This window comes from Phragmites australis, chromosome 1 (assembly GCF_958298935.1).
Source record: "Phragmites australis chromosome 1, lpPhrAust1.1, whole genome shotgun sequence".
Classification (NCBI taxonomy): Eukaryota; Viridiplantae; Streptophyta; class Magnoliopsida; order Poales; family Poaceae; genus Phragmites; species Phragmites australis.
Genome location: NC_084921.1, coordinates 33334794 through 33406325, shown reverse-complemented (window position 1 = coordinate 33406325; position 71532 = coordinate 33334794). Strand labels below are relative to the sequence as shown.

The following is a 71532-nucleotide window of genomic DNA, read 5'->3' as shown; positions in this document are numbered from 1 at the left end:
ACGGTAAGTGTTAAAGCTGACTACACCGATGATTGGTACTTAAACAACTCAAGCGGTCTACGGTGTCTGATTTCCTCTTCCGACCAACCCAGGGGAACTCCACATCCGGGTAGGATAAACACCTCCTAGCACCGCTCACGTCTCGTCTCATACTCACCACCCATACAACCATATCAACCCATATCCAACATTGTTATCATTACGAAAGTAAATAACGCCTATGCTCGCGAACAATGAAACAATTCACCGCCCGACTTCTATCGAATGACCTATGCATTGGTAATCATTTCAATTTAACTTGTAATCTAGACACCAACACATACTCAAGGCGACAAGGAAAGGATGAACAACAATTGAAGGTAGAAGTAATGCATTCAACATAGGATCTACCCACTTGTACCTGATCTCGACTCGACACATGCAAACATACATAAGCATAGTTTATCAATTTTATACTTCATTCAATTGAACAAAGGTGCAATATGCTTAGTTGCTTGCCTTGCTGCTCCGGTGAATACTTATAAATACCCAAACAACACTCGCAGAAAACCGGTAGGTTGGCGTCATCTTCAACTGCAACCGCGTCACGCTCCGGCTCCTTGTTCACTATACAAGAACGCGTGCAATGCTGAGAATGAATAAATGCAACAAGGTATACCACAATGCTTAACAACATGCTATAAGTACAAGACATGCGAATCAATGCAATACTAAACGATCTAACGAAATCTGAAAAATAACAACCACCCAGAGTATCCAGGTTGGTCCGGAGTATCCGGGTCCAGACCCTCCGGGTGAACCTCCGGAAGAGGCTCTCGGTTACTGCCTTTTTATTTGATTGGACCGAAGTATCTGGGTGAATCCAGAATATCCAGGTTTTGGAGCCCCCGGGCCATCCTCCGGTCAAGGTGCTCGGTTAGCCACTATTCTAACTTAACCTGGAACCTCTGGGCTGCTAAACCCGAAGTATCCGGGTGAGGCCGGAGTATCCGAGTCAACCTAGAAAAGCTGTTCTCGAGTGGATTTTTGGTTGATTTGAGTTGTGATCTTCTCCAAGCCTAAAGGTAACATGTTAGGGATAGTCCAAGGGTCCTATAACTCACTCATCAACTAGCAACACGACTCTGTAGCTCAAATTTGTCCAAAACTCTATTTTTGCTCCAAAATGCTCAAGAACTTCAAGAACTACTCGATTCTTCCATGAAAACGAAAATGAATTGGATAGATGAGTAGCTCCTGAGCTAGAGAATGCATAGATACCACATGCATACCTTGATCTTGCTCCTAGAGAGAGAAATCCAAGGGAGAGTGAGAGAGCTTGAGAGGGGAGTGAGAGGGAGTGAGCTGCAGCAGTTGTGCTGCTCAAGTGAGGGTGTGGGGAGTGAGGGAGGAGAGAGAGAGAGAGAGAGAGAGAGAGAGAGAGAGAGAGAGAGAGAGAGAGAGCAGGTGTTGCTGCCCATTTGAGTGGTTGGGGTGGTTGGCCCACTTGTGGGGCCCATGTATAAGAGAAAAGAGGGTATTTCCAATGCGATTTCTATTCTTTTCTCTCTCAAATTTCTTTCTCTTATCCAAATGATTTTAAACGAATTGCTTTATAGTTACAAAGCAAAATCATGCAAAATTAAACATAATGCTTCAGAAGCATATTTATGCTTAATTATGCAATTACGGATTTTGGGACGTGACAAGTTCTTCATTCCATTTCAGAGTTCGAACCCACAACCTCCGACATATTTATTTTAAGCATTCCTTTTTAGACAATAGAAATACTGGAAAAGGTTTAAGATGGCTCGATACCGAGGAAGGCTTCACAAAGATGAATAAAAACACTAAGCATGGTGATTGAATTGGGGTTTAAGTGGTGAAGTTCAATTTGGTATGAGTCGAGTATATTAAGAGGAGACCTAGAAGGGGGAACATTGAAACCGCAGTGGAAAAAAGATTCAAAAACCACAATCTCATTATCGAATTGGTAGGATGAAAATTTCTCACCCGATGCTGGTTTCCAGTTGACCAAATCGCTAGTAGGAATGATGCATTTGCCTTCAAGTTCCTTAAGCCTTGATTCTGGCATCGACGAGATTGCTCAGGCCTCCGTCAGAAGTTTCACCTCATCCAATTGCTTGGGGAATGCTTCAGTGACCTTCAGTTTGGAATCTTTCTCTGGCGAAGAAGGAGAGGTGGCGTCCTCAGAGGGGCTGGAAGCCATGGAGCGGAGATTTTTGTATGATGGCATGTGTCTAGACGAAAGAAGGAAAGGGCTTAGGGACTAGTGGTGAGAGGATGAAGAATGGCTACAGTACAAGTTTGTACGAATAAATATGTTGGAGTTTAATATTTCTTTGGTAACTGGTCTTGTCTCTATGGCATCTCGATCGGCGTAAGAAGCGAGATGATGGTGTTGTGCGAATCTCTACACACCCACCTTAGTTTATCTTAAGATCTGATCCCTGTAATAGATCTAGACACATTGCTTGTACTCGAGAGAATACATATACATCACCATCCATACAAGATGTAGGGTATTACTCCAACCAGGGAGGCGGACCTTTCTACATCGCATGTCTCACTTTGTGTTCAATCACTGATCTCGACGGTACCCTAGTCAATCACGGACTTATTGTTAGGAACTAATCTTCGACAAACACAAATCATAAGATTAAGATATGAATTGAAGTACACGCTATAAAACTAGGCAATTTACAGCAAAAGCAATTAAGCAAGAGAAAACCTAGCACTAGAACAACCTATCATACTAGTAGAATGAGAAATAAACTAAGCACGAAAGGAAACACAATATGATGACAGGCAAAACCCATCAATAGAGAGAGCCAAATAGCCTGTCATTACATCGAAATCCAGGAAGATCCAACAAGCCGAACCTAACTATCCAAGCTCCAAAGCTAAGCCCCCCTGCAACTAAGAAACTTTCTGTACACTCGAGCTAGATCTCTCTCCCGACTCCCCTCTAACACTAGACTCTCTTCGCCTTTGGCATCTAAGCACCAAAAAGAGAACACATCTAAACATCCGGGGCCGGAGGAGACGAGGGAGTCAATGCTTCCAAAGAAGGGCGCACCATGAACTGAGAACCGGAATTGGAGTCTGAGTTGAACGCAGAAGAAGCGATCTTAGCGGCAGCGGCATTGACGACAAGTGAGAGCGATCCCACTGAGGGCTAACCAAAAGCTGGAGGAGCAGGAACCCTAATGACACTACGTCGGGACGGGGGTCGGAGCTGGAAGTACCATGACCCTGAGCGACCAACTCCTGAAGCTTGACATCAAGCTCATCAAACGCTAACTACACGACTAGAGGAGGCTCAACTGGCGACGGCTAAATAGGGATGGTCAGCTATGATGATACCTCAAAACTCAGTGGTCCAGTAGTCAAAGGTGTCTTTAACAGAGTAAACGCTAGCCTCTGCAAAGTCCCGGCAGGCTAAGAGAAGACTCTAATGAAGAAAAGTGGTGAGAGAAAAAACCCTGGCACCAAAGTACCCAAAAGACCATTGACACTGCCTAGGAGAGGACTCGGGGATGAAGCATGTGCTCGAGGTGCGGTTGGCAACTGAAGGCCTAAAGCCTGAAATAGAGAGCCCAAAAAACCTAAGATGAAGTTGAACATCCTGTCGTTGTTCTCTTTGTTGGACTGAAGTGCTGTGGACATGGATTTCTACTGCTACTAGCATGACTACATAAGCACTAGCTCCTACTCCTGTTGATGAATCATTTTTGCCTAAAGTTTCATCTGCATCTGTTCCTGATCTGTCTGAAGCTTCGCCTGCATCTTCATATGTGCTGCCTACTGCTGCTACATTTGCTAGAGAATAAGAGTGAGCTCTGAAGGTTGTGCAGCAAAAGTCACGGGAGGTACTGTCTCAGGTGTTGAAGAAGAAGGCACTGAAGCATGTGGTGTAGCCTGAGGATAACCTTCTGCCTCGGTGTCATGTGACCTAGCGACCGCAGGAAAGTACTCAACATCGTCGGAGTCCGAGTCACTGTCACTGTCAATGTCAAAGATAGCATGTGGAAGCTCTACCTTGGCCTTAGCTAGAGCCTGGTCCTCAACAGCTACCCTCCGTTGCTCCTCAACTAGAATATGCTCCTAAGCATAGTAAAATAGCACGCTGACCATGGTGCCTGTCTGAAGGTGCAGTAGGTGAGTACTGCCTGAAGTATGTCATCGATAGCTTGTAGGTCTAAAGATACTTAGGGAACATGATCGAGTGAGCTAGCATATATGAAATCAGATGTGCATAAGGCTGTTGTCTAGCCATTATCATCCCATCAACTACCACATCCTCTATCTCACACAGAATCAAATCCAATATCGAATTATTGGTGAGTGAGGATGGAGAGAATCAACCACTGCTGTAAATTAGTGATGGACTCTGCATATCCAACTCTTGGCAACAAGTGGATAGCCTTTGCCTTAGGTGTCAACATGTTTGGAAGTCTCATGGCTATGTGGATAGCCTTCGCCTCAGGTGTCAACATAGCGAAAGGTTGTCTGAACAGAGGTTGGATTTCATCATCTGTAGGGAAAACACCACCAACTAGAGGACAGCGAGGGGGATTGGCGTTCAGATGAATGATATCATGCAGATACCTAGAACTCGCCTGAGCCCCCAAAGCCTCAAGAACGTTGTTCCCGTAAAGTCTGATCTGCTCGCCTTGGAACATAAACTGAATGAAATCCCTCTCTGTTGCAATCCACACTGTGGCATAGAACACTATGACTCACTCCTCAATATATTTTCTCACGTTTGTGAGCAGAGCTGAAAGACCTAGGAAGGCATCAAAGTGTTGTCTCATATCCACTCCCCCTGACACTAACTGCAAGTAGTGCCAGTTGAGCATCTTATGCTCGCTCAAACTGACATTCCTCCTGAGATAAGACGTGTGGAAGCTCTCCTGCAGCACTATCCAAAATTCAGGATTTACCCCCTCATCTCTGTCTGGGGTAAACCACTCGCCGATAGGCACAAAATGCAGCTTCTTGATCCTTAGAGACTTGTATGATGTCAAGTCAAGTAGGTGAATCTCTACCTGAGCTGGCGGCTGCTCTGACTGCTATTGAGTCTGCTGCTCCTCTTCCTCTTCCTGAGGCCCTAACTCCTAACGGGCCCTCTTCCAGCTGCCTGACTGGCCAGAAGGCATCGAGCCCAACCCCGAGGCAGAACAGGTGGGATGGACCGATGCGACGTGAAGCATCATCTCTGATATGAAGCCTTGCTAAACATCTAACGCATCTGCTACTGCAAAGGCACGATCCCACTCTTTCTGAGCCTTTGTCTTCTTCTTCTTCAGCTGCTCAATGGACTTACCCTTGTCACAGCGTTCAAGACCCATCTAACAGAACAAACAAGAATAGCAAGATGAGCGAACGCATCGGGTTTAAGAGATTTGAATGAAATTGACCCGAATTTGAACCCTAAGCATGATTTTATGGAGAATTTAAGCGAACATGCTATGAATTCAAGATTGTGACACACATAGATTGTAACATCCTGAGTTCTAGCATGTAAATTTATTACAAATTTCACTCCAAATTAAAAAATTTCTAATTATTTAAACCAATATAAAACCAAGAAATATATATTTGAAGTATATATATTCGTATATATATATATATATATATATATATATATATATATATTAGAATATATTATTTGGGCTAAGTATTCCAAATAGTGCCAAGATAATTTCTGAATTAATCCCTACTTTAAACTAGTTCATATGCTTTGGTTTGAGATCTTTATGGCTCTTTGTGTGGAGATTTGAATTTGAATGTCTTTCAAATTCAAATATACTCTTAGATTCTATTCGGCTCAAATCCAATTCGAATTCAAATTTCTTGACTCAAATCATCTTAGGAAGCTCAAGATTCAAGTTCAAATCATAATTCAAATATATTTATTTGAATTAATCCAAATACAAAGTCAAATTCAAATTCAAATATCTTATTTGAATTTAATTCAAAAAACCAAATTCTTTTTCCTTTTCTTTCTTCCTCGGGCCGAATACCCCTCTCCTCTCTGTTTTGGCCCAAACACCAGCCCAGCCTCTCCTCTCTCCCTCCCGTGCGTGCTCGGCCCAGCTCCTGCGCCGGTCCGTGCTCCGCGTGTTCGCCCATACGCTCCCGACCACGCTGCTCGGCCCACTCGCTCGCGCGCCAGCCTGCATGCTCGCCCATGCCTCTCCCCCTTTCTCCTTCCTCCAGCGCGACGCGCCCATCGCCGGTTGCTGATTTCCCCTCTCCTAGAAATATCCCTTGCACCCGACCGACCTTCGCTTCTCATGCTCTCTCCTTCCTCTCTCACCCTCTCTTCGTCCATGCTTGCGCGCCCGTATCCTACCACGCCATGCGACTTCCGAGCCAGTGCACGCGCGTTGCCAGCACAGACACCCATGTCGAGGGAAACACGGTGAGCTTATCCTGCCACCTTGCCGCCGATGACCCTCTGATGCCCACGAATGCACCGTCTCTCTCCAGCTCCCTCTTTCGTCTGTAAATAGCACGCCTGACTCCTTCTCCTCACCCTTTTCCCCATTCGCCGCCACCACAGTGCTGCTTCCACCGCCATTCCTACCGGTGTGACCTCAACATCGCCAATCCGCTATTGACATGCTGCCGAGGAGCACTAGGAAGCCCTCGTCGTCCCTGTGCCACCATCCATTCGTCGGAAGCCCAGCGGAGCCCGCCGCCTCGCCCGTCGTCATTCTTGCACTTGGTGAGCCTCCCAAACCCCTCGTGCATCCGCGTAGGTAGCATGTAGTCACCCTGAGCAGCTTGTTAGTGTATAGCCATGTGCCGCTGCGTGTGCTTGTCTCCACCACCGTGCAAGCGTCGCCGTTGGCGTGCGCTTTGCTCTCTTATGTGCCTGGCCGTTGTGTCGTAATGCCTTGAGGCGCTAGGCCTCATTTCTTTGCAGGATTAGCCCCCCCACCCATGCAGGGGAGGTGCTGCCGTCATCTGGTGCTGCCTCTACCGCTAACCACCGTCGAGGAGGCCCCAGCCGAGTCTGCAGTATCATGCTAATGGCCAGGTCCCACAGAGTCATTTTTCATGTGGGTCTCATAGAGTCACTATTCATGTGGGCACATGTTACTGTTTAGTGGTCCCCACATGTGAATCCCACATATGAACAGTACCATTTCATAATTTTCTGATTTAATTTCTGATTAAATCTTTCAGAAACGATAACTTCTCCGTTCTGGCTCTGATTTCAGCAATTCTTTCCCTGAAATTCATCTAAAATAAAGTTCTACTCATTTGTCACATTGTGATATCTATTAGGGCTCATCTGGCTTTCTATTTTGTGTTATTTGGTTCTTCTCTAGTATAGCCATTATTAATTGTAATCACAATTTCAGAGCAACTAGAGTTCTACGAGTGCTGTGCGGGAAGTGTCAGGAGCGAGGAGGATCCCAACTACAACCAGGAACTTGAAGAGAACTTTGGAGAAGGCAAGTTCTATCTCCTTGATCATATTGAACCTATGTTTTTAAATAATCTATATGATCAACTTAAAACTGGACTTATTATCGCATGTGATATGTATTGTGCTATTTCTAAACTACTTGCAATAGTTAAATCCTATCAAACACTTGTCATACCTTAAATGTCATCATCCAACACACATATCATCCTAGGATTACCTGTTATTATCTATATTAATGACAGACGGCATCTTGATATCTAGCATGCTTCGGATTGAATATGTCTCCTCAGAGATGTCGCTTTTAAAACAATTCTCCTAGGAGATAAGACTTATTGTCATCAATGATAACTTATATACCATGAATGATTGATGGTTATGAATTTCACGAGGGTTGTGAAATCCTTGATGTCGTGTGGGATATGGTGGGAGCTGTGTAAAAATGGGTAAAAACTGCTTTGGTAGGGGCATTGCTGGAAGATACCTTCACTGGTCGTTTAAGGACTGAGTCATTTCACAGCCATGCCTTAGCAACCCCTGTGCAACCATGCATCCTGAATAGGCAGGACTTGACTTCTCCTTCTCCGGACTGAGTTGGGCATCATACTAGGTGGATGGGAGCAGCGAGCAGTCAAGTGGCCATCTGTCCCTCTATTTGGAGGTTGCTAGTACCAGCCTAGGCTTAAAAAGGGGATTGGCCTTCAGTACATAGACTCTGACGCTTGGGGGTAAATCTCGTAGAAAAGCCTGGCAGGAAAGGTTATTGGAGTGTCTCGGTATGATTTGCTCCTCTGCTTGGAATAGTTGGAGGCTGAGCATATCGTGTGGGTAAAGCTATACAACCTCTGCAGAGTGTAAATCTATTCAAATAACCGTGTCCACGGTCATGGACATGCAAAGGCAGAACCTTTTTTACTAGACTCTGGTCGTGTCTTGATGAGTGAGTGTGTGGACTAGATGTCCATGTGATGAGGTTGCTGGCTGAATCAGCCAGGATCTATGTGGAACTAGAGGCACACCAGATGTGATGAAAGGTACTACTGAGTGAGGTGCAACCTCTCCCAGGACCGAGAAAACCCCAGATATAGCATGTTACTTGGTTTTGAACTATTTAAACTGTTTTAAGTCAACCATAGATGATACAATTGGATATCTGTATAAACTACTTTACGCCTAAAACTAAACCATAAAGCCTTATCCTTGAATCACCTCTTTATGTATCTATCAAACACCTTGAAGTAGTATAGGGCTCGCTGAGTACCTTCCGTACTCATTCTTGCTGTCATTCAGATGACGAAGCGATGCAGACTTCGCCGAAGGTGAAGGCAAGGATGAAGAATAGTCTTAGAAGTCACGCCTGCGCCCTAAGCTGCTTGTGGCTTGGTCTTTTGCTTTCCGTTGTGTTATGTTGGCCTCTTGGCCAGGTTTGTTATATTCGGTATGATTTGTTAACCTTTATACTTTGTAACCTTAATAATTATGTTCAAAGTTTGATTGTGATACTACAACTGTTATACTGTACATATCAGCTACTTAATCCAGGGACTAATACTTGAAGTACAGGAGATTCCAGTAACGGGGTCTTACATAGATGATCAATTGCATGGGATTTGACTCTAATTCCAAGAAATTGATCGAATTTGGCTAAGATTTTGATCAAATTTGTGGATTTTTTCATGAAATTTGAATCTAGGGTTTTTAAAAACTAGCGATCAGCTGAATTGAGAGCTCACCACAAAGGATATGCAAAGGATCTAGCGGTGAGGGAGGAAAACACAATGGCCGATGGCTGGCGGTGACGGCTCTAGCAGCAGCGGTGGCTAGGGCACGGCGTTGCAGCACACTGGGTGGTGGTGGCTACTCTAGGCAGTGCGATGCTAGGTGGCAGGAGGACCAACGGCGGCGATCGGTGGAGCGAGCCTATGATGGCAGTGTAGGGCGGCGGGATGAGTTGGCATTGGTGAATCGGCATGGGAGCTCAGGCGGCATAGCGACAACAGATCAAAATGGGGAGAAAACGGCCGAGCCCAAGAAGAAATATGACAATAGGTGGGTCCCATGAAAACATGAGCATCGGAAGATCTGGTGATGCTAAGACTTAGCACCGGACAGATTATTCTAGAGAGGCTTCAAAACTGACCCGAAAACAAACTTTACACACCGGATAATCTGTTGATTTATCCTCTGTACATTGGACCTTTTCTTGAGTAATTTTTAATTCTTAACACTGGAAGGTCTGGTAATGAAAAATTTGAACTCACCAGACAATTTCTCAAACCTTCTAATTTGCTGCCACTGACTGAACACTGGAAGGTTCGGTGATTAACACAACATACGTTGGACCTTTTTCCAGGGGTTTTGCAGAGCTGACAAAATAGAACGCCAGATGGTTCATTGAGAAGAAAGAAAGGAACACCAGACCATCCAGTGAAAAGAAAAACTCTTTGCTGAACTAAAATCTCTCACTGAGTCTAAACTTCAAATAACCACTCAACAAAAACACATGTTTGGACTAGTTTGAGTGAATTCCTTACCCTCTCAAACACTCATTTGTAAATATTTACCCAAAGAGGCTATACCATACATACTTTTCGTAATAGGCAATAAGAACCAATAAAGAAAGGAGAGAGAAAACACCAAGGAAATGTTTGAGTCATATTGCATATGAATTCAAAGAGTAAGACTTTAAATCCTCTAGGACATGACTCAATAGGCACTAAGCACAAATATCTATTTAATTATATTTATAGAGGTATATGTCCACATTGAAAGTGAACAACATTCTCAAAGAGTGATATTCTCCTTTGTGATCTCACTACGGCCAATGCACATGCAATGCATAACTAGTTCATGAATGTAAACATGAGTACAAGCTATATAACATGTGAATGCATAGCATAAAATAAATCTATCTTGTCATAATAATTCTCTTCTCAAGATTCTTCATGGTGAACCCAACAACATGCCTTGAGTGAAACTAGGAGGCTACCAACTCAAGTAAGACCCACATTCACCACTATCTTGAGAATGTTAGACAAGCATCTATCATAAATGCATCTATATAACAGGGCATCACATGACATTTGAAGCATCTATCACATTAAACTCACTCCGCAATATACAAAAGGTAGCTTCATCTAGAGGTTTTGTGAATATATCAGTCAATTGATCTTTCAACTTTACACTACTAAGAGAAATATCATTTTTAGCCACATAATTTCTAAGAAAGTGATGACATATATCAATGTGCTTTGTGCGAGAGTGTTGAACGAGATTGTTTGTAAGTTTTACGGCACTCTCATTGTCACAAAGGAGTGGAATCTTCTCTAGACGAACACCAAAGTCTAATAAGGTTAGCTTCATATAGAGGATTTGAGCATAACACGCTCCGACGGCTATGTATTCGGCTTCCACGGTGGACAAGGCTATGAAGTTTTGCTTCTTAGAACATCATAAACTAGGGACCATCCTAGCAAGTGGCACCCACTTGAAGTACTCTTATAACCTACACGGCATCTGGCAAAGTCTAAATTCGAGTAACCCAAGAGTAAAAAACTAGCGCTTTTGGGGTACCACAAGCCTATGCTAAGTGTATGCTTTAGGTATCTAAGGATCCTCTTAACAGCGCTAAGATGTGACTCCTTAGGATTAGCTTAAAACGAGTGCACATGCATACACTAAACATAATATCGGGCCTAGATGCAGTAAGGTAAAGAAGTGACCCAATCATAGAATGATAAAGCTTTTGGGTAATCAGTTTTCATCCATATCGAGATGTCCAATTGTAGGCATAGGAGTCTTGATTGGCTTGCTATCATCTATCTTGAATTTCTTGAGAATATCCTTCGTGTACTTCTCTTGATGGATGAACGTTCATTCCTTCAATTGCTTGATTTAAAATCCAATTAAGTAGTTGAGCTCACCAATCATTGACACCTCGAACTCCCTAGACATCATGTCACCTCAATTCCTTGCAAAACTTTTTGTTAGTTGAACAAAATATTATATCAACATAAATATGATATAAGAAAAGCTCATTATCGATAATCTTTGTGAACAATATAGTGTCCACCCTACCGATCTTGAATCCTTGATTTATGACGAAGTCACGTAGGCATTCATACCAAGCTCTTGGTTCTTGCTTGAGTCCATAGAGTATCTTATGCAACCTATAAACATGATTAGGATATCTAGAATCTTCGAAACCGGTGGGTTATTCAACATAAATGAGTTCATCAATGAAGCAATTAAAAATGCACTCTTCACATCAATTTGGTAAAGCTTAATATTATGATGTGAAGCAAATGCAAGAAAAATACGGATGGCTTCAATCCTTGCCACGGGAGCGAATGTTTCACCAAAATTTAAACCTTTAACTTGTGCAAATACTTGCACAACAAGCCTTGCCTTGTTGCGTACCACCACACCTTGTTCATCTTGCTTCTTATGGAAGACCCACTTGGTTCCAATCATATTCTTGCCGTGAGGTCTCTCTTTAAGAATCCATATTTCATTGCGAATGAAGTTGTTGAGTTCTTCTTGCATTGCAATCACCTAATTTGGATCCTTAAGAGCCTAATCTACATGTGTGGGTTCCAAACAAGAGACAAATGAGTAATGCTTACAAAATGAAGCATATTGACGACAGCGAGTTCTTACTTTCCTAGATAGACTCCCAATGATCAAGTCAATGCGCTGATCCTTAGAAATATGCATTTGCTTCACTTGTGGTTCTTGAAGTGGTCCAACGCTTGAGATTAAGCTTGAGCTTCCTCTTGAGAGATATATATATCTTGTGATGGAAGTAGTTGATCATCATTCTCCTCATCTTGATCAACTTGAGGCGCCATGGAGGTGTGTGGAGAGAAAGTAGAAGGTACATCTTCATCCTCCTCATTTAGCTTGATATCCCCAATTACCATCTTTTTCATTACATCTCTCAAGGGTTCATCACCTACATCATCACATAAAACATCTTCTCATTGGGAGCCATTAGATTCATCAAACTCCACATCATATGTTTCTTCAACAAAACTAGTGGCATTGTTGAGTACTTGATATGCTTTGGAGTTAGATGAATAACCAACAAGAAAACCAATATCACAATGACGCTCAAACTTTCCTAGACGCTCTCTTTTCTTGAAGATAAACCACTTACACAAGAACACCTAGAAGTACAAGATATTGGGTTTCCTCCAATGAGAAAATCATATAATGTCTTCATCAATAGTCGGTGGAGATACACTCAATTGGATGCATGACATACCAGTTTGATTGCGTTCGCCCAAAGCTTCTCCGGCGTAGCATACTCATCCAACATTGCTCTTGTAAGAGTGATCAATATCTTATTCTCTCTTCACCATGCTATTTTGTTGAGGGGTGTAGGTCGATGATAACTCATACTTGATGCCTCTGTGATCACAAAATTCTTCAACTTGTGTGTTCTAGAACTCCGTCTTGTTGTCACTTCAGATCTTCACAAGTGTGGCATCAAACTCATTTTGAATCGTCTTAGCGAACTTCTTGAAGATCCCAACAGTCTTGCTCTTGTCATCCAAAAAGAAAGTCCAAGTCTATCTTGTATAATCATCAACAATAACAAAACAATAGACACCAAGACTTTTATAGATAGTTAGTCCGAAGAGGTTCAAGTGTAGGAGCTCTAGGGGTCTTGATGTAGACATCATGAACTTGTATGGATGAGAGCTGGCAACTTGATTCCCCGCTTGGCAAGCACTACACAACTTGTCCTTCTCGAATACCACATCCTTCAAACCAACCATCATTCCATTCTTGAACACCTTCTTAAGCTAGCTCATTCCATTATGTGCAAGTCGACGATGTCAAAGTCAACCCATTGAAGTCTTGGTGGAGAGGTATGTTCTCAAGCTAGCTTCATTAGAGGAAAAATCCGCAAGATAGATATTCCCATGTCTAAAGCCTTTAAAGATTATATCATTATATTTCTTTCTAGTTATGACAACATCAACATCACTAAATAAGCATGTGAAGCCTAAATCATATAGTTGAGCTACGGAAAGCAAATTAATACTAAGAGACTCTACTAAAAGAACATTAGAGATAGAAAGATCATTGGAGATTGTCACCTTACCCAAACCTACCATATTTGCCTTAGAATTATCACCAAATGTAACTTTGTCATGATCGTCCACTTCATCTTCTAGTGAGGTGAATATCTTTACATTACTGGTCATATGTTGTGTGCATCCACTATCAAGTACTTAATATTTGCCATCGACTTTGTAGTTCACCTACACATAAGAGATCAAGCTTGTTGTTTAGGTACCCAAACAAGTTTGGTACCCTTGACATGAGACACAAGAGCTTTAGGCACCCAAAGTTGCCTAGGAAGCTTGCCCTTACTTGAGTGTCAATGAATTTAGCTATAACTTTTCCATTTTTAAGCTTATGCAATAAGAAATGATGATCATTAAAAGTGGGCTTATATTTAGAAGACAAAGTAAGGAGGGATTTGGTAGGAATTGGACACTCCCTTGTGTGGTGGCCGGTAACTTCACAATGTTGGCCTTACTTCTTTGATGAAGCAACTCTTGATTTCCGTTGACTTGGTGATCTTCTCCACTGGGTTGGGGAAGCACCCAAGACCTCTCTTGTTGTAGTACATTGCATTCTTCATAAGGAGTTTCTTATGCTTGTACTCTCCCTTAGTCAACCGGGCCACACACAAATTGAGACTTGCAATCTCATCTTTGAGCTCTAGCTCCCTTGCATGATTAGTCTTAGAAAAAGATATAGTATCACATGAAGAGGAGCAAGGTATATCGAGAAGATTATCACAAGAAATAGATGCATTGACCTTAACAATGTCAATAGTTGGGAATTCATTAATGCTAGGATCAATGGCATCATAAAATAGCTCCAATTCTTTATATTTGCATTTTAAGTCTACATACTCAAGTTTTAGCTTCTTGTTGCTTTCTTCAAGAGACTTGCTAGATGCAACCACTTCATCATGTTTTTTAAGCATATTGTTGTATTTAGCAAGTAACTCATCATGACTAGAGCTAAGCTTAACATTTTCAAGAGACTTAATCTTAGCTTTTTGCTTCTTGCTGATAGTAGCATAATCATTCATGAGCTTAGATAGATCATTAGGAGAAAGATTATCATCATCACTACTACTATTATCATCCTCACTACTCACTTTATTGTTACCTTTTATCATGAGGCACATAGGTGGTGGAGAAAGCGGTGGATCATCATTGGTGATGACGACACCTGAAAAGTTGTTGTCTTCATCATCACTTGAGCTCTCACCAGAGATCCATTTACCAACAATGTAAGCCTTGCAGCCTCCACCCTTCTTCTTGAAGAGCTTATTCTTCTTCTTGTCTTGGCTCTTCTTGTACTTGTCATCATCCTCACTTGCATCATTTGTCTTGCTCTTGTTCTTGTTTCTCTTGTTGGGATGAGGGCAATCATATGACATGTGGCCATAGTCACTACAATTGTAGCACTTCTTCTTATCTCTGCCACCGGACTTGTCAAATTTCTTTAAAAGAAATTTGTTCTTCTTGGGATCATAGTTGTAGCCCTTCTTGCCTAACTTAGATATGAATTGAAAGGATCGAATGACCTAAGAGGGGGGGGGGTGAATTGAGCTCTAATTAAGAAATAATTCTATCAAATTCTTAACAAGTAGCAACCTTAGCCTAGATGGAATGAAATGCAACTACACGAACAAGCAAGTAACCAAGCAAAAAAGAACACAAAGTAAATACAAAATTAAAAGCTTGCAAGAATGTAAATGCTCAAAGTAAATACGGGAATGTAAAGAGATAGACAAAAGACACTGATTTTTTTCTCGACGTATTGAGGAGTTGGCACTCCCCCTAGTTCTCATTGGAGCATCCACTAAGAATATCACTCCCCCTTGAGCCATCAAGACTCAAGTGCTCCCTCATGATTGCTACTTCTCTATCTCTGAATTGGTCGGCATCAAACCAAGTACATCGCTCTTCTCAGTTCTCCTACAAGAACTCCAAGAGCTCACCAAGACATCTCTAATCACCAAAGATCGGCTAGGTGTTGCCAACCACCAAGAGTAACAAGTCAATTGCTTCACTTGACAAAGATCAAGCCTAGACTACAACTAGATGTGCACTTGCTACTCTCTATGCACTAATAATGTCCTTAATTTTCAATTAAGAACTTTGTAAACCACTCTAGTGAACTCTCTTGCTTCTTGATGACACACACAATGTATATGCTCCTCTGGGTAAGCAAGAGTACTTAGTGAAATGAAATGAAGGGGTATTTATAGGCTAGAAGTCCAAATCTAGCTGTTGCCCAACCAACCACATTTCCTGTGGACACTGGATGATCCGGTGTTCACCATCTCACACACACCGGATCATCTAGTGTGTAATATTTTCAAAGCCTACACTGTGCCAGCTGTCATTAGTTGTTACTGCTATGAAATGCTCCAGTGCTTTTGATGTCCACACACCGGACCATCCGATGAGCAGCATCTCCACTGTACCGAAAAGAAATTCTCCTGGAAAATGCTCCAGTGTTGCAACCCATTGAACACCGGACCATATGATGTATTCAACTCCACCTTCTATGAATTTGCACAAGTCCTGCAAAATGCTTCGATGTTCTCTTCACTCTAACACCGGACTACCCGGTGTTGACTTGTAATTTTTCCAGCCAAAAATACTCCGATGAGAGTAACTTTTTTATCGTCAGACCATCTGGTATACTTATCATCTCTCTGACTTGAGCCAAGAATGCTCCGATGAGTTTAACTCATTGAGTGCCGGACCATCTAGTGAGAACAAATTTTTCTAAGCTCATCCAATTCAAACTTTCTTGACCTCTAACTTGTCCACATCTCAACCATGGGCTTCTCTGAGCTACCTAGTGCTAGAACTTCACAAGTGTACATCTAACCAAGTCTAAACTCACTAGGTCAAGCTACTACTATTAGCCCCTCTTTATAGTATGATCGAAATATTAAGAAAATAGACATATACTACTCTAAGTGTCATTCATCTCCTTGTGACACTTAAAACTAGAAGATCCATAATCTTAATGCTCATATCCATTGATCGTCCATAGAATCAACTTAGGGACCAAGAATAATCAATCATCATTATGAACTAAATTTTTGATACCCTTCAAAACAAACTTGTTAGTCATAATGATGTGGTTGTCATTAACCATTGAAACACTTACCACTTACTTAGGGACCTAGATGCTACACGGAAAAAGACCATGCTCCCTAGTAAGAAGAAAACAAGGAAATGTCAGAACACACGTGAATATTGGCACTAGTATCAACCCACCAATTTGTAGATTGCAATGCTGAATATGCAACTGGTAAATTACCATACCCAGAAAGTCTGACCTCACTGTCGTTGTCACCAATAGTCACATTTACAACCTTCTTGTTTGGTTGTCCATCATCTCTGGTTTTACAGTAGCGACAAATCTTTGTGAGATGCCCTTCTTTGGCACACACAAAACATGCTATGTCCTCCTTCTCAGTTCTCTTCTTGAAGTAAGTGGTTTTCTTTGGATTTCCACATACCTGCATCTGCCCTTGTTCTTATTGTATGATTTCTTCTCTATGATGTTTGCACTAGCACCATTCTCCATTGCTACAGATGCGCTGGGAGAATCATTTGCTCTTGCCTTTTCTTCCATGTCGAGGGCTATAATTAGAACCTCGGTTAAGATATCTTCCCTTTTGTGTTTTAGGCTAGTGCTAAAATCTCACCATCATGCAAGAAGTTCGGCAATAATGTTCGCTGCCACAAACCTATCAGGCAAAGCACAGGCAAAACTTGCAATCTCCCTAACAAGATGTTGCATCTCATGTGCCCATGCAAATATAGACTTTGTAGCATCCATGTTGTAGCCATAGAACTGCTCACAGGAATAAAGCAAGTGATCGGATTCATATCCCGAAATTTGCGCTCCAGTGCGTAAAACAGCCAGATGCACCTGAGTGTAGTGTCACTTGTAGTACCAATATTGGAAGCCTGCTTAGCTGTGAGTGGCATCTGTGGATAGATCACCCACCACAATCCCATAGACACGAGCCAAAACTTGACTCTAGTATGCTATCTATGGAACTTACCACCATAAAATCTCTCAGGTTTCATTGCATCCGAAGCACCAACCATTTCTAGAATAGAATAAACACAATAAGGTTTCTAGAATGGTGGAAATATGTGCATTATTCTAATAAAACTAGATTCTACACAGAGGCATATTTCATGTCTATTTACCGATGCAAAATAATCTACGCTAGGGCTCAGAGATACTGCTCACCCTCACCCTCGATGCACACCAAGGAGAGGACCAAAGAGGTTCAGCAACTCAGCACAACAACACAACAATTCCGAGGAGAGAAAAGATGAATGGGATTAATTTTTTTCGTAGACTTGTTGCCTCGCAAAAAGCTCTCATGCATGGACATCTCTAGGGCTTTATATATACAATTATCCTCAATAAACAGCAAGAAACATCACTAGTAACAGCTGAAATAAACAATCATTAATAGAACTACTAACCACTAAAATAAACAAAAATTAATCTCATTAATTGTCACTTATAAATGACACAATTAGAGAGAGAAATTGCTTTAGGATTTTAAAAATTAGGTCTCTTAATAAGCCAAATTCTAACAAAGACTATCAAAGAAACATGTTTAAAATATTAAGTCAGAACTCAATTATGCTATTGCAACTCTAAGGTCAGGATCAATCTATAAATCTATGTCTTGGTTCGTGTTAAAACTAGTTAGTAAACCCTAGGTAGTTAATTATTGATTCCTTGTGGATACGATAACCTTAAAATATTACGTGTGAAAATTTATAGACGATTGTTATACTTGCAGTAAAACGGTAGAACTATTATGCATCTAGAATCAACAATCAACACATTTATATAGCAAGAGATGAACCCACTTTTTTTTGCAGTATTACTCAACTATCTTAAAAGTAGTACTTGTCGAAGATTAGTTCCTGACAATATGTCCGTAAATTGACTAGGTACCTTCGAGTGCAGGGACTAATCACGAGATGGGACAATCGATGTATATAGGTTCGGGCCTCCGATTGGTGTAACACCTTACGTCCTATGGGGGTGTTGCTGCCATATATTGATGATCTCGAGTACAAGCAATAGAGCTAAATCTATTACAGAGAGTATATCAGATCTGATCTAACCTAAAGCTAAGGTCGACGAGTACCTTCTCTGCTAGGGTCTTGATGCTTGCCTCGAGTTCTCTGTTTCTGTGTTTTCCTTGTGTGTTCCCTTCTTTTTTCTCCCCTCCCACAGCCTTTTCGCCTTATATAGGAGTGGCGTACCGACTCCTATCCAGCCATGGTCGATAGGGAGTTGTCTTCCTTGATGTCCAAGTAGATAGATCTTTTTTGAGTACTAATCGTATCGAGTTAGGTAACTAATCGAAACCTTCCTCATATGTACTTCCGTGTCTACGGGTTCTGCCTTGCTGACCTGGGTTGGGCAGCATACGTTCGCCGAACTGTCGGGACAGATGTTTTAAGGAGTTTCTCAACAAAGACCCTTATAGGTACCGGTGCTCGAGAAGAAGCGAGTCTAGCAAGTTCATCTGCACCAGAGTTATCACTCCTTCTGATATGCGTCACTTCTAGCCCTTTGAACTTTTGCTCGAGCTTTCGCACCTCGAGTAAGTAAGCCGCCATGTTTTCGTCCAAGCACTGGTACTCCTTTTGAACTCTGTTTACGACTAGCTGTGAGTCCCCTTTCACAAGAAGTCGTTTAATCCCAAGCGATGCAGCTATGCGGAGCCCATTTACTAGTCCTTCATATTCTGCAACATTATTAGAGACTTTAAAGTTTAACTGAACAACGTACCTGAGTTCATCGCCCGTTGGAGAATTGAGCACAATGCCAGCCCTCGACCACTGGAGCGTGAGCGATCCATCGAAAAAGAGCGTCTAGTGATCTTCAACCATGTTTGGCCTTTTTTCCTCAACGCTTGTCCATTCGGCGATGAAATCTGCTAACACTCCAGATTTCACGCTTGTGCGTGGTGCGTAGCTCATATTGAACTCATTTAGTTCTACCGCCCATTGTGCGATTCGTTCAGTAGCTTCCCGATTGTGTATTACATCCTTCAAAGGATACATCGTTAAGGCTGTGATCCGGTGCACTTGAAAGCAGTGCCATAATTTCTAAGAAGATATCAAGACTGCATATATCAACTTCTGTACTTGCGGGTATCGTAGCTTAGCATTGTGTAGAACCTCGCTCACATAATAAAAAGGTTTTTGGACCTTGGCCTTTTTCTCGGGGCATTCCCGTTCGACCGCGAGTACCGTGCTTACGACGTGTGGGGTAACTGCAATATACAAAAAGGGCTCCTCTTTCTTGTTAGGCGGTGTAAGAATCAATGGGGAAAGATAAGTACCTTTTTAAGTCCTGGAAGGCGCATTTTGCTTCCTCTGTCCACTCGAATCAATCTTGTTTCTTCAACAACCTAAAGAAATGCATTCCTCGCTCGTCCATCCTAGAGATGAACCGACTAAGAGAGGCGATGCAACCTGTCAGTTTCTAAACCTCCTTCAGTGTTCGAGGTGACCGCATTTGGTCGAGAGCCTCAATTTTGCGTGGGTTAGCCTCAATGCCTCGACTTGACATGAGGAAGCCGAAAAGCTTGCTGGACGGCACACCGAACGTGCACTTTTCGGGGTTGAGCATCATGCGATACCTCCTGAGGTTGTAGAATATTTTTGCGAGATCGTTAACCAATGTGTTTCTGGTTTCTGACTTGACTACAACATCATCAATGTATGCTTCTACATTGCACCCGATTTGGGGTTGTAGACAATTTTGGATACACCTTTGATACGTAGCACTAGCGTTTTCTAAACTGAAATGCATCTTTACATAACAAAATACACCGAAGGGAGTAGTAAAAGATATTTTTTTTCCTCATCCTCTAATCCCATGCTAATTTGGTGATACCCTGAATAGGCATCTAAAAAACATAGCAATTCGTAGTCTACCGTAGAGTCGACGATTTGGTCGATGCTTGGGAGGGGAAAAGAATCCTTGGGGCAAGCTTTGTTGAGGTCAGTGAAGTTGACGCACATTCTCCATCTGCCATTGGCCTTCTTGACGAGGACGGGATTCGCGAGCCACGTAGGATGACGTACTTTTCGAATGAAGCCCACCTTTAGGAGTTTATCGACCTCCTCCTGGATGGCCCGCTTCCTATCTTTCGTAAATCTTCGCTGCTTCTGCACCATAGGTTTGGCGCCGAGTTTAACAGCTAGTCAGTGCTCGATCACCTCCCTGGGGACCCCGAGCATATCGGACGGTTGCCATGCGAACACGTCTTGGTTTGCCTAGAGGAAGGTGACGAGCTCGAGATCCTATTTGGGGTCAAGATTGGCCGCGATTTTAACCGTCTTAGATGGTTCAGAAGGGTCAAGGGGCACTGCCTTTACGCAACCACCAATCTTCTTATCGTTGACGCCATCGTTGATCTTACCTTTGGCGTCGTTAGACTCAGAGGTGCTAGCAAGACTTACTAGCCTAGAGTTTTTGGCCTCGGCGACATCTTGGTGCCTTTGACGCTTAGAATTTGCGTCCTTGGGGATGATAGCCACTCGACCGAAGTGTTCGACCATATCCAGGCTTTGCTTATCGCATTTGACCACTGCGCGCTGATCCCCTTTAACTATAATGGCCCCCTTAAGACCCAGGATCTTGAGCATTTGGTAAGCATAGTGAACTACCACCATGAACTTGCCCAGCATTGGGTGGCCTAAAATCACAATGTACACCGTCTCAAAGTCCGCGAAATCAAAGGTCAGCTTTTCAGTGCGGAAATTGTCGGGTGTGCCAAACATGACCGGCAGCTTGATCCGGTCGAGAGGCATGGTCGATGAGTTGGGAGTTATGCCGCGGAAAGGCTCGACTCCTGTTTTAAGCTCTGATCTCTGAATTCCCATCTTGTCCAAGGTTTTGGCGAAAATGAGGTTGAGTGAACTACCATTGACCAGAGTTCTGGAAACTTTGACGTTGAGTATGGTCCGCTAAACCACGACCGGGTATCGACCAGGATGTGGTATCACAACCGGATGATCAGTTTGACCAAAGGTGATCGACTGTTTCGACCACCTGAGATACCGGGTGGGAAGAGTTAGGGCCAAGTTGACTTCTTGCTCGACCGCCTTGTACTGCCTTTTGGACTCGTACATGGCGGATCCTCCGAAGATGTGTGCCAAGCTGTGGCTGCCTCATGGAACTGGGGCTCGCTGCCCTCAACGTTCGACTTAGCCTGCTTATTGCCACGCTCAGCATTCGCCTGGATCTTTTCGTCAAGCTTTTTCTTGAACACATAGCACTCATCAAAGTCGTGCTGGTTGCTCCGATGGATGGGACACCACTTTCCACCACCTCGACTGAGGCCTTTGTTGTCCCTAGTGTTGCGTGATTTGTTCTTGTTGACCGCAGCTATAGTCATATCAGATCCCTTGCGCTTGTCACCGGGTTTGGTTTTCTTTCCTCCACTCTTCGAGGGCTCAGGTTTGTCCTTGCTAGATTGAAGGTTTTTAGCGCGCACCTGCGCTTCTGCTAGTTTTGCGCACTTGTCAGCTAACTCAAAAATTTCTTTGACCGTACGGATCTTTCGAGTAGCCATCTTTCCACGTAAATCTATGTCCTGAACACCTCATTTGAAGGCGATGATTACCGACTCATCGGAGATGTCCGGGATCGTGTTACGCTTGTCGTTGAACCGGCGGATAAAATCTCGAAGAGATTCATTGCCACCTTAGTGTAGCTGGTGGAGATCGTTCTCCGTTCTTGGGCACTCGAATGTGCCTTGGAAATTGGCTATGAATTGAGCCTTGAATTCTGCCCATGAACTAATCGAGTTGGGCAGCAAGTTTAGCAACAAGGACCTTACGGGTCCATCGAGGGCAGTTAACAGGTAATTGGCCATTACTCAATTGTCACCACCGGCTGCTTGAATAACAGTGGTGTAAATCTGTAACCATTCGTTGGGATTGATTTTCCCATCATATTTCTTGATCAGGGCCGCTTTGAACTTCTTGGGCCACCGAATTGACCGAAGTTCATGTACGAAAGCCTCGCAGCTTCCATCGAACTCATCACGAGGTGGTGGGGGACTTTCACTCCTGCCTCTTTGATCAGGGGAGTCATGTCGACAATCCTGTCCTGTAGATTTGCGGTGATAATAGCGGTGATCATCTTCACGGCATTCTTCACGGTGGTTTTTGATCACCGTCCGTAGATCATGCCGATTGTGAGGAATACGATTCCTTAGGTCTTCCTGATTTCCATGCCAATGGACAGGGCATTTACAGTTTGGCCCACATTGTCGGTTTGGGATCGACCACCTGAGCTTCCCATCTGAGATTCCCCTACTCGAGAGTGTTCCCTCCCGTGGCTCCTCGAGCTGGGACCATACCGACTGGGGGGCTTGGAATTGCTGGGATTATTTGCTCGAGCAACTTGGATCTAAGCGGCATCAAGTAGGGTCTTGACTTGATTGACCATAGGAGTTAGCGGATTCACCAAATCTAACTTTGGAAGGGATCGAAGGATCAGATGTGCTCCTTGTATGTTAGCGTCCGGAGTATTGAACACGTTGTTACCAAGTCTCAGTGGCGGTCAAGCCGATGAGGCTTCATGGTGACTGTTCAGGGGGAGCTTTTCCCTCGAGCCACGAGTCATCACGGGCAGAGGCGTACCCACCAGAAGTCGCCGGGAGAGGCTAGGAGGCATATGTTCTCCCGTGGTCCGTCGGTGAAGGGTCGTGTCGGGTTCACGCAAGGCTCTAACTGCAGATGTTTCTGGTGGTAACTCGGCGCCAGTACCGTTGGGGGCGACAGCTATTGCCGGATCTTTGGGAATTTCCATGCCGTGGTCGACTACGACCTCTGGATCTATCGCCATTGGGTCAGTCGATGGGGAGTCGTTGCTTCTAGCCATATACACGAATCGATCTGTTCGGCTGCTCTGGCTAGTGTTAGAATCACCATCGCCACCCTCGTCGCTGCTGGTGTCTATGCAGTGGAGGACATTAGGCTCCGCGGGATCCCACTCGAGATGTCCCACCTCACAGCACGTATCCACAGGTCTGGATTCGAGAGTACCGGTATGGATCAGTCCACCTTGGCCGTCCCAACGGAAAACCATGGTTTCGAAGATGATCTTTGAGTCGATGGGAGGGGACTCAAAGCTATCCGCCGCCGACTCGAAGTGGTCATAGAAGCCATCGTCGGAGAATCCAACATAAACGTGAGCCCGAGATATGATTAATCCTACAAAGCAGAAGAAGGCCCCTACCTGACGCGCCAACTATCGAAGATTAGTTCTTGACAATGTGTCCGTAAATTGAGTAGGTACCTTCGAGTGTAGGGATTAATCATGAGACGGGAGAACCGATGTATACAAGTTCGGGCCTCCGATTGGAGTAATACCCTACGTCCTGTGGGGGTGTTGCTGCCATATATTGATGATCTCGAGGACAAGCAATGGAGCTAAATCTATTACAGAGAGTATATCAGATCTAATCTAACCTAAAGCTAAGGTCGTCGAGTACCTTCTCTACTAGGGTCTTGATGCTTGCCTCGAGTTCTCTCTTCCTGTGTTTTCCTTGTGTGTTCCCTTCTTTTTTCTCCCCTCCCCCCCCCCCCCCAGCCTCTATAACCTAATAGATCTGTTTTGAGTACTAATCGTATCGAGTTAGGTAACTAATCAAAACCTTCCTGATATGTACTTCCGTGATTCCGGGTGTATCAGGTACCGTTGATTTGGTTCCGTGATATCTAAAGCTTCTTAATACGTGTTGTACATACCCTATTCGTATATGATATATTCCTTATGCGCATATACCCCATAATTAGATATTCGACAATACTTTTAGTATGTTATTATGCACTCAACTGGAAATTTGTTGGACCACAGTACTCATTAATAATTTCAAAGATTGAGATATACTTATATGGCAAGGTGTGAATCTAACATTGGAATCAAATGGTTTATTAGGTTATAGCAAGATATGAACCCACAATTGTTTTTTCAATTATTACCCAATTATCTTAAAGGTGGTAGTTTTAGTATGTTATTATGCATTTAACTGGAAATTTGTTGGACCTCATTACACATTAATAATTCCAAAGATTGAGATACACTTATATGGCAAGGCGTGAACTTAGCATTGAAATCAAATGATTTATTAGGTCAATTTATTCTAAGGAATGTTTGACCAACATTAAATACTAGAAGCATTTATAATATTCATATTGGTAAGATGATCTTAGGTGGCAACTAAAAGGGGTGCTAATAAAATCTTTGCTTAAATGATACAATGATAGTTATTAGGTATCATAATTACATATTTTAAAAAAAATCATTAAATACTCGACTAATACTTGGCAAACGAACATAGTATGCTGTCATTTCAATTAGCAAGAAATATTATCCACACATAACTTTATTTTACAGGATTCCTAACGGTTACTGACAAGTGGGCCCCATCTTGCCCGTGCAAAAGAATGACCCATCACTCAATGACGTGTTGTAAGAATTTCATAAGAAATATGCCCAATTTTGCGAATCTTACAAGATATCTTCCCATATACAACTCATTATCTTCTATATAAGGGGCGGGATGCGTGTCTTCTTTCTCGTCAAACCACATTTGTTCTCACAAAGCACACCTTGCTTAGTTTACTCGCATATTGGTAGTATCATATTTTGATTCTCCATTCAAGGATGCCAAGGAGGGTGAGGAGGTCAGGAGTGAGGTTCATTGAGGATGATAGAGATCGTAGCCTCACGTTCTTCAAGCGGCGAGCTGGGATTTTCAAAACCGCTGCTGACCTCTCCGCCCTCACCGGTGCGAGAATAGCTGTGGTGTTAGAGTCCAAAAATGGAAGGTTTTCCTCATTCGGCGCACCAGAGGTTAGCCCCATTGTTGACACTTTCCTTTCAGAGAATGCACCGATGGAGTCACACACCAAGGAGGAACAAAAGGCCACAATCGCCAATCTACAGAATGTATTGTTCCAGCTGGAGAAAGACAGAGTGGTGGAGGACAAGAGGAAGAAGGACTCCATCGCACGGACCAAGGAGGTCCAGGAAAGCTCAAGGATGGCCAAGTATGTTTATGGTAAGGAAGAGGACCTTGATGCCAATGAGCTTTATGAGTTGTGCCGTGAGCTCTCACGGATCCAGGAAGATATTAGACATCGTTTGCCTTCTCTGCACCATGGCAACCTGCTCGAGGTTGGTGCGCCAAGAGATCCTGAATTGCGGCAGCCCTCTCAGCAGAATTCCTTAGCTTCACTCTCGACCCCACCAAGACGTTCGCCATGGACTCCTTTCCAGCCATCCTTGCAGCTTGGACAGCCCACATGGTCTCATCCAATGCTAGCAAGATCAGATTCCTTGTTTCCAAATCCAGCAATTCCTCCATCACCGCAGCTACCACCAAAACCACTGTTGCGTCACCCTATGACACCGCTGGCTCCTTCCATGGTGCGACTGCAAGCACAGAAGATGCCACTACCCATGGAAGCCCACCCTCCCAACTACTATATCTGGGGGATGGGCATTAACGGTAACAACTCACGCCTATTTTCACAATCTCCAATATTACCTTCACCACCACCCCAACCACCATCATTGCAATTTCCTCCAACGAATGTATCATCGCCCCCTCTACCATCGTCGCTTCCATTTTCATTGCCTCTAGAGTCCCAACAGACTCAGAATTACAACTTTGTGCAGCCACCTCAAAGCTATGCAGATGCTAACTCAACCTTAGTTCCTTCTAATGAGCCGTATTACGGTGGCTTACAACGTGGATTGGATGTTGGCTTGGGAAACATCGGTGATAATGGAGGTCAAGCTACAGGTGACCACAACATGTTTGGTTATTCTGGCCCGCTACAAGGTGATGCCTGGGTCAAGGTGATGTCTCAGTCTTTTGCTGCTGGAGAAAGTTCAAATGTTGATGCAGGAAACAATCTTGGTGGCATGAACTTCCCATGGATCTAGCTAGGTGGTGCAAGAGTTGTAATGGTTTTGTTGTTTTCAATATATAAGTTGAATAGCCTGTCATTAGGCGAATAAAGGTGGTTCAAACCATCCAGTCGAGTCTTTTAGGGTGCATGTATGGGTATATTGAGGGATGAACTCTTGAAGTTTGTTTCATGGGTTTGATCCTTACATCCCTGCAATGCTTTTGGATCTTCCGTATTGTTGAATAAATGAACTCTTTTGGTTCAAAATGAAATGTGTTGCGTATATGATGGGAACGAAAGAATAGGGACATGGATTCACATACACATGTGAATTTATGGCGCTCCACGCCACTGCATCCCGTGCCGCGCCTCCATGGCTATGCGGCAGGTGGCGCCACGCCTCCCACCCCAGCGCCAAGGATGCTGATGTGCCCCTAGGGTGGCGGGGTTTGCTCCCACTTCATCGCGCTCATTTCGACCATAAGAGGGCAGCTGCTTCCTTCTCTGCCTCCGCTCCTCCCTTCCCATGTGAGAGGAAAGGGGACCAAGTAAAGAGTGCTAGAAGACCAAGCTTGTTTCCTCCTGCGCGGCGGCTCCTTTTTTTTTAACAGTGTGACTCCATCTATACGGCTTTCATTGGAGGTCCGGGGCTAGGTGCGGGACAGGGATCTAACCCCACCAACTTAGCTCCCACCTTGAAGTTTTGCCATCAGGCTCCGTGTCTATCCGCGCCACGATCCTCTACTGGTGGTGGTCTCCTCTAATAGCTCCGAGCTGAATCATTTGTTCTCCATGTTTGATTTACGTTCTGCAATATTTATTCACAGCTGCTTGGGTTCTTGTGTATGAATCAAATCATTGCATTATGAATCTTGCTGTGTGCTAGATCCAAATGCCAAACTAAATAGACATGTGTGATTTTTTTTATTACCAATGTTAATTGTAAGTCATATGGATCAGACAATACTTTCTTTTTCACTGCAGAACATTGGAAGGGACGAACAAAGATGCAAGGAAGGAGAATGCGATATTGCACCAATCACCTAGCACACGATATCTTTTTTGAACGTAAATGGCAGGAGCTCTGCCTTTCAATAAGGAGAGAAGTAAGTTTTGTACAACAGGTGGCCAAAACCATAGAACACCCCACCCCAAACAATACAGATTACATTAGAACACTTAGGGAACCTAACATCACCCAGAGGGGCTACCTCTAGTTCACACGGAAAGCATGCCTACGCTGATCAATCTCCTCCTTAGCGCATCTTGCCACCTCTTGGGCTGACAAACGTTTGTTTTGGAAAATTAGCCTGTTACGTTCCACACATTCCACAAGATGTATATGATAATTTCATTGAAGGAACGACGTCGGTGTTTCAGAATTTGTTTTGCCGCAGCCTCCCACCAATCTGCAATGGATTGAGTAGCCCCATGTTGCAAAGTTGGGTCCATGGTGATCTGCTCCCACGACAACACATGTGATCATACCTCAACGGCGAATGGGTAGTGCATGCAAAGATGCAAAGCCGTCTCCATCGTTCCACTGCAAAGCACACACGAATTTTGGTGCGGCCACCCTCTTGCGGCAAGATTGTCTGCCGTGAGAATCTTGTTTTGGATCAAAGTCCAAGCAAAGAATTTGCATTTGCCTTCCATATTAGACCGGTCTTGTATTGATCAAAGCAACCATTAAATTGGGCCATGTATGCAGACTTAGCTGTGTATTGGCCATCTGGTGTCCATCGCCATCGGATGGAGTCCGCAATATCTAGCTGAAGGGTTACAACCTGCAATCTTATCCAAAGGGATACAAACTCTTCAATTTGCACTGAGGATGTTATTTTACCCCTAAGCGTGCGAATCCATGCGTTCTCGCGTAATTCTTGTTCGATGGATTTATGTTTCCTTCTAATTAAGCTGTAGAGATGTGGGGCAAGGTTCTTTGGGGCTTCACCTTACAACCAAGCATGGTGCCAAAATTTTGCCTTCTTACCATTTCCAACTGTAACCTCCGTGGAGGCTTGAAATAGCAGATGGTCCGTGTTGACACAAGGGATGTCGGTTTCCACCCAAGGTTTGTAATCACTGACCCATTCATGCCATAACCATCATAATCTTAGAGCTTGGCCGAATTTTTCTAGGTCGGTGATGCCAACGCCTCCTAACCGCTTTGGTCTGCATGCTCTTTTCCAATTGACGAGAGAGTGTCCTCCATTTGCATCATCTTTTCCTTTCCATAGAAATGAACAGCAAATTATATCAATCTTTTTGCAAGCCCACGTCGCTAGCCAGAACACAGTGAGATGGTAGGTAGGGATGGCGGAGAGAACAGATGTGACAAATGTTAGACGGCCAGCTGGCGATAGCAAACGTCCTTTCCAACCCGGGAGATGTGGGCCAATTTTTTTCTATGAGGGGCTGCACGTGAACCCTCTGCAAGGTGCGGGTGTGGAGTTGTAGGCCTAGATATCGGCATGGAAAACTCTTATGCATGCCAGGAAAAGGCTGCAAGATTTCTCCCAAATCAATTTGCTCACATCGGATTGGGTGGATTGAGCTTTTATCAAAGTTTGTGATGAGACCTAAGGTCTCTCCAAAAGAGTGTATGATCTCCTTGATTGCCTGAAGTTCCTCGTGGAGTGGGTTAAGGAAGATTGCCGCATCGTCTGCGTATAGCGACGTTCTCAGATTGGCCACCGCAAGCGGGAGGGGTGTGAGAATGCCTTGTTGGGTCGCCAGGTATAAGATCTTTTGGAGAGGGTCGATTGTTAGGATGAATAGCATGGGGAAGAGTGGATCGCCTTGCCGGACCCCTCATCTGTGTTGGATGGTGTCTCTCGACTGTCCATTTAGAAGAGCCCTAGAAGTCGCGGTGCCAAAGAGTGTTGATATCCACTCACACCAACGGGGGCCGAAGCCCAGCGCCTGGAGGACCTCTAATAAATATCCCCAGTTTATGGTGTCAAAAGCCTTCTGAATATCTAGATTCATGAATAAGGAGGGCAACTTTGCTTTGTGAAGCCTCCGAATAATATTTTGGGTGTACAAGAAATTATCCTGGATGCATCGTTTCTTCATGAAGGTGTTCTGGCATGAGGAGACCAAACTATCGAGGTGAGGGGCTAATCTGTTAGCAAGCAACTTAGAGAAGATCTTCGCTATGTTGTGAATCAAGCTTATTGGTCTAAATTCTCCTATTTGCCGTGCATCCACTTTTTTAGGGATTAGGACGATGTTTGCCGAATTGAGAAGGCCAAAGTTACAAGTGTTCATGATGAACAGTTGATTGAAAGCATTTGTCACTTCTCCTTTTATGGTTTCCCCGCATTCTCTAAAGAAGAGGCATGTGAAGCCATCCGGGCCGGGCGCCTTGTTAGGCGGCATTGAGAGGATGGTGTCTTTGATCTCCTTTTGGGAGAAAGGTTCTTCGAGCAAGGAGAGGTCACGAGGTTAGTACCCTAAGCACACAATATCGTCATGAGTTGTTTTGAGGTATGGAATCATTTAATCTCAAATGGGATGCGCTTATCATTGAACTGCAAATTTCATTTCACTTAAATAGCACATTTACATTTTTCTTGCCAAGTTGAGTTTACTACTTAGAATGACTCCACTGAGCGAGTAGGCATGGCAACCAGACCGATGCTAGACACCGAGCACGAGCAAAGCAACCGAGCAATTGAGCAAGAGCCTCAGATTCAGAGCCTAGTGTGAAGAGGTGATCTAACATCCTAATGTCTTCTGCTATTTCTAATCGTGGATGCTTGAATGTCTTCTGCTATTTCTGACAGATAGATGAAAGAAATGGCTGATTTGATGATGAATCTTTCATATTACTAACTACTAAGCACATATTCAAGATTTGCACCTGGTTGTTTGCAATCCATCTGGATTAGGAGCAGAATTTAAGCTTCAGGTTTGTTCATTATAATATCATGTGTTCGTAACTAAGGATTAACAGAGAGGTTATTTCCGATGCCTTTTATTCCTTTTTCTTGAACATGCAGGAGAGTTGCACGTCATTATATTAAGAAGAAGAGTGACCCAGTTTATAAGGAAAATCGGGTCTAAAAACCTTACAATCAGCGTATTACAACCCGCGGAGCCCAACTCACATGCATGATAGATAGAAAAGAAGAAGAAAGAAAGAAAGAAAGAACCCCAAACCCTCAAAACAACCAACCGACAGAAGCACGACAACAAACAACCCAGCTAACACACAGCAAACCGCCCGACATAGACTAGAGACACCCTCTGACACTCCAGGTCAACCAACGGCGCACACCCCAAGCAAAGTAGCTCGGCAAGAAACTGCGCCCAGCTAGCACTTTGACCAGGACACCCAGACAACCTAACAGGCGAAGCCCCGCTCACACGCCTGACAACCCAAACGGTCGGCAGCTCCATGCCGAACCACAATCAAGACGGGATTCTAGGACGACGGAGCATAGCCACTGACGAGATGCGCCGCAAGGAAAAGAGGGCACCATCCGAGTAGGAGGACGAACGGGTCGAGTAGTAGCAAAGAGAGGTGCGTCCTACAAATAGCACCGCCAGCTGTAGAGCAGGACATAGAGGGATTCTCCGAAATGACACCTTTAGGAAGGAAGCGGTTGTGAAACCATCGTCGCTCGTCCGGACACCGAACAGGGTTTTCACCCAGAGAAATCCCATTGGGGAGACTACATGACGATGCCTCTAGGAAGGTCATGATGCTTGACAGCGCCACCGTCGTCAGCAATGGCAAAAGCCAGATTGGGCTTTCGCCCAAAGTCCCCAAACCACAACACATGACCAGTGTGCACAGAAGCACAAGGCCACGGCAATAGACGACCATACAGCTTGCAGCGCTAGGCACAAGGGCAGCACAGGAGCACCTCGAAGAGAAGGGTGACCAGGGCGAAGCTCGGCCAACAACGACACACGAGTTGAACCACATGTCGACGGCAGGGACGACGACCTCAAGCTAAAGGAAGAGCCCAGGGGAGAAGGAGGCACAGGCGGAGGCGTCAAGGCCGGAGTGCCCTGACTGCCAGGAGAGCAAGCGGCCCCCACGACGGAGGCGTCCGAGGCCCAAGGCCAGATGGCGAGCGACACCCGAAGCCCCCAAGCCAGGCGTGGGTGGCGCTCGAAACCCCAAGACGCCACTGAGGTGCGCCCGAGGCCTCGAGGCCAGGCGGACGGTGGCGTCCGGAGCGCGCCCCGGCTAGGAGAGCCGACCAGAAGCCCCCGCTCGAAGGCATCCGGAGCCCATCCACCAGCCATGCAAGACAGTGAAGACTGGATCTGAGCTCCCGAGGGTGGATCCACCACCTCTGAGGACGGATCGGGGTCTAGGATGCCCGAATCCGCCCAACCAGAGTCGAGGAAGGCCGGAACCACCACGACGAAGAACAGCTCGAGGGGTTAGGGGAGGAGAGGAAAGGAGGGAGAAGGGGGGAGGAGAACGGCCCCGACTTCGACGTCGCCGCCGCCAGCGGTGGCAGCCGGATCTTGCTGGTTTTGGGTGACTTTGGGCTGGGGGCGGAGTCACCCCCAAGTCGACAGAGTGGGCGACGCGGGGCCTTTTTTCGTATGCCTTTTATTCCTTACCGCTATTGTCTACCTTAAATGACTTTCTTGCTAATTAATGACAGTAAACTATAATAGAAGGATGCATGATGTTATTTTGCATGTACTTCACTAAGTAAACTATTTTATCTTGTGAAAATTTTCTATTTCTATCACCACATTATAGCTAGCATATAACTAATGATAAAGACGGTCAGTCCATGGGAATTTAGAAAATTGACGATAGTGATAAATGATACTGTAACATAGGTTTACGACGCTATTACTATCTGGTGCCCTGTGGTACAGTCAGCAAATGATACTGCAACATGGGCAAGACCGCATCGCGAAAAGGTTCAGAGGTAATACATTCCATACAAATCACTATCTTTGTTACAAATTGTTATATATGAAGAATCACCCGGTCTGTTTGAACTGTCGCTTATATGAAGAATCGGTGAGTGGACCGAACAAAATTTGGCTTCAAAACAAATGCATCGGTCATGCTTGAGCCAAGGACTTCTGAACTCTGCTCATGGGCAGAACTGAAGGCGATTGTCAAAACTTACGACCTTCAGCAAACCAATCTGCCAATGCAGAATACCTGCAGTACTGAAGTAAAACAGCAGGATACTGTTTACGAAGTGGAGGGTACTATGGCTGGTCGAATGCCCATAGTGTGTTCTCGCACAAGACCTGCTTGAAATTGGAGCAACAGGATTATGACGACCGGAGCCCAGGAACATTGTTAAGACCCATCTTTCGAAGAATGTTTTTAGGTATGGCTGGAGGAACTGCAAGACCCATGCTTTGGCTGAACTCTTCTGCAAGGCGAACAAGTCTGGACTTGTCTCGACCAATGGTCTTGTTTGAGTTGTAGTACCCTAGCCATGCTTGATAGGCACATTCTTTGCTCTTCATCTCTACTTTTCTGACAGCATTTTTGACCTATCAAATTAAGCGGAAATATGAAGACATTTTGAGTATGTAATATTTACAGGCCAAAAAATTTAGCAGAGATTTCTTGAGCAAGCAAGAAAAAAACTTGAATAGCTAGACTCGGACAAGACCTAAATTAATCACGTAGAGAGCTACATGGCAAGTAAATAATATACTACTTACTTCCGTCTCAGAACTTGTATCTACTGAAGGTACCACAGCCTCCGATATTGACAAATCCTTAACAGTGCCAAGAAAATAATTTTCCCAAGGAGCCAACAGTAAGAGTCCTTGACCTTCCTTGCCTTTCCGTCCAGTCCTGCCAAGTCTATGTATATACTGTTCTCTACCTGCAGGAATTCCAACCTGCGCGAGAAAGTAAATTTCAGTGGACATTTCTCAGGAAAGGAGAAACATATTCGTGCTCATAGATTGACTTATATGTGCCTGTGATACAGATGTAGTGACTGGCAATAGCTCTGGTTTACAAACAATCAGGAAGTAAAGATAATAATTAACAATGTAACATAACTCATAGCAACATCAGTTTACAACATGAAGATTTAGCAAAACAAATAATGATATAGCACACCTGTATTACAAGGGTGACGTCAGGATAGTCAACACCGCGGGCAGATACATCAGAACTAACCAGTATCAAACCCTTTGACTTTCTGAATTCGTCTGAGACCTTGGTTCTTGCAGACTGTGATTTTCTGGAATGGATCTCTCTTATATTCAGTTTCAGCTGGGAAAGAACTTCAGCCACAAGTTTGGTGACCATTGCAGTAGTACAGAATATAATAACCTGCAAAAATATATGGGAAATGACACACTGGAAAATTCCTAAGATATAAGCTGGCAACTTGGTGAGATCACTTACTTTGTAGTCTGCATCTTCTGCGACATGATTCTTCAATACATCATATAAGATAAGAAAGTGCTGGTCTAGGGGTGCAGCCATGTACATCTGGCTCACCTGATGCAGCAAAAATAAAGTAGGTTACTTAAGAGCTACCAAGCATTAAAATTTTATAATAACATATAAAAATGACAGATCTAAACCTGTGAATGTGTCTCCTCGTCACCCTCTTTAACAGTGTTGATGAACCTATAATCCTTCTTCATTGCCACATGAGAAATTTGGCGGACCTAACAATAGGCCTTCGGTTCATCAGATTGTTCAAGGTACAAAAGGGCATAATGAAGAAAAAAGAAGATAAATACCTCTTCTGGAACAGTAGCAGAAAACAACAGTGTCTGTCGTTCTCTAGGAACTGAAGCAATTATTTTCTCAATATCTCTTCTGAATCCCATATCCAGTAGGCGGTCAGCTTCATCAAGAACAAGAACCTTCACACCTTTAAGTCGGGTAGAAAATCCGGCTGTGTTCTCAAGATGATCCTTGAGCCTTCCAGGTGTAGCAACAAGAATCTGTTAGACGACCAGTACCAATTGTTAGTGCATATATCACACCTATATGTGAACACACTGCAATTGATGCCCACAACCTGACATGGGTTAGCTTGCATGCTTCGTTGCTCTTGAGTCAATCGTGTGCCACCAATCACAACCTGCACACCCAGTGAGCGATGATACTTGAGAAGCTTTCTGGCCTCGACAGCCACTTGGTTTGCAAGCTCCCTGGTAGGGCACATCACCAGCAAATTTATAGGTGGCCGTAACTGATTCTGCTGACGAGGTAATGTGGAGAGAACCTCAATGGCTGGAAGCTGAAACGAAGGTGAAAACTCAGTGAGACTGTGTAACGACTACATAGTGTCACTGCAACAATTCAGTTGCTGACAATGACATCATCAAATCAACTAATTGATTGAAGAACAAGAAGTAATACCAAAAAGGCAACGGTTTTTCCGGTTCCTGTCTTTGCTTTTGCAAGAACATCCTTGCCTACATGGCAACAAAATATTGCAATGTCACTTTCCAGACTTTCCAAGATATTGATACCACAATGTGAAGCAATAGTATTTGCATTTTCACTGACCTTGAAGGATTATGGGCAGAGTTGCCTCCTGCACCTGGGTCATTCTTTCATATCCAGCATCTTTGACGCCTTTCAATGATAAAGGAGAAATAGCGCACTGATCAAACCTGCAACACGTGTAACGTCAATAAACCAAATACGAAAACAAAAGCTGCAAACATAATGGTAAATCACAACAATCAGATGAACACTAATAGGGTAGCAACCAGTAGCTCCCAATTTCAGATTACACCCTCAATTCACTGAGCTGAGGAACGCTACTAAAAGGGCAGTAACGACTGAGTTGTAGTTTAGAGGTTTACACTAACACTGACCACAACTACAACTTAGCGACAATTGATTTAGTACCAGGACTGAACTATGGCATCTCAAATTATATTTCAGCTCTACTAGTGCAAACACAGCAACTACAAACCATAGTTCTTCTTTATTTCTTCTGTACAGAAGATTGCAGTGCACATTTCTACATCGTGGCGCAGACCATTACCTTGTTTCACTGAGGTACGAGCCATCCACACCTCCCGCCTCGTCGTCACTCTTCACCGCACCCAACTGCAGAGCCTCCCTTTCCACGTCTTCCTCCTCATCGGCACCGTCCCTCCTCGTGAACACCCTGGAGAACGAGAGTCCCTCCTCCGCGTCCCTCCGCCGCCGCTTCTGGTCGGCGCCGCCCGACCTAACCCGGCCGACGACGTCGGCGACGTCGGCCTTGGCGGCGGCTATGGGGCACGCGAGGCGGCGGCGCCGAGCGGGGACGCGGAGGCGGCAAGGGAAGGACCTGGCGAGTACTGGGAGGGCGCCGTGGGCGCCGAGGAGAAGGAGGTCGCCGCAGGCCATGTCCGGCGAGTGGGGTTTTGGGTGCAGAGCGGTGCCTACGGGCCTTCGCGGCTTGGCGCGCGGCGACGAGAAGATAAGATATTTCGAGGGGCCTTTTAAAGCGGTGTAGACTGTAGACCTCGCAAGGTTCGCGACACATTCCGGATTTAATTACGAAGGAAAACACATTTTTAAGTAGACTCCACTGCTATTTACATATTTTATTTATGAAGGAAAAACATTTTTAAATACTCCCTTCGATCCAAAATAAATGTCATTTACTCATTTTAGACATCGACACGATCCTTAAAATACAATTTTAACTACTATTTTTTATTTTATATATTAATAAAATATAATAAAAAATATTTTTAAGATAAATCTATTCGTATTGTCAAAATTAATACATAAAATTATTTATAATTAAAATTTTAATAAATTAATTTTACGCAATCTAAACAATATTTATTTTGAAAGGGAATAAACTCCATTACCAACTACACACATCAGCTGTCGCACTTGGGTAGCCTTGCTAATGGGCATTTGGGCAAACGTAGGAAGAGAAAATATTAAGTGGTAGTGGATGAGAGTCAGTTTAGCGCTCCATCTAAAACAATTCACATCGCCCAAAGTTAAAAGTAAAAGAAACAGGAGACCTCCCCGGGAAAGGTTAATAAAGGATGAAACATGTGCAGTATTCTTCACGTAAATCAACTCATACAATTGTACGAGCCATGATTGTTCCACCAGCTCGTGTTTACCTGCCTACTTGGTCGCTTATTCCATCGTGGCACAATTTCGTGCCAAAAGTGTGCAAACCAGGGGCCTTGGTTTCAGGCTAAAATGAGCTAAGCCATTGGTTGAGCAAAGCCAAAATTTAGTTATGGTCAAAATTAGCATATGGTCAAATTTTGGTTTCGAACTTGACGTTTGGATTGCAGTTACATGAAAAAATTTGGCATGTCAAAGTTTATGGTATGATATGTGAGATCCATATGGTATTATTTTTTCTAATAAAACATATCCACGTAAAATCGTAATCTGAATATACTGTTTAGTAGATATAACAATTTAAAACCGATTAATCTATGGATTTTGAAATCCGTGCTGCCCTGAGCTATTGCTACGTCCTTCAGCTACCCAGCCAAAACGTGGGCGAGTGTTTTGCTCGTCCACGTCCTCGCCTGTGTGTGCAGTAGAAAGCAGCTAGGCATGTCAAATTTTTTTCATATCGACCAAAATTAGGCCTGGTCAAATTTTTGGGATATGATCAATTTTTAGCTTAGTCATCTTAGATCACAATCCAAACACGCCCTAGAACTTATGGCGGCCAAATTAATTGCCTGATACAAAATTGACTAGAAAGTCTACGGCATATGTATAGGTCTAAGAAAAGAGCGAAAAACATTAGCAATCTTATGGAGAGTGTGGCAGGGAGGAGCATCCGAGTACACAGTATAAAGAAGGCAAACTAGGCTGGCCCGCAGCCTGTCACCGTAGGCACGACCCAGCCCAGCATAACCAGGAACGATCTGGCCCAAAAGGCTTTTATCTATTTTTCCTATCTTTTATTTTTTAATTTCAAAGCTATGTTATACTTTTTTACTTACTAGGAAGATTTTTAATAAGACAATCAAAATAACAATAAAGCATATTAATTACATGTGTTAGACCTTTCCACTGATTTTCTATTTTTTTCGTATTTTTTTTAAAAAACTGATTTTTCATCGGATAAACCGGCACAAAAGAAGGAAAGCAAAATTTATATGATCGGATCCTACGAAAGACTTCCTTCCCTATAATGACACATGTCTCATTTCTCTCTCCTCTTCAGTTCAACCTTTAGATCAAAGAATATGTAACTAGATCAAGGTTTCACGAACATATTTTTATAGAAATATCCTATATAATTTACTTTCTAAAAGAAGACTGGTAGGCCATACCATGGAACTAGAACCGGCACTGATACCTGTGTTATATTTATATCCGGTGCTTAGTCGTTCTCCTCGTTTGCTCTATTCAGTCTGACGTCGCTCCTCCTCCCCGACCGTCGCCTCCTCCCCGTCAGTAGCCTCCTCGTCGCGCGTCGGCTCATCGCCTCCTCATCCTCGTCCTCATCGTGCATCGGCCTGCCGCCTCCTCCTTCTCATCACGCGCCAACCGCCGCCTCCTTGTCCTCATCGTTCGTCGGCCCGCCGCCACCTCCTCATCCTCGTCGCGCGTCGACCGCCGCCTCCTCGTCCTGGTTGTGCATTGGCCCGCTGTCGCCTCCTCGTCCTCGTCCTCATCACGCGCCAACCGCCGCCTCCTCGCCCTCGTCGTGCATCGGCCCGCCGCCGCCTCCTCGTCGTGCATCAGCCCGCCGCCGCCTCCTCGTCCTCATCGCACGCCCGCCCACCACGACCTCCCCATCGCCTCCTTGATGTCCCCATGGCTAGCAGCAACGGTAGTGGAGGTGGAGGGTGTAGATCTAGGCAGAGTGTAGGCGGCCGCTCCATGCTATCCGGCCGCCCGGGTCTGGGTGACCACCCTCGTACTCTCGGCCTCCAGATCCTCAACGGCATATCCCCTTCCTACCTGGAAGGGCCACGAAGCACTTAGGTTAGTTCTTAAATTTAGGTTAGCAAATTATAGTTAGCAAATTATAGTTAGTAAATTATAGTTAGCAAATTGCAGTTAGTAATTTTAGTTAGCTAATTTAGGTCATGAAATTAGATATATATTTCAAAATATGTTGGCTTATTATTACATGTGTATCGCTATATCGGTGTTTTAGATGTTACCATCACTTCACAGTGAGTAACTAGTTTGGTACTTCCTTGTTCTGCAATTGATGATTTGATATAATTACGAGATTATCCACATGTGCCGATTGATATGGCATTGGCGTTTTTTCTCTAGTTATGTAGACATATCTATGACTTGTTTTAGGTACATCTGCATGCTAAGAGATGAAAATCTTTTTGCTATAAATTATAAGAAGGTTAGTTAATATTGTAGTTTGCAGTTAACAAATTTAGAAACTAACATGCCGATTGATATAGATGCTTTCTTATCTATAGTGGCTACATGATATTATTGCAGACCTTAGTGGTACACCACCTATGGTGATGACCACATTGCCTGATAACAATAAAATGAAGATCACTATCACTTTTAGCATTGCTTTTCCTAAAGAAGGATATATCACTTTAACAGCATCAAGCTCCGAAACAGATCAAAGACGTATGGCTGAAAGATCTACTGTTTATGCGCTTCTACAATCGGTTAACCTGCAACTTGGATACATGTTTCTGAACTACATCTATTTTAAATTGAAAGCACTTGAACAGAATGATGATGTGCTTGCAATGACTCCTATGCTCTCGCGGTTACATGCAGCTGAAACAGTTGGTGACATGAACTTGTAGTTTGTAGCTAAGATTATTTCAATAATATTAATTTTTTCCTCTATATTGTTGCCCTTTGTTTATAGGATTTTTACTGGAACACTCAGATGCGGGTGAATCGTAGTTTGACTTCAATCTTACGTCTTCTTGCCCAGTAGTGGGGGTACACATTACTTGGTTCTCAATGCAGGAAGGTCCGGGAAGTAAAGTAATAGTCACAGCTTAAGTTTCAGTGTGATAGTAACAGTTTCGTTATTTACAGAAGTCCAATGGAACTTCTATTTGAAGCAACAGTTAGTGCGCTCATTTATGCACTGAATCATTTTGATGTAATATTTGGAGTTGAAATTTTAAATATCAACTATGCATGTAATGATATTTGATATAATTTTAGAAATATATGTAGTTTGAATTAATGTATTAAGTGTTTATCGTGATTTAAACATTAAAAAAATGGATGCATGTACATGTGATGTATTTTGGATTATGCATTTTTTTTAGCTACCGAATATCTATCAGTGCTGGTTCCTTGTTAGAAACCAGCACTGATAATTCATTATCAGTGTCGGTTCGTGGATGGAACCTACATTGATAGTGATTTTCAATGCTGGTTCTATACCCAATACTGATAGTAACTAACTATCAGTGCTGAGTAATCAGTATCGGTTTAAAACCGTCACTGATTGTGATTTTGAATCGATACTAACAAGGTATTCTACAGTAGTGTTAGATTTTTAAACAAACCAAGTCTAAGCCTCTTTCTTTGCTCGTTTTCCTAATGAGCGAGCTCTTGAGCCGCTTGATTAGTTTATTAGGCTTGATAAATATAATAGTATCAAACTCTGAGTTTAAAATACAGTTATATTATTATGTTTGGTCGTGTCCAACTTGTTATTCAACCCATAAGCAAACCAAGTATTCGTAAAAACTATGTTGAGTGTCAAAACATCTATTTTTTTATTTATTGACCCATATTAGTATCTTTTTGTAATATTATCATGGGTTACCATTTTAAACATTATCAATATGTTTAAACGTTGCCAAAATGCTTAACATCACACACGCTCTTGAAATTAGAGTTGAACTACGCTCTGCTCGTGAGCCAAACAAGCCAGCTGTAAGGAGCTCAGTCAACTGCGGGGCTCGGGTTGGTGGGCCATGTTGGTCAAGAAGAACTTGACGCCATTTTGCAAGGATGGGCGGCACACATCTAAGCTAGCAGAGTGGCACCGGAGATAAATTTTATGAGACTAGGTCTCACCGTGAGATCCGGTCTGCGTTTTGACACATGTCCCTACGTGTGTAGGTATGTATGTGCACGTGCCGTAGGATTATACGTGTACGGCGCGGATGAGGGTCTCACCAGAGTCTCACGCGTGCGGGTCTCATAAAATTTATCTCCGAGTGGCACCAGATGCCCCCCAATGACGGTCAGCGGCTACGTACTAGGGAGCATAAGAGGACATATGGGAGGCAGAACAGACCTGAACATATATATCGGATGTACCACAGTCACAACAATCCAAGTCAAAACTCAAGGCAACAACTTCTCTATCCAATCATTAATTCAAACAGATAGGTTTGTTTAGTTGCAACACCATCACTGACCCAATACCGTTCAAGCAAACCTATCTTAATTCAATGCACGACATTTGCGGATCATAAAGAATACTATACGGTCGATTTGTCTGACCCCAACAGACCACACATATACCACTATAATATGGTCACAACTGCATGCATAATCATCAATCAATGGACATGGACAGTACCAAAACATGATGAATCATGCATGGTCGCCTGGTTGAGCTCCCGGAGTTGCCGAGATGGAACTGCAGAATCTATAAGCCGTTTTGCTCTGGCCACTAGGTCGGGCAGAGGTCCTGTGCTGCTGGATAAGATCATCTCTACCTTGGATGTTCTCTCCACCTTGGACAGTGCGTCCATCATCCCTTGTTCTTTGAATGTGATTGCGTAGCTGGGGCACGAGCGCACAATGGTATTGCCATCTCAACTGTCACCCTTCTCATCCTTACCATGGGTATTAGGAATCTCCTTCTTACTGGAGTTGAATGTGCCCACCAGCTTCTGAACCAGTTCTGCTTTATTGGTTTGTGACTCCAACTCGTGGGTGAAGTACTCAGGGATGACATTGCGGATCTGTGAAGCGAGGCCGATAAGGTCCTCCGGTTGCTTGCCCTCGGCATCCATCATTTTCACCAACACCTGCAACATTAATGATGATATGTTAACCAAGGTTAACTCTTTACTCAATGAACCAGACCATATATGCATGGCTATGCTCATGGTCAGCAGTCATTTATATAGTTGATTCTACTCACGTAAGCCATGTAAGTCTACACATGAGGTCAAATATAAAATAAATTGCAGGTATGCATGTAGTAGAAGATAGATTATATTGCCTATTTCAAAATAAGTCAGTTCTAAAGAACAAGGATAGCAAAAATATGTTGTTGTTTTTTTTTTGCGAATGTTCCATATGGTTGTTGTCCTCCAGGATCTCAACAAGGTTACTCAATAGGAAGGGTTGCTCTAAGATCTTTTGCCTAAGTGCCGTACCAAGCTCACCTTTGGTGTTTGCGAACTTCGCAACAACTTCAAGGATGAAGTAATAATCAAATTTTGTTGTGCCTCGCTGATGTTTGTTGTGTCCGTTGTGTGGTTTATGAACCCTAGTATCTTTGGGATGAGACCTGCTGCTCTACTTATTTTTGCACAATTTTCGACATCCTGAGCAAGCCTTTCAAGGATTAGCATTCCCAGTACAAGGAACGAATCCTCATCCTTCCAAGGTTCCTTTCCTTTCTTTGGAAGAGGCCAAAGATTCTTGATGTGTTGTAAGAATTTGCATATTCGTGCACCCCTTTCGTTGATGCCTGCTACTTGTCTTGTAGAAGCTTGTGTTGCTTGTGACTGATAACCAGCTTCCTCCTCTTCAATGTACTATGTTGTTGTTAAACCATGGCTTAGTTGGTGATTATCAACAATTTGTTCATTATTGGCCATTGTTTGGGCTAAAATATCTTGGTTCACCGGTAGTTTTTTTCACATCAAGAAGAGAAGATACCATCTGCATGGTGGCCGGGACCCCAACAATCCGGAGATCTCCAGCGAGCTCGACTATCACCTTTGCGGCAAGCAGCCTGATACTAATCGACGGCTCGAGTCTGGGCCTGTTTGAACTATTCAATTAGTTTAGACGGCTGAGACGTCTGTACACATCATGTACCCATCGATTAGTACAGACTATTTCAAACGGAAGTCATCAATATTTATTAATTATTAAAGATAGATTTGTACAAATTTTTTGCTATAGATGATTAAAAAAACATCTCGCACAGAGATTTAGAACCGTCTTTATAAGGTTTCTGTAGCAGTGATAGTACCAGAACAAATCATGTGCTACACCAGAACATTGGACGTGCATGAGGTAACTGACGTATGTCATGCTTTCTGTGCATATAGATGATGACCATGTTATTTGCATTTAGGAATTAATCTTAGCTCAATTGTTTAAGGTGTAGATATAAGTCTAGATCACTCATCTTCAAGTCCTATTTACGTGAATTTGAATGTCTATTTTCAAAAAATTGGTATGTGCATCTTGACCTCTGGTTAGTGCAGAGGCCGAAGATATATTTACATTATAAAAAAATATTATTTGCAGTTGCTAACGAGCCGGAGCTTGGAGGGTGTCATTTTGTCCTTTGGTTTCACGAAGTAGAGAATGATTTGAGGGTCAGTGGATCACTGTTTTTGCACGAAGCAGCAACTTGAGGTCACCCTATTTTTATTCATTCGTTCAGTCACATTTCTTTTCGATCTATATTAATTTTTATCTAAATATTCTCTAGATTTATCTAGCATATCTACTCTATCGATCAAAGTATTTATAATCTATCTAAGAAGGTAAACTACAAAAATATAAATATAAAAATGTAAATAAGGTAGAAAGAACAAATTTGGCATAAGAATTTTTTGCCGTAGTATCGATGACATGAATATCACCCCTGGTCCACATTAGAGCTCCACAAAGAATATGCTCTCAGTCGACACCTGATCACGTCGCTTTTGAGCCACCAAATCAAAAAACAAAGCCTGCACCCGGATGAGCCACCAAGCCACTAAGGAAAGGCCTCACAACTAGCCTCTCTTCCAGTTCATTGCCGTCATAATCACTTCGTAGCTTGAGCCATCAAGGCAAGGGTCTCTGCGTTCCCGTACATGTTTCTCGTCGCTGCTCCACACCAAGTCGAAGGGTCAACAAGCTTGCCAACGAGTCATCAAGACTCCAAGGTGTCGACGTACCACTTGGTATAAGATTGGATCACTCATTTATTCACTCTCTAGGCAGCAATCACCTAACAACACTCTCTCTAGGCCTATAAGCACTAATCACTCACTAATCTTGTCGTTAATCGCCTTGGATAATCACATTAAGCACTTTTGTGGCTTGTATGTCTTCTCTCAAATGTACATGAACTTCTCTGGACTTCAGCAACCTCAAATGACTGAGTGGAGGGGTATTCATAGCCTCAAACTCGTACACTAGCCGTAAACCTAACGGCTCAGAAAAGTTGTTAACGCCGGATGATCTGGTGAGAATAATATTACTAACACCGGATCATCTTGTGAGTACACTCTTATAAACTAGCCGTTAGAACCCTACTCAAACCTTTGTAAACACCGGACACTCTGGTGTATACTTCATCTCCATCACTGGACTATCCGGTGAGTTATCCTGAGCCATCCGAGATTTTTTTTCTTCTCTATATAAATTGCTCCGGTGAAAACATCCGGTGCACATCACTTCATGCCCAGACTATCCGGTGAGTTGACTTCAGTCAACCGAGCCAATGCAACCCTCTCTGGAAATAATGCTCGGGTGTGCATAACCTTCATCACCGGACCATCTGATGCGTTGAACTTCGTTCTGCCTCTTTGTACTGTTCATTGTCCGGTGTGTGCAACATATCGATCATCGGACCATCTGGTACTTTGATCTTCAACTTCAATGGTTGCAATCTTCTCTGGACAAAATGCTCCGGTGTGTATCTTCTTTGATTACTGGACCTTTCGGTGAGGTCTTCAGGATTCTCTCACCTTTGTCAAATATACTCCGATGAGTTCAACACCCAGAGCACTGGACCATCCGGTGAGGCAAATCTTCGTGGGATTTCTCCAATTCAGTCCAACTTTGTCCCAGCTACGACGGTTTCTTCATGTATTGCATCCATAAGACCTACTAACATATATTCTTGACAAACATATTACTCTCATTGACTATGGTGCTATTAATCACCAAAATCACAATCATGGCTTAATAGGGCCATTTTCGCTACAGGGTCCCCGCAGGTTTTACACCCAGCGGGGGCAGGGGCGGGGGTGGAGCTGGGTTTTTGGTCATGGGGGTCGCGGATCAAGGCCCCGATTGTGGGTCGGGTCGGGGGCAGGGGCAGGGGTCAATTTTGGCCCACAGGCCCCCAACGGGCGCCCGACTCCCGGCCATCGTCGCCTGCTCGCTTCCCGCCCAACGCCTCCTGCCCACGCCCACCACCGGCCACCCTACGCATTCCTGCCTCCTGGCCACCGTCGCCCACTCATCTCCTGGTTGCCCTGCATCCACCCGGGTCCGCCTGCTTCCCATCCACCGCCAGTCACCCCACGTCTGCCCGCCTCCCGACTGATGTCGCCCATCCACGCCCGTCGCTGGCTGCCCAGCCTCCGCCCACGCCCGATCGCCATCGCCCGTCGTCGGTTGCCCTGCCTTTAATCGCACCCACTCGCCCGCGTCCGCCACCGCCATCCTTGGGCTCCCGACCACCGCCGCACCCACGCAAGTTTTGGGTCCCTACCAAGTTTGAGGCCGGGGCATATTTCCACCCGTTAGTCGAATCACGTCCGAGTCAGGTGCATTCTGGCTGCACCCGACCCTGACCCGACCTGTTGCCAGGCTTATCCGCGATAGCCGTAGGACTCCACTCTTTCTACTCGAAGACTCGCCAACCTCTCTCCTTCCAAATATCCCAACATACTAAAATAATGAGCGATTTGAGGTCTTTCTGTGAAACAGTACCGTATGTAGTCATGGATGACCACCAGTCATGAGTCAAGACGGCGTGACCCAGAGATCTGGCCTCAAAGAGGGTTGTTTCATCCATGTGGCTATATTGCTCCATACCCATCTTGTGAAAGGGCATTCCAAAAGAATATGGAGGCAGTGCTCAGGTGCTTGCTTTGCATAACAGAGGATAGTGCATGGCCATCCTCTCTTAGCAAAGCGATCCACCATCCACAGTGTGTTTAGCACTACTAGCCATGCAAAGAATTTGTATTTGGGGTTGCCTAAGGCTACCATATCAGCTCAACGTAGTTGGTAGCAGTAGAACCCAAGACTTAGAGATTGTAACACGAGCTGGTGGAGTATTCTCCCTTATTGGAGAATTTCCAAGGGATCACATCCAGTGTGTTAGGTTGTAGGTTGATATCATGAACCATACTCGAGAGCTAGACAAATTGCAAGAGATGAGATATTGTGACATGTTGCAAGGAGGCATAGGGATGGCAACAAGTCGGATCGGATATGAGTAAAGCAGATCCGTACCCGTGAAGGGTGATGGATACAATTTTGTGCCCATGCCTGTGCCTGTCGGGCACTCGAAAACCCACGAGTCACCGACTGGTAGGCAAAATTTTATTTGGTTTAATTTTATAAACTAGACAAAATATATTAGTCATCCAATGTAAAGTTGCTTACTCTATAATTTCAATAACCACTAATGCAAGTTAGTTTCTTAATGTCTAACAATTTAACAGAATCTTATAAGCTTCTGGTCATGCTATTGCTAGTTTCTCTTTTCAACAGACCAAACTTGGTAGGAAAAATCGTGAACATGAACCAACCAAGAGAAGCACCCATCAAGCATGGATACAAACTAAAACTAACTGACCCTCATCAGCACGAACCAAGATCTTTAATCTAGTACTAGAAATTAGTCAAAGCATGACAAGTTCCACTCCTGGTAGATCCAATTGGCCTATGTGGGAGTGCGATGGATGGTTGAGGGAGCAGCTGGCCTCTACGGGTACTTGTTGGCAAAGATGGAGATGTCCGCACCAGTGCCATAGACACCACCACCACGGACATCAGGGGCATCGAGGATGGAGTTCGAGGAGGAGACGTTGTGGGCGATAGGTGTGGCAGATTAGTACTCGTTGACCCCGAGGTTGACAACTTCAGCAATGGACAGGTGCGTGTGGAGGATGGCGACAGTGACGGCAACGTTCTTGTGCAGCTCGCTAAAGCCATCACCGACCGCGAAGATCTTGAAGCAGCTCACCAGAGCCGTCGCCAACCATGAAAATATTGAAGCAGCGCTTGGCTACAAATGCGGCCATGAGGCACAGAGGATCTAAGCAGAGGCGAGAAGAGTAGATATGAGCATAGGTTGGCTAGGGGCGGCGGGCGGCACGAGCCTACAGGGCTGCGGGCAAGCGGCGACCAGAGGGAGAGACTGGGAGAGGGTGAGTGAGGAGTGTTGCGACTGGGTATGGCAGCGTGCACGTGGAGGGTCATATGCAAGATCTAGGGTTAGAAACAGGCTGAGCTCTGAGTATTGGGCTGGGCTGGGGTGTTGAGCATAGTGCTTCATGGGTATACATATGGGTACCCATTGGTGAATTATAATACACATGTCCACGTCTGTCGGACGCGATACCCGCGGGTAGGATTGCCATCCCTAGGGAGGCCATATCCTGGATCTAGGAATTGGAAGTGATGGATTCCTTAAGGCTTCATCTCTTTGTTCTAGAGGATGCAAAGATGAGAGGCGTCTGATCCTTTGATCTGAGGCCCTGCGCCCAAGCCGAGTGCGAAGGATATATCCTCCCCACTACCAATCGTGATTGTAGTAGCAGTTGTGAAGAGTAGTTTGTCAGTGCTATTGCACGGGAGCTCAGTTCCCACCCAATGCTTGTGCGGAGCTATCCATTCCTACCAAAGCCAACACTGTCGTAGAGAACGTCCAGAAACCTTAAGGTGGAGGATACTTAGGCCACCCATTTTCATCAGCCTCCAGACCTTTTTGCCAGTTTAATTACCTTGCACTTGCTCCAGGAACCGCCACCTTGCTTTATCAATTTTTGTTAGAACCGTCTTCAGAGCTTTGATGGCAGACAAGAAATAAATAGGTTGTGAAGTCATGACAGCTTTGACAAGGGTTAGGCGACAAATGAGAGTCATGTTCTTTCCTTTCCATGCTGACATTTTACCGATCACCTTGTCAACCAGCAGTTGGAGGTGGGTGACCTTGAGACAGTGTGGAGAAAGAGGCAAGCCCAGGTAAGTGATTGGGAAAGCTTTCTACACCATTGGCAGTCCAGACATAATGGAGTTTAAGTTGATGCCTGTGCAGCAAATAGGCATTACAGACATCTTGGCAAAGTTCGTTCTAAGCCCAGTAGCATCACCAAATAGCATTAGTATGTTGGATTGCAAGGAGATCTCCAGTTCTTTTGGCACAATGAAGACCACAGTATCATCCGTATACATGGAGACACGCATGTTGTTGACATTCAACTCCTCAGTAAGGCGACTAAGGCCACCCTGATTAGTGACATGGGCCAATAGGTGTTGAAGCAGTCGATGGCTAGCGCAAAGAGTATAGGGGATAAGGGATCCCCTTGCCTAAGCCCACGACCATAGAGGATTAGGAGGATCTTGAAGGAGGATGTGGCAAGAAGAATGGAAATGAGGTCTCTCCATCGCTGAGGAAAGCCTAAGTAAGCAAGTAGGTTTAGAAGGTACTCTCATCTAACCGAGTCGAAAGCTTTGAAGATGTCTAGCTTGAATAGCAAGGTAGGATTGTTGTGCTTGTGCAAGGTCCTGGTTGCATTTCTTACCGTCATGTAGTTGTTATAAACGTATCGGTGTTTTATAAAAGCACTCTGGCATTCGGACACAATGTCTCCTAGACTATTCACCAAAATTTTGGAGATAAACTTGGTGATTGAATTAATTAGGCTAATCAGCTTGTAGTCCTAGATTGACTCCACATCATCCTTCTTTGGCACTAGAACGATGTTGACGGAGTTTAGGAGTTGGAATCCATTGGAGCAAAGCCCAAAGAAAGCCCTGATAGTGTCAGAGACTTTCATTCTTGACAAGGTGCCAGCAAGCGTTGTAGAAACAGCCTGTGAAACATCCAGACCTATTGTGTCTTGAGGGGATGGTTTGATGGCCGAGAGGATTTCATCGTCAGAGAGCATCTCTAGCTCCGTGAGGTCAAAGGATTGAAACCCCGGAAGCTGCCAATTGAGATCTATCTCCCTTGGCGACAACCTGGACATAATGTCCTTGAAGTGCTCTTGGATCACTTTCGATTTCTCATCATGAGATGTCACCTAACCCTGATTCGTCTGCAATCTAAGGATGCGGTTTATTCTGCGTCACGCATTGACCCATGTTGTGACTGCTGAAGTTTCCGTATCTGCTCCTAATTAAGACCACTTAACCACAGGGAAAAATCATGGATGTGAAGGAAACCCATCACCAGTCGATCCATGCAAAGACTATATACTTCCCTCAGATTAGTGACTGCAGAGGTGGCCAAATGGGCCACTCGGATCGGCCCGGTACAAGCACGGCTCAGCATGGCCTGGCTACGGCATGGTCCGAATGGTCCGGCTACTGTAACGGGCCGTGCCGTGTCGGCACGCGTGCCTCCCCCTCGGCCCACGGCATGACCCATCGGCCACCGTGTCGTGCCAGGTCGGTCCAGGCATGATTATGGCCTGGCGGCATGGTCAGCCCAGCGGGCATGACAGGCACGACGCCACGGGCAGCCCAACAGCACACGGGCGGCCCGTCGGCACAGCCAACCCGATAAAATAAAAAATAGCTATAAAATTAAAAAAACTATAGAAAATAGCTAAAAATGAGATAAAAAATATAAAAATAGATGGTGGGCAGGTAGACGATGGGATCAATGGATGTTTAGGAATTAGGATGGTGGCTACTAGCTATTTATAGGCCAAGAGAGAGGTGAGTGGTGGTGGGTCACTTTCAAAAAAATAAAGAAATCAGAAATAATAGGGACACATAATTAATTCTAAAAATGAGCTTTATTGATATGTTGCCTCATTAAAAACCTTTCTAGCAAAAGAAAAAGAGTACAACCTAGCTCAGAAATTTGAAAATTACACGTTCTCATCAACATCTAGATACAAATTTTTGAATGAAGCTTCAAGTTCAGTGTTCTTTGCAGTGTATTGCATTCGTGCTTCAGCTTATTCTCAGTCTTTTACTATGGTGAGCATTTCCACCATCTCACTTGATAGACTTGTTCTTCTCTCTTCGATTATCCTTCCAGTAAGACTAAATGCGGCCTCAGAAGAAACTGTAGATACGGGAACCGTTAACAAATCTTGTGCTAATAGTGAAAGCACTGGATAATTCGTCTTGTGCTTATGCCACCATTGCAGTATGTTGAAGTTTTCTTGTTCATACCTGATAACGTCGCTGTCGATGAAGGTGGTTAGCTCCCCTCCGTATATTGGAATTCCGGCGCTCGTAGATGATCGTGACAAAGAGTCTGAACTTCTTGACGAAAAACCTCCACCAAGTATTTTTTTTTCCCATGTTGTCGTCTTCTTACTTGTTGTCAGTGCTAGTGGAGGTCGTTACAGGCGAACTCCGCTATATTTTGTTTCATATTTACCGTAAACTTTGAATAACTTAGAATGAACATTAGTATAATAATTAGAATAATAGTGGCCAAGAGCATCACCTAGAATTGAGAGAACTCTACAAAAAGCTACAATTTTAGCTCTATGATCTAAAATAAAGGTAAAGGAGTACAACAAAGAAATTTCTTTCTAATACTTTAAAATTTTAGATTTCATATGAACTACACAATCTCTTAGTATATTATTATTTTCATAGCTATTTAAATGAGTAGCAATTTCAACAATATTATGCACTATTAAACAAGATGTTGGATAATAAACTCCTTATAAACTCACAATTGAATCATAAAAAAATTCAAAAAACTCTAGTATACTTTCGGCAACATACCAATGTGCTTCTATGAGTAAAGTGTGACCCCAATGCTGATGATAGTGTGTATGAATAAACACATCAAATGTGCTCTTATATGGTACAATATGTTTTAGCATCAAGGAAGTAGAATTTTATCTTACCGGCATGTCCACAGCAAACTTACGTGGACGCACACCCATCGCAACACAATATTGCTTATATGCTGCTATTTGTTGGTTAGAGGAGTTCACAAAAGATATTGTAGTACGAAAATCGTCTAGGTATTGTGAGAACCTCTTCAAACCGGATTTTACTATAAAATTGATAATATGACAAGGCACAACGTTGATGTAACAAGAAAGATTCAGCATATGTACTAAACAACGAAATAAGAATATCCATTGCTCTAGAGTTTGTAGCGGTATTATCTAAAGTGATAGAAAATATTTTATTAGTGAGACTAAAGTCTTCAACTACTTAGATATTTTTTAGCAATATTTTCACCGGTATGCGCATTGTCAATCAACCGAAAACCTATTATTCTCTTTTCTAGTTCCCAATCATTATTAACATAATGAGCAACCACACTAAGATAATTCTCTCTAGCTCTACCTGACCATATGTCCGAGATCAAAGCACCTGAAAATGTACATATTTGTAATATTTCTTTAAACTTGCTACGACACGTATTATAGTATTTTACCATATTCCTACTAGTTATCTGTCTAGAAACATGCGTGAACCTAGGATTATAAGCTTGTTTAATGTAATCTTCAAATGCAGCAAACTCACGATGTTGAGTGGTAGATCCGCTCTTGTAATGAAGCGGCATAACTCTTTTTTAGCATTGGCGGAGTCATACTCCCAATGACGATCAGAGCTGTCAGGGTTGTACTGCAGCACTGTCTGCTTCATGGATGCTCCACTCTTTCGCTTGCAAGTTGTGGTGTGCCTCTTCAAGTGTCCGGTTCCACCTGAGGGTTTTGCAGATAATTCATGTTTGCAAATATAACACTTAACATACCTGACATTTGCCCCATCTTCCTCTCTGTAGATCTTTTCGAAGTCTTACCAAACTTCGAAAGTAGTGGCTCTTGATCTTTTAGAGCCGATGCTTGCTGACGTGTGTGCACTTGTAGAGCCTGACGATGCAAGTGCTGTTGGAGGGTCATCGTCAGGTCCATCACCTGCAGCACCTCTATCAAAAGAGATGTAGTCTCCTTCGAGCCCTTGAATAAAAAAATCAGAATCGATGGACATATTATGACCATCAGCATCCATGGTTAATATCGAATGGCACTATAAGGAAATTCAAATATTCGGAGTTAGAAATAATCAAATAACAAACAAACAATAGAAAAACAAGAAAGAATAATTATTCAAAAATTCACCAAGATTTCTTCAAGACTTTAAGATGAGAGTGTTGGAATTTTTCGGATTTTTTGCAACAATTCAAACTAACTTTGCTAAATTATCGTAAATTCTTATGAACTTTGAAACAAGAATGAGATGAGGCAACAAGAGAGCAAATGTTGTTGCTGGTGTGGAATGAAAGAGCATGGTGGTTCTCTATTTATAGCTAAAAAATAATGATTTTAAAAAAAATAAATTTTTTTAGTCTAAACGGTCACAAAATGGCTATAAAATTCAAAATAAATGGGTTAATGGGTCAAATGGGCTAGGCGATGCCCATTCAACCCGTCAACCCAGTCGTACCTCCACTAGCCTGGCCGAGGCAACCATGTCGACTGTGCCCCGCCGGGCCGACCCCTTGCGCAACGGCTCTTGCCGGGCTATGCCGTGCCTGTGCCCGTGCATAGGCCGTGCCTCGTGGGCCGACTATGCCTGGATGGACCCAATGTGCCGGGCCATGCCCGTGCCAGCCCGCCTCATCCTGGCCGAACCGTACTGGCACGCCGTGTCACGCGCTCTGCCCAGATACAGCCCGTGACATCGTGTTATGCCGGTTCGGCTCGACTCAGACCGTGCCATGTTTAAATTATATCTACAGTGCCGGACCTCAGACTGATACAATAGGCACAATCCATTAGTGACTGGCTAGATTCGTTTACAAAAGCTTTTTGCTTGTAATCTACTGTGTTTTCCTTTTCTATATTAATAACTAGCATGTTAGCCCACGCAATTGCACGGCGAGTCGTTTGTGTCGAAGTTTAGCTGGTGCATCGATCCCTTCTTTTATTCAGACCTGACTTACTTTATTGGCCTCCTTGTGTATGCAAGTTGTGTAGAAAAGCAATATTGTATTATATTTATAAACCCTAATGAATTTATTTACTTTATTTAGTTATCACTGAGCCAGCACCGTTCATGCCGGCCTACCTTATTCCAGTCTACGACATTTGCCGATCATAAAGTAAAGAGAAGCCATGGTATGCCAATCTGTCTGGGCCCAACACTATTTTTTTTATTTATGGTTAAAGAAGAAAACAAGTTCTGTTGAATTTCTACTGGTATGACTCTATTTAACAAGTATAAGATAAAATAGTTTAAATCTTTATTTTTAAATAAAAATAAAATGACTCGCTCAAACATGCTGGATGTACTCACAACTTTATATTCATAAATTTTTAGACTTAAGTATTATTAAAAAAATTAAAGCTAAAGTCTTATTTTAGAATTTTTAAAGCTAGAGTTAGCCAAACCGGGCTTTTTGGCTGGTTGTTGGAGTTGCCGAATAAATTAGACCTTTTGCCCTGTCCAGCGTCCACTACTTGCTACCGACTGCCGAGTGAGCTCTTCCATTCCCGGCATGACAGCCTTCCCCTGCGACAGCAACTGCGCGGCCATGGTTCCTCGCGTCAAGCTCGGCACCCAGGGATTGGAGGTGACTGACTCCTTGTCTCCTTTGTTCCCCCCCCCCCCTCTCTCTCTCTCTCCCTACATCGATTAGCTCGAACTGACTCGGTTGTTCGAGCCCATTCGACTTCGATCGATGCAGGTGTCGAAGATGGGGTTCGGGTGCATGGGGCTGACGGGCTCCTACAACTCCCCGCTCGACGACGACGCCGGCGCCGCCGTCGTTGCGCACGCATTCCGCCGCGGGGTCACCTTCTTCGACACCTCCGACGTCTACGGGCCCCACACCAACGAGACCCTCCTCGGCAAGGTCCGTCTCACCTGGTTTCTCGAGAGCGAGTTGTTGACGCGTGCGGAAGCCACGGCTGACTCTGTGCGTGCATGGGTCCAGGCGCTGAAGCAGCTACCGCGGGACCAGGTGCAGGTGGCCACCAAGTTTGGGATACAGCAGGACGCGGGCGGCATGACCGTGTGCGGCCGGCCGGAGTACGTGCGCGCCTGCTGCGAGGCCAGCCTGCGCCGCCTCGGCGTCGACTACATCGACCTCTACTACCAGCACCGCGTCGACACCACCATCCCCATTGAAGACACGGTCTCTGCAGCCTGCTTGCCTTCTGTTTATCTCTCGCCGTCGCCTTCCATATTGGTGTTGCAGTTGTGCTCACCCATGTGAATCTTTGTGCTGGGATTGCTGTAGATTGGTGAGCTCAAGAAACTGGTGGAGGAGGGGAAGGTGAAATACATCGGGTTGTCGGAGGCGAGCCCAGACACGATCAAGCGTGCACACGCCGTGCACCCCATCACCGCGGTGCAGATGGAGTGGTCTCTCTGGTCTCGTGACATCGAGCACGAGATTGTGCCGCTCTGCAGGTGAGCTCTGCTCTGCATCACAAATTCTGCTTCTTCCAGCCCATGCTGGTCTTGGTTAACCATCGTGTAACGAATTTCGTTGTACTCTGTGTATTCCAGAGAATTGGGGATTGGAATTGTTCCTTACAGTCCAATTGGCCGAGGATTTTTTGGCGGAAGAGGAGTGACAGAACAAGTGTCTGCTGAATCTAGTCTGGTACAGACACAATTTGCCTTGGAATATCCTTTATCAATCTACATTACGGTTTACGGCATCAGTCATTCTATCTTTCAGTTTACTTAGGCATTTTTAACTTTGGTTTTATCAGCAAAGGCATCCTCGGTTTGCAGCAGAAAATTTGGAGAAGAACAAGCAAATTTATCTGAAAATGGAAGACCTGGCCAAGAAGCACCAGTGCAGCCCAGCTCAGCTAGCTTTAGCTTGGGTCCTGCATCAAGGGGGTGATGTGGTTCCTATACCAGGTGTAACTTTATAATTCCATTCTTGAATCATTGATGGTGCACAATGTTAACTGCTGATGAATATTTCATATTGTTCTCAATACAAACAACAGATGAATGTTTAAAAGTTTTCCTGTATGTACTTTCTGAAGAAAATGAAATGCGCATTATGATTCATAAGTTATAGATAATTAGGACAAAGAGTTATGTATATTGTGAAAATTATCCCTTTTCAATTATGATGTGATCTCAGGAGCAACAAAGGTATATGAACATTTCCTTATAATATAAAGGACCTCCTCTAAATGTGTATGTGTGGTGTTCTGTTGAAAAGTGTGCGATATATTTCGTTTACTTAGCCGGAATATATTGTTGTTAGTTCCAAGCATGGCCTCATTTAACAAACTATTTTTTTTCAATGGTTCTGCACTTGTTATTCACTTACGAGTCCGAAGCAAGTCATTGGTAGACAAGAATATTCCTTGTGTGGTCAAAGAATCCTACATTTGGTTGCTGACAAATGCTTTTTATAATTTCTTAGGGACAACCAAAATCAAGAATCTAGATGCCAACATTGACTCCTTGAAGGTGAAGCTGACAGATGAGGACCTGAAAGAAATAGCCAGCCAGATACGCGAAGAAGATGTGGCTGGTGGAAGACAATACAATTCCTACGCACATATCGTCTGGAAGTATGCAGATACACCAAAAAAATAGAGCTCTGGAAACGTTCTAGCAACAGCAAGCCTATGCAACAGTTGAACTACTCTCCCTGCATTTGTGGTAAAATAATATTGCCGATGTATCTTATGAATATTTCATGCTAAATAATGTTGGACGAAGAATAATAAGTGTTGCTTCATTGGGGATTATGAGCAGAAGTTGATTTTGTCTACTCTTATGTGAGGAGAAGAGTCAAGTGTAGATCTAGCTCATTGCTATATAGTCACAGCAAATTTCTAAACTTTGAACCTACCAGCAGCAGGTACAGGACAATGCGCATGCTCGCTCACAAATTCAGAAACGAGGAAGGAAAATGTGCTCTGTGTGTGTATGCTCACTCCAAACTACTCTCTCTAATCATAAATATTTATCGCTTTTGACTTTTTATATATAATATTATGAAACTATTTTATGGGGTATTAATGGCGGCGATCGAGACCACCGCCATCGACAGTGCCCCTCTCGTTGACGGCAAAGCGCGAACGGGTAGCTCGGTGTTTCGTTCTCCCCCACGATGCTCGGCGGTTTCCTCCATTTACGCGTCTGCGTTCGCGTGGCGCATTCGCCTACAATGCCGCTTGGCGAAATGCTCATGTCTTCCTGGGCGTGCTTGGGTGTGTGCCTGTCGGATGGGGCTGTGATCCGCCATTGGTGGATGGGAAACTGCAGGCGGGTCCAGGTGAGGTGAGGGTGTTTTCGGGTTTTCGCCAAGGGGCGGAGAATCTTCGCCCGTCTATTTATATCTCTAACCCTAGCTCCTCTCCTGTTGCGCTGTTACCTCCGATCCCCTCTCTCGAGCGATGGCTTAGACACTTTTGGCAGCAAAAATCTCCAGATCCGTCTTCCTCCTGGTTCGGAACCATCTCGGGTGATACGAGGTCGTTCTCCCAAGTGGTTGCATCCCCTCCTCCTGCGTCGGTGGTCATGACGGGCCGTCAGCAATGGGGTGGTCGACATGAGGGCTTTGGATCTGGGAGATTTGGTCGTGGTGCCGGGCGTACTTCGGCCCGTGGAGGATTTGGTCACAGCGAAGGAAGATCTTGGCAGCCAGGGGGTGCGAGGTCAGATCCTCATCTTCAAGATTCTTCTAAGGACGATATGGCTTTGGAGGTGGGTTCTGGATCTCAGCCCTCAGATCCTTGGGCGGCTACGGCTTCTAGAGAATATCGTGGCCGTCTGGATCACCGGACTGAAATGCGAACTGATAAGGTGGTGTTTCCTCAACAAGGAGATGTGGCTCGTGAGATTCATGACCCATCTGCCACTAAGTCTACTGGTTCTGATGTAAGTGCCTTGGTTCCTCCCCATGCTCTAACTATAAATGCTTCTGCGTCTTTTATGAAAGATGGATGGGGTTCAAGTTTTGAGGTTGGTGCTTGTTTTAGTTGTGGGTCTTTTGATCACTTGGTTAAAGACTGTCCTAGTTCTATTAGATGTTTTAGATGTGGCCGAGATGGGCATGGATCTAGGTTGTGTCCTGAGAGGCAGCCTTGGGAGTTTATTGCTCCAATGTGTAAAACTCAATGTGCTGAGCAGGCTTTTTTCTTTATTGGAATGTGCCAAATACAAATGCCATCAAAGAAAGATCCAGTTTAGCTATGATTACTGTGGTTAAAGGAGTTGCCTCTACTCAGCAAATTGAGCAGGAATTTCAAGATATATTTGGGAATTCCTGGAGATGTCATGCGAAACAGTGGTCTGATAACCAATTTAGCATGAGATTTCCAAATGCAAAAAAGATTGAAGAGTGGTCACACTTTACCTCTATGGGCATGCGTAGAGCTAAAGCAGTGATTAAAGTCTCAACTTGGAACCCTGCTGTTGGGGCTAAAGGGGCTTTACAAGTTGCATGGTTTAGAGTGAGAAAAATTCCTCATGAAAGTAGATCTGAGCCGGTTCTAGCTTATATTGGGTCTCTAGTGGGCGTCACTTTGGAGATTGATAAGTCCAGTATTCACAAACAGGAGTTTGTGAGACTCAAGATTGGTTGTAGGGATATCAAGAAAGTTCCTGCCTCTGTTGAGGGATGCCTTGCTATGGCCGATGGTTTTTTCTTCTATGATTTTCTTTTTTAAAGAGAGATTTCTGATGAGGAACACCGAAACATTGATGTTGTTGTCATACCTACTGCTCAAGATAGAAATGCCGCTTCTGCTAAGCCTGATTTTGGTGAGAGGACTCCCAAAAAGGCAAAGCTTGATTCTGGCAAAAACATCAATCAGTCTGCTGTGATCACAAGTGGTGGAAAAACAAACCTAAAAAGTGCTTCTTCTTTGAAACTTCTTCCCAACCAGAGTCAATCTGTTCCCTCCAAATTTCAGTTTAAGGATCAGGGGTTTTCATCCAAGGGTGGGGGGGATGCAAAAATAGCCTTCTACAAGAGCTTATGGTCTGGATGCTTGTAAGCTGGTTCCTTTATCTAAAGATAAAGAGATAGATGGTGAAATTAATGAGTTGGATGAAAGGAAGATTGATGCTTTACAAGATCTTGATTTGAGTGAGGGTGAGGAAGACCTTCTCACTGATGAGCTGTTAGATGAGGGATCTACTGCAGGCTCTCAGAACGCTCCTATGGGGACTGTCTGTGGATTGGTAAGATGCAGTAGCCTTGAGAAAGTTGTTGAAAAGAATGATGACACTATGATTTTTCCTCAGAATGATGGCTTACCAAGGGATGTTGTGAGCAATGTTGATAATGCAGGAGATACCTCTACCAGGGCAGAAGGAGGCAAATTACAAGGGGTTTCCAAGATCCAGCAAATCAAAGTGCAACCTACCAGGGTCAGTGCAAGATGTGCACACCTTGTAGGCCATAACATTGCTGATTTAGCCACTCAAAGAGCCAGGAAGAGAAACTTGGAAGGTACTCCTTCTACACATCTTCCCAAATCTTTATATAATTCAAATGTTTTTTCGGTTTTATCTTGTTCTGATATTGCTGGTAAAGCATGTGACATGGGTGTTATGTTGAATTCGTCTGATTTTGAGATTGTTAATTTGATCAAAAACTTAGAGGATGCTAGATGTGCTTTAGCTGATAAAGCTAAACCTAATACTGAAACTGATATATCCCTTAATAATCTTGGGGACTCCTCTTCACCCAAACTTTTAGGATGGATAAGAGAGGAAGATGATCAATCTGATCAAGGGGATTTTGTTTTGGTTAAATCAAAAAAGAAAGTAAGTAGGAAGGGGAGTAAGAAGCTATCTCTTGGGGTTGTCCAGGTTGGATCTCTGAGTTCAGGATCCATTAAGAAACTCTCACAAAGGCCTGTGAGGGAAGTTACTAAAAAACCCAAAAAATATAAATGATAGGTTGTTTTTGGAATTGTAGGGGGTTGGGGAAAAAAGGCATGAGTATGTGCCTTAGGGATCTCATTTCCTCCTTCCATCTCAGCTTCATCTGTTTGCAAGAAACTATTAAAACAAAGATTTCTGCCTTTGATTTACAAAAACTTGATCCTGCTGAAAGTTTTTCTTGGGAATGGATTCCCTCCTCAGCGAAATCCGGAGGTATTCTGAGTGGAATCAACACTAATGATTTGGATGTCATTATGGTTAAAAAAGGGCAATATATGATTCAAACTGATGTGGTGCATAAAGTTAATAGGATGAAATGGGCTTTAATCAACATCTATGGTACAGCTCAAGATGAGGATAAAGATAATTTTCTTTGTGAACTGTCCAGTTTCTGCTCTCAATTAAATCTTCCTATTATAATAGGAGGAGATTTCAATATCTTGAGATATACTCATGAAAAGAACAAACCCAATACTCTCCCTCAGTGGTCTCATACTTTTAATGCTATCATCCGTGTATATGAATTACAAGAACTCCATATGAATGGAGGTTCTTTTACTTGGTCTAATAATAGGGAGAATCCAACCTTGGAAAGATTGGATAGAGTGTTGATTAGTAATAAGTGGGATTGTATATATCCTCTGGCTTCTGTTCAAAAAGTCCCTAGAGATATTTCTGATCACAATGTATTGGTTGTTTCTACGGTTGGCCACAAAAGTGATAAAAAAAATGTGTTTAAATTTGAACCATCTTGGTTAGAGCATGCTGATTTCATTAATGAAGTGGATAAGATTTGGAAGAACAGTATTCCAGGAGATAGTGCTGATGTCTGGATAACCAAGTTGAAGAATCTAAGAGCTCATTTAAAAGGCTGGGGTGGTAATTTGGCTGGTCAAACTAAAAAAAGAAAAATGATTCTTAAAGAAGAGTTGTCTTATTAGTGAAGATAATGTGTTTCTTGATGCCCCTTTTACTGAGGAAGAAATTAAAAATGTTTTGTTTCAAATGAATACTAATAAAGCTGCTGGCCCTGATGGATTCCCAGCTGATTTTTTTCATAAATGTTGGGATGTTATTAAAGTAGATTTATTAAACCTGTTTACTGATTTCTATGCTGGCTCTCTAGATGTTAGAAGGTTGAATTATGGAGTGATCACCCTGTTGCCTAAAGTTGCTAATGCTAATAAAGTTCAACATTTCAGACCTATTTGCTTGTTGAACTGCTCTTATAAATTGATTTCCAAAGTTTTAAATACAAGGTTAGAACCTTTCATGGACAAGCTAATTTGTGATAGCCAAAATGCTTTTATTAAAAACAGAAATATTATGGATGGGGTAATGTCCCTACATGAAATTTTACATGAAACAAAAAGAAAGAATTAAATTGGTATTGTTTTGAAATTAGACTTCGAGAAAGCCTATGACAAGGTGAATTGGGCTTTCCTTTTTCATTGTCTGGAGTTGAGAGGTTTCAGTCCTCTTTGGAAAAAATGGATAAAGTCTGTGGTCAAAGATGGGACCCTTAGTGTCAAAATCAATAACCAAATTGGTCCTTATTTCAGAAGTTACAAAGGGGTGAGACAGGGTGACCCACTTTCACCCTTCTTGTTTAACTTGGCCGCAGAATGTTTGACCAAGATGATTCATGCTGCTCAAAGAAGCAAAAAAATTACTGGTCTTGTGTCGCATTTACTGGAGGATGGCATTACTGTTCTGCAATATGCTGATGACACCATTTTGTGCATTGAAAATGATATTGAGAAAGCTACAAACCTTAAGTTGTTGCTCTATATGTATGAGTTAATGTCTGGTTTAAAAATAAACTTTCTAAAGAGTGAAGTTCTGATGATTGGTGGTAATAATGAACTTCTGGAAACATATGCTAATCTCTTTCACTGTCAGATTGGATACTTCCCAATCAAATATCTGGGCGTGCCTATCAGCCCTAGTAGGCTTCGTATTGTTGATTGGATCAATGTTGAAGAAAAAATCTATAAAAAGCTTGATGTGTGGAAAGGAAATCTGTTATCCATTGGAGGCAGAGTGATTCTTATTAATACTAGCCTTTCCAATGTGCCTATATATCACATGTCTATGTATCTCTTGCCGAAGACTGTTATCAAGAATATAAATAAAGCAAGAAGAAGGTTTTTCTGGCAGGGGGGTGGGACAAAAAAGAAATATCATCTGGTTAAATGGGCCCTGATCTGTACTCCTAAGAAAAAAGGTGGTTTGGGCATTAAAAATCTTTCTGCTATGAATTTCGCACTTTTGTGTAAATGGTGGTGGAAGTTAGAAGAGAAAGAGGGCATCTGGCAACAAATTATTAGGAAGAAGTATCTGTCTTCTTCTTTGCTGGTTAATGTTAGACACAAGCAAGGAGACTCCCCCTGTTGGAGTGATCTTCTCAAAGTAAAAGATTTATACCTCCAAGAGAGGAGATGCATAGTGGGAAATGGGCAAACTACCAGATTCTGGGAAGATGCTTGGGTGACCCCAAAACCTTTATATGTTCTTTTCACAGATGTTTATGAGATCTGTGTTGATTCTGATATTCTGGTTTGCCAAGCTTTTTTAAAGAATTGGAATTTAGGAGATGGCTAAATAGTGAACTTTCTGACCAATGGTCCTTTATTAAAAATTTGGTGGCTCAGATCAATTTGTCTGACTCTGAGGATGTGGTCTCTTGGTCTTTTGAGAAGAAGGGTCGTTTCACTGTAAAATCTATGTATAAGTGGTTGATGAAGGGTTATCCCAATAAGTCTTTTAATCACATTTGGAAGGCAAAGGTTCCTCAGAAAATCAAAATCTTTTTATGGCTATTAGAACAGCATGCTCTACTGACTAAAGACAATATGATTAAGAGAAAGTGGACTCGTGATGGCACTTGTTACTTTTGTACTCAACAGGAATCATGTGTGCATTTATTTTTCCTTTGCCCAGTTGCTAAATCTGTTTGGGGTTTCGTGGCTTCCTTTCTTGGGGCAAATACTATTCCTAATTCTGTTCAGCAATATTATGTGTGGGTTCGATCTTGGTTAAGCCAAGGGCAAGTGTTTCATGTGGTTGGGCTGGCAGCAATATGCTGGGCTATTTGGAAAGCTAGGAATAAAACATGTTTTGAGAAAAAACTCATTCATGATCCTAGTGAAATTATTTTTCACTCATGCTCTTTTTTGAAAATTTGGGCAGAGCTGTTAAAAGGTATGGATAAGGATGAGCTGATGAAAGGCGCTCAAGGGCTTCTCAGCACCGTTTTGGACGTTTTGTCTTCGCAGCAACGCCAGATGCCTCCTTCTTTGTTGATTCCCAGTTCTTCAGTCGTGATCTCTGAGGTTAATGTGGACGCGGGCACCTCCAACTCGCCAGACGTTGATGAACTCGCTAATTAGTTTTACTCTGTTCGTCAGTGCCTCTCGGTCTTTTGTCTCTCTGATACATGATTAAACTTGGCAGTTCCTTTCTTAGAGTTTCCTCTTTGTCCCGGTTATTCTTTGGTCTGTAAATATTGAAGTTCTCTCGCTCTATCCCTTCAGTCAGGGCTGTAATCGACACTGCTAAGTACGTTGATCCGTTACCTGGTAATGGAAATGGGGTTTCCCCGTTATCAAAAAAAAAATTATGAAACTATTTTGCCACCACCTTCCGCTGAGAGGCTTCGTGTAACTCGACTCCATCAAGCTTTGCCACCGGCTCCCATCGAGAGGCTTTAAGTGGCATGACTCCGCCGATCGTCACTCGTCACCCTTGGCCACTAGCTTACGACTCTGTTGAGCTTCGCCACCATTGCCACTATTTTCCGCTAAGAGGCTTCATGTGGCACGATTCTGTCGAGCTTCCAATCTATCGAGCTTTGCCACCGTTTCCACTGGCCTCCACCGAGAGGTTTTGAGTGGCACAACTCTCTCAAGCTTCACCGCTATCACCCTTAGCTTTCGACTCGATTGAGCTTTGCCACCGTTGCCACCGGCTCCCGCTGAGAGGCCTTGCATGGCATGACTCCGCCGAGTGCCACCATCGTCACCCTCGACTTACGACTCCGTTGAGTTTCGCCACTGTTGCCGATGGCTTCCGTCGAGAGGCTTTGCATGGCATGATTCCACTGAGCTTTGCCATTGGCTTCCGTCGAGAGGCTTCACGTGGCATGACTCCATCGAGCTTCATCGTCGTCAACCTTGGCATTCGACTTAGTTGAGCTTCACCATCGTTGCCACCAGCTCCAGCCGAGGGGCCTCGTGCGGTATGACTCTGTAAAGTGCCACCGTCGTCACCCTCGGCTTACGACTCCATCAAGCTTCGCCACCGGTTCCCGCTGAGAGGCTTCACGTGACACGACTCCATCGAGCTTCGCCACTAGCTCCCGCTGAGAGTCTTCGCGTGGCACGACTTTGTCGAGTGTCACCACCGTTACCCTCGGCTTATGACCCTATCAAGATTCGCCATCGTTGGCTCAGCTTCCACGGAGATGCTTCGCGTGGTATGACTCCATCGTGCGCCACAGCTGTCACCCTCGGCTTACTATTCTGTCGAGCTTTGCCTCAGTTGCCAATAGCTTCCGCCGAGAGTCTTCGGGCGGCATGAATCTGTCGAGCGTCACCATTGTCACCCTCGGCTTACAACCCCGTCAAGAATCGCCATGGTCTTCATCAGCTCCTGTTGACGAGAATAAATAATTAATGATTATATATTTAATATAAATATAATATATCTTTAGAACGGGTATCTACCATATACATGTCATTAACCCGATATAATAGGTTTCACAACTGTCATGGGGATGTCCTGGTATTCTAGATAATTTGTCGTGTTCTACACGAAAACCATCTTCAGATTAGAAAATAATATTTTAAATATTTAAAAGTAATACAATCCAACAAGATTACCCTCAGAGACTTTAAGTATGATATGTCTCCTTAACACGATTATGTAAGGAGAAGAAGGTTACGCCCAAGCGATAGGAGCATAATCAACTCATTGAGATCCACAATAGAGTCATATCATGACAAAATTCATCTGATAAAGGCTTTAGAATTTAGAACACGAGAGAATTCATCGAGTTCATTAAAATTAAATCTAAACATATCCTAATTGTAATTGTCTTTTCCTTAAGGTTAATCAAGATGAAACAGAGGGTAGGGCTACTTATATGAAGCTAGCATGTGGCCAAATGACTAGGAACAGGATTATGCGTCCAACCCACAATTTAAGTCCTAAACTCAGCGTTAGCGTCAACCAATTTTAGAAGTACACAAATTTGGGCACATGGTGTCCAATATATTCCAATCCTGTGTTGGGGAACCACATGCCTGCGTTCGCGTACTTTGGTGGTGTGTGTGGTGTTTTGAGACTTGAGAGTGAGCAACTGCATTCTACTCTCTTAAATAAAATTATAGTGCTTAGAATTGAAAATATTATTTTGTTGCCAATAAACTCGCAACAGTCTGCGACTAATAAAACTTTATATAGAGACCCACAAAATAAGGCTCCATTCGGCTCCGCGGATCGATCCGGACTCACAGCAAAATCGGGCGGAGAGCAAGTCGAACGGTAGCATTGGAAACGTTTCAGGCCATGGAATCAGGCTGAAATGCCAAAACAACTGGGAGGCCGTTTCTCACCGTTTTGAACTGGACAAGTTTGAACAACCCCTTGGACTTTAAGCCAATTTATGCACAAATGCCACTGGCCAATGGTCCAAAATGCCTGTGCGTCTTTGCTCGTTCCCTGCCACTCTCTCCTCGCCCCGAACGAATTTCACTCTAGTCACCATCCGCCCAGCCTCCGCCGCCCACTCGTCTGGCCGTCGCTGGCACCACCGCCGCCCGTGCCACCCGCAGCTCATGCCCAAGGTTGCACCGTCCGTCGCCCGTTCCCAAGGCTGCGTCATCCATCGCCTCGAGCCTGCTAACTCCCACCCGCCGCCCACGCCACAGCCGTCGTCGCCGCACTTCAAGGTCCCTAAGCCGTTCTCACTGCCCTTCCCTGTGAATCATTAGATTTTGTAGGACTCCCTGCCCGTGAATCATTAGATGTTGTAGGCCTCCCTACCCGTGAATCATTAGATCTACGTTCATACCGATTTGCAATGTATGCCAGGTCGCCGGCAATACCGTCCAGTTCGCCAGGAGGCCGTGGACCGCGCTGACACCAGCCTGCTGCCTGTGCCACCACTGCCAGTGTTGTCGCCCGCGCCGTAAAGGTGAGCTATCCTCGCTGTTTCTCCCTTCCTTACATCTAGCGCATTCAAAAGAGAGCAGAAATGCAACGACAATGATGTGCGGTTCAGGAGGTCTGACTGTTGCAACTGGTTTGTGTGTGCGGTTCAGTATAATTGTTCGGTATTCACTGGTGCATTGCTCTCAATTTTCTACTCTTGTTCACTTGTGCATTGCTCTCATTTTGCTACTCTCATTCACTTTGTGCATCTCTGAATGATTTGGACAGTGTTCACTTGTGCCTATTTTCAAGTACTTTCTGAATTTTTTCTTCTTCTTTCAAGTAGATGGCTGAATGGTCTAATGAGAACACTATGATTGTTTGTGAGTTATTTGCTGAATAAGTGAGGTGTCGAAATTGTTCGAGTACCCATTTGAACAATGTTGGGTACAATAATGTGATAGAAAAGTTTCAAAAGAGGATCAGTCTTTTATACAAAAGATCCCAATTTAAGAACAAATGGGATAAAATGAAACGAGAGTATGGTGCCTAGAAGAAACTGGTGACACAAACTAGATTAGGTTGGGATGAGAACAAGGGAACAGTGAAATGAGTGAGGAATGGTGGAAGAAGATGAGAAAAGTAATTTTGCAAATTGTAATTTCATTGTTCTTAGCATGTTTCGACCCACATTTTATTGTCTAAAATTTACCATTCATGTTGACAGGAAATTCCAGGTAGCGGGAAGTTCAAAGAGAAGCCACTTCAAAATGAAGAAGAGTTAAAGGTTATGTTTGAGGATCTTAGAAACACCGATGATGACCATTTTTGTGCTTCATCCGGTGTTATGCCTCAAGATGAATCAGATGGTGGTGATGAGCTTGCAAAGTCTAATGATGACAGCGAGGCAGAAGAAATAACAACCCCTATGAAGGCCAAAGTAAAGAGAGCTTGTGGTGCCATGGACAAGGGAAAAAGACCTAGGACAAGTGGTGGACAATGGATACAAGAGTATATTACTAAAATTGTGTCTTTGAATGAGAAGTCCACAGCGTCTGTTGAGTCACTGGCAAAAAGGGATGAAAGCTCAGGGTGTTCCATCAAGGATGTCATGGCCCTTGTGAAGGAGTGTGGTGCATCTCCTGGTACAAAGGAGTTCTTCATTGCTACAAAGCTGTTCACCAAGAGAGCTGAAAGGGAGATGTTTATGACTATAGACGCCCGCTAGACCATTTTCAGTGGCTCTCGATGAAGCACTTTGTCAAGTATGGCAACATGTGATACATGCTATTGTAGCATGAAGATTGTATCTTTATGTTTTTCGTACCTTAGGCTTGCACTTGTAATATTGAACCTTGTGTTATGACTTATGTTTATCGTACCTTAGACTTGCACTTGTAATGTTGAATCGTATGTTGTGATTTATGTATGTTGTACCTTAGCCATTAACTTGTTAAATGTGTGATATTATACAGATGTCTAGTTCTAGAAGTAAAAGGAATGGGAATGACTCCGATGATGAAGATGTTAATGCTTTAGAGGTAATACGTCGTTACCAAGAGATACAATCCAATTTATTTCATACTGTTACTTTGATGCACAATTATTACATGACCTATCATAACAAGAATCCACCAAGAACCTCACAGTTGAGTGGATATGCATGGCTTGTGGAAACATTGAACACACTGGGAGAAAGTCATAGGATGTTCAGGATGAATGATAGGTTGTTTCATACATTGCATGGCATTTTGGTGAGCAATTATGGACTACAATCAACCATCCATATTAGTTCTATGGAAGCAATTGCTATCTTTCTATGTATTTGTGGTCAAAATAGATCAAGCAGTTGTGTTCAAAATACATTCCAGCACTCAGGGGAGACAATAAGTAGAAAGTTTGATGAGGTATTGCAGTGCCTAGTTAGGATGGATAAGGATTACATACGACCTCAAAATCGTAACTTCAATAATGTGCGTAGTAGGATTACTGGGGATCAAAGGATGTGGCCACATTTTAAGGACTGTATTGGAGCCATTGACGGAACACACATCTTAGCTATACCACCAGCACGAGATTATGTTAGATATATTGGAAGAACAGGAAGCCTAACCCAAAATGTGATGGTAGTGGTTGATTTTGACATGTGTTTCACCTATGCTTCTATTGGTCAGCCTGGGTCCATGCACGACACAAGTGTGCTCTTTCATGCTATTCAACATGATACTCAAGCTTTGCCACATCCTTCAATAGGAAAATATTATGTTGTCGATACCGGTTACCCAAACAAACCAGGCTACTTATCACCATACAAGGGTCAAAGGTACCATGTTCCTGATTGGAGGAGGGGTTTTGCTCCAAGTGGTGAGCAAGAGCTATTCAACTATTTGCACTCAAGTCTTCGTAATGTCGTTGAACGCACCTTTGGTATTTGGAAGATCAAGTGGAGAATTCTTCTCAAGATGCCGAGTTATCCAGTGCCCAAGCAAAAGGGGATTGTGGCTGCTACCATGTGCCTCCATAATTTCATTCGTGAAAATCATTCACTACTTGACGTAGATTTTCGACGATGCGATGAGGATCCCGACTATATGCCCACGATACAGCAAAGATATGCACGACATGCACCATCTCATAATGTGTCTGATGCGTCGACATCTGATCCAAGTGACATTAATATAGATAGGTTCTGTGATGATCTTGCAAGAGCAATAATATAATTTAGAAGATAGCTCAATTGTAATATTGTATTGGAACCATGTATTTTTGTAATTGTATTGGAACCATGTATTTATAATATTGTATTGAAACCCTGTATTTTGTAATATTGTATTGAAACTATGTATTTATAATATTGTATTGAAACTGTGTATTTTGTCACCACTTATTTCTAATGCTATTATTACAAATAAAACAAACAAACACCATATCAACACAAGGATAAAATAGTCAATTACACCACATTCCTCTCTTTCAATAAACTAAATCCAGACAGCTAGTCAAACGAGTTCTACAGGTGATTCTGATTCACCAGAGAAATGTTTCTAATAAAATTTGAAACTAAAACATTTCTAAAAGAATCTGAACCCCTATCAAACGTACCCTAAGTTAGCTTAAAACCTCACGAGTGGGCGGAGATTAAATTGAGAAAGTTCAACTGGTAGCAAACATATGAGGATCGCCAAAGAATGTTGAGCGCTTAAAAATTCCATCCATTTATATGGCCAAAGGACAGTTATCTTCTAAAGAGAATTTGATAGCTAAATTTGCTATTACAGTCCTCGCAAAAAAAATTGCTATTATAGATTAGTTAAGGATTTGCAACTGTCTATAATTTTTTTTAAAACTAGTCTATAATTGTTTAAAAACTATCTATAATTTAGTTTAATTATTATCAAAACTTCCAAGGTTTGGACGGCCCACCCAGTCACTGACAACTTTGTCCCAAGCAACGCCACACGCGGCAGACGCAGCGCAGGCACCGCTACCCCGCTGGTTAACGATAGTCCTCCTGGCTCGTGCCTTCCCCTGCGACGACAGCGCGGCCATGGAGGAGCAAGCCCCCCTGGTTCCCCGCTTCAAGCTCGGCACCCAGGGACTGGAGGTGACTTCTTTCTTCCCCTCTCCAGCGATTAGATATAGCTAGTTGCATCAGCGCGTCCGCTACTCTCCTCGTCCAATTCGGTGCGCCAATCAATCGATTCGACCGTCGAAGGTGTCGAAGCTGGGGTTCGGGTGCTTGGGCCTCGCGGGCGCGTACGGCCCCCCTCTCGACGATGACGTCGGCGTCGCCGTCATCGCGCACGCCTTCGGCCGCGGGGTCACCTTCTTCGACACCTCCGACGTCTACGGACCCCTCACCAACGAGACCCTCCTCGGCAAGGTCCGTCTCCGTCCGTCTCGCTTGGATTCTCGAGGGCTCGCCCGAGCTGGCGTAGGCGATTTTGTTGACGTGCGCCAATGGCTGTTGTTACAGGCGCTGAAGCAGCTGCCGCGGGAGCGGGTGCAGGTGGCCACCAAGTTCGGGGTACGGCGGGACGCGGCCGGCGTGCCCATCGTGTGCGGCCGGCCGGAGTACGTGCGCGCTTGCTGCGAGGCCAGCCTGCGCCGCCTCGGCGTCGACTACATCGACCTCTACTACCAGCACCGCGTCGACACCACCATCCCCATCGAGGACACAGTCTCTGCAGCTTGCCTGCCTTCTGCTTGTCTCTCGCCGTCGCCTTCCCTTCCATATTGGTGTTGCAGTTGTGGTCACTCATGTGAATCTTTGTGCTGGGATTGCTGTAGATTGGTGAGCTCAAGAAACTGGTGGAGGAGGGGAAGGTGAAATACATCGGGTTGTCGGAGGCGAGCCCCGACACGATCAGGCGCGCGCACGCCGTGCACCCCATCGCCGCGGTGCAGATGGAGTGGTCTCTCTGGTCTCGGGACATCGAGCCCGAGATTGTGCCGCTCTGCAGGTGAGTTCAGCATCGCAAATTCTACTTGAACCTGACCGTGGTGGTTCTGATTGATGATTATCATGTAACCGTGAATTCGTTGTGCTCCGTGGAGTCTAGAGAACTGGGCATTGGAGTTGTTGCTTACAGTCCGATTGGCCGTGGGTTTTTTGGCGGAAGAGGAGTCACAGAACAAGTTTCTGCTGAATCTACTCTGGTACTGACACAATTTGCCTGGAAACAGTATTTATTGGTCTGCGTGACTGCATCGGTCTTTTTTTTCCCAGTTTACTTAGGTGTTTTAATTTTGGTTTTGTCAGCAACGGCAGCCAAGGTTTTCGGCAGAAAATTTGGAGAAAAACAAGCAGATTTATCTGAAAATGGAAGGCCTGGCCAAGAAGCACCAGTGCAGCCCTGCTCAGCTAGCTTTAGCTTGGGTTCTGCATCAAGGGGATGATGTGATTCCTATACCAGGTCTGACTTTATAATACCATTCTCATATCATTGATGGCATGCAGTATTTAGGCAACCCATAGGGTCCATAGAATTCACTTCTGAATGCACTGAAGGCAACCGATGGATTTTTTTTTTCGAAACTTTTCTTGTCTATTCTTTCCGAGAAAAGTGAAATGTGTCAAAATTCAGCAGTTATAGATAAGTAGCAGAAATAAAGAGAGAACACATTATTTGAAAAGCATCCATATTCAGTTATGATCTAATTTGATTTGGCAGAGGAGCAACAATGTACAAAAACATATGCAGATAATTTGAAGGACCTCCTTTCAAATGTGTATATGCGATCTTTTGCTAAGCAGTATGTGTCTTATGATTCGTTTTGCTAAGCCTGAAAATCTTTATGACAGTTCCAAACATGGCCTGATTTAACATATTTATTGTTTTGTTCCTCTGTTTTTTTTTATCCACTTCAAGGTTCCAAGCAGGTCATCAGTAGACAAGCTCGTAACATGTTTATGAACAGTCCCAGCATTTTGCTGCTGACAATTATTCTCTAAATCCTCAGGGACAACCAAGATCAAGAACCTAGATGCCAACATTGATTCCTTCAAGGTGAAGCTGACAGATGATGACCTGAAAGAAATCACCAGCCAGATACACGAAGAAGATGTGGCCGGTGAAAGACAGAACACTTTTTTTGCAAATACTAATTGGAACTATGCAGATACACCAAGGAAATAGACATGTGAAGACGTTCTAGCAACAGCAATGCTATGCCGCTATGTACAGTTGTGCTAAATCATTTGGACGATGTATCTTGAGAATATTGTTCTAAATAATCTAAGATGAGGAATATTAAGTGTCGTCCCGTCAGGAACTATGAGAAGAAAGTTGATTTTATAAGTGCTTACATAAAGGGAAAACTCAAGTGAGAGCTAGCTTACAGTTATATGGTCGCAGCAAATGTCTGAACCTACCAAAAAAGTTACAGGAAAATGTGCTACATGAAGTCTGTGTATTCTTACTCCAATCTAATTGGGGAGCTGAGACTGACAACACAGACAAAAACCAAAATGCAATTCGCTGAGATATTGTTTCTAATGAAATTTTCCCGGCAACTCATGAATGCAACTGTTTCAGTTTCAGAAAAAGGACTGAAGATCTACATTTGCTTCTAAGGAATTGTCTGGAACTCTGGATAAGGGGGACAGTGATAAAAAAAAAATCCAGGATTTGTTCAAATTTGAACTAAATCTGAAAAGTTCCTAGAGCAATCCTCCCTATCTAAACATGCGCTAAGCATGACCACTTTACCACAAAGAACATAATCATGGTTCCGAAGAAGAAACGGCCATCAGCCCATCACCAGTCACAGAAGTTGGGCATGAAGAAAGCTGAACTTAATCGCCGCAAGTTCTTTGCCGGCACGAGGAGTCGTACGGTTTACAATGCTTTGGCGCGGTCCCATGAACACACCAGGGCCCTGTAAACCGCACTGACTCATCGTGCAATGAAGAACTCATCCTTCAGAGCAATGCATCTCCAGAAGCAGCAAAGTGACAGAGTCATGGAGGCTGGCCCTGCAGGTTCTTGCTCCTATTTCTCAGGTACGGGAGAGCATTTGCAGGGAAATCATGGAACCTAACAACAAATGACAATACTCTTGCAGAATTGGAGTGAAAAAGGGAGCTACGGTGAGGGCATATGAAGGTATAAGCAGCAGTTCTCCAGCGCGGCATTTAGCTGTAAGTTGGCCAACCTAGGATTGGAGATGATATATTAATGAGTCAACTTGAAGCCAATGAGCAGAGTGAAGTCATATTAAGATGTTACCATCTGGGGATGGTTGCAACCTTGATGGATTAGATTGGTATGATTATTGTATTCATCACATGAGCTGTTCCCAGCACTACCACTCAGAAAACAAATGGTAGATGCAGTGTCCTGCAAAGATGACAATCAACTTAGTTAGGTTAGTAAACTATAGCTGCTTCTAGAAAACCTAGCAAACTTCTTCAGGATGAAAAAAGACAGGAAGCAGTCAAGAAAAAGTAGGCGCTACTATGCAATTGGTGT

General features: G+C 43.7%; 5 protein-coding genes across 5 annotated transcripts; 3 read left to right on the top strand and 2 right to left on the bottom strand.

Moving 5' to 3' along the window:
- Positions 1-20862: 20862 nt before the first annotated feature.
- Positions 20863-21372, bottom strand: LOC133884247 (uncharacterized). Its single transcript, XM_062323603.1, has one exon. It carries the CDS (start codon positions 21370-21372, stop codon positions 20863-20865), a length of 510 nt encoding a protein of 169 aa, XP_062179587.1.
- A 3868-nt stretch (positions 21373-25240) lies between these two features.
- On the top strand, positions 25241-26527 carry LOC133884239 (MADS-box transcription factor rlmA-like). The gene has a single exon (XM_062323591.1). The coding sequence runs from the start codon at positions 25241-25243 to the stop codon at positions 26525-26527; it is 1287 nt and encodes a 428-aa protein (XP_062179575.1).
- Positions 26528-32271: 5744 nt separating this feature from the next.
- LOC133915929 (DEAD-box ATP-dependent RNA helicase 25-like) lies at positions 32272-35907 on the bottom strand. The gene is made up of 10 exons (XM_062359341.1): positions 35475-35907; positions 34988-35094; positions 34838-34893; positions 34494-34715; positions 34210-34416; positions 34048-34134; positions 33866-33961; positions 33575-33790; positions 33166-33348; positions 32272-32991 (listed from the first exon to the last, which is right to left on the bottom strand). Exons 1-10 carry the CDS (start codon positions 35822-35824, stop codon positions 32764-32766), a joined length of 1752 nt encoding a protein of 583 aa, XP_062215325.1. The 5' UTR covers positions 35825-35907; the 3' UTR covers positions 32272-32763.
- A 17062-nt stretch (positions 35908-52969) lies between these two features.
- LOC133915921 (probable aldo-keto reductase 1) lies at positions 52970-55260 on the top strand. Its single transcript, XM_062359328.1, has 7 exons — positions 52970-53096; positions 53211-53378; positions 53460-53660; positions 53766-53938; positions 54038-54134; positions 54247-54400; positions 54921-55260. The coding sequence occupies exons 1-7, from the start codon at positions 53022-53024 to the stop codon at positions 55094-55096; spliced, it is 1044 nt and encodes a 347-aa protein (XP_062215312.1). The 5' UTR covers positions 52970-53021; the 3' UTR covers positions 55097-55260.
- A 12748-nt stretch (positions 55261-68008) lies between these two features.
- Positions 68009-70315, top strand: LOC133915917 (probable aldo-keto reductase 1). Its single transcript, XM_062359316.1, has 7 exons — positions 68009-68162; positions 68274-68441; positions 68535-68738; positions 68849-69021; positions 69121-69217; positions 69321-69474; positions 70022-70315. The coding sequence occupies exons 1-7, from the start codon at positions 68106-68108 to the stop codon at positions 70195-70197; spliced, it is 1029 nt and encodes a 342-aa protein (XP_062215300.1). The 5' UTR covers positions 68009-68105; the 3' UTR covers positions 70198-70315.
- Positions 70316-71532: the final 1217 nt, after the last annotated feature.

What these genes read in the sequence shown, in the direction of transcription:
- LOC133915921 (XM_062359328.1), top strand. Translation starts at nt 53,022, where the DNA reads ATGACAGCCTTCCCCTGCGACAGCAACTGCGCGGCCATGGTTCCTCGC. An exon ending in TCGGCACCCAGGGATTGGAG is followed by an intron (nt 53,097 to 53,210) that starts GTGACTGACTCC and finishes CGATCGATGCAG; the next exon opens with GTGTCGAAGATGGGGTTCGG. An exon ending in ACGAGACCCTCCTCGGCAAG is followed by an intron (nt 53,379 to 53,459) that starts GTCCGTCTCACC and finishes GCATGGGTCCAG; the next exon opens with GCGCTGAAGCAGCTACCGCG.
- LOC133915929 (XM_062359341.1), bottom strand. Translation starts at nt 35,824, where the DNA reads ATGGCCTGCGGCGACCTCCTTCTCCTCGGCGCCCACGGCGCCCTCCCA. An exon ending in GAAAAACCGTTGCCTTTTTG is followed by an intron (nt 34,716 to 34,837) that starts GTATTACTTCTT and finishes CCTTCGTTTCAG; the next exon opens with CTTCCAGCCATTGAGGTTCT. An exon ending in CAGAAGATGCAGACTACAAA is followed by an intron (nt 33,791 to 33,865) that starts GTAAGTGATCTC and finishes ATATTTTTGCAG; the next exon opens with GTTATTATATTCTGTACTAC.
- LOC133884247 (XM_062323603.1), bottom strand. Translation starts at nt 21,372, where the DNA reads ATGCCTCTCGACCGGATCAAGCTGCCGGTCATGTTTGGCACACCCGAC.
- LOC133884239 (XM_062323591.1), top strand. Translation starts at nt 25,241, where the DNA reads ATGCCAAGGAGGGTGAGGAGGTCAGGAGTGAGGTTCATTGAGGATGAT.
- LOC133915917 (XM_062359316.1), top strand. Translation starts at nt 68,106, where the DNA reads ATGGAGGAGCAAGCCCCCCTGGTTCCCCGCTTCAAGCTCGGCACCCAG. An exon ending in GAGATTGTGCCGCTCTGCAG is followed by an intron (nt 69,022 to 69,120) that starts GTGAGTTCAGCA and finishes CGTGGAGTCTAG; the next exon opens with AGAACTGGGCATTGGAGTTG. An exon ending in TGATGTGATTCCTATACCAG is followed by an intron (nt 69,475 to 70,021) that starts GTCTGACTTTAT and finishes CTAAATCCTCAG; the next exon opens with GGACAACCAAGATCAAGAAC.